Source organism: Durio zibethinus, chromosome 4 (genome assembly GCF_047325235.1).
Source record: "Durio zibethinus cultivar Kanyao isolate XHJ-2024 chromosome 4, ASM4732523v1, whole genome shotgun sequence".
NCBI lineage: Eukaryota > Viridiplantae > Streptophyta > Magnoliopsida > Malvales > Malvaceae > Durio > Durio zibethinus.
Window position 1 is genome coordinate 31275307 of NC_143165.1, and position 67991 is coordinate 31343297.

General features: G+C 30.2%; 3 protein-coding genes and 2 pseudogenes across 7 annotated transcripts; 2 read left to right on the forward strand and 3 right to left on the reverse strand.

The window, feature by feature from the left end:
• Nucleotides 1–20241: 20241 nt before the first annotated feature.
• Nucleotides 20242–21459, reverse strand: LOC149519329 (potassium transporter 23 pseudogene; annotated as a pseudogene).
• A 4507-nt stretch (nt 21460–25966) lies between these two features.
• Nucleotides 25967–32680, reverse strand: LOC111288984 (putative potassium transporter 12; annotated as a pseudogene). Its single transcript, XR_016341698.1, has 9 exons — nt 31392–32680; nt 30456–30684; nt 30111–30359; nt 28949–28994; nt 28213–28486; nt 27891–27943; nt 27673–27787; nt 27290–27543; nt 25967–26586 (listed from the first exon to the last, which is right to left on the reverse strand). The product of XR_016341698.1 is annotated as a putative potassium transporter 12 (transcript).
• A 654-nt stretch (nt 32681–33334) lies between these two features.
• Nucleotides 33335–35829, forward strand: LOC111287815 (serine/arginine-rich splicing factor RSZ21-like). 4 transcript variants are annotated; one of them, XM_022878484.2, is made up of 6 exons: nt 33335–33481; nt 33665–33774; nt 34027–34115; nt 34496–34721; nt 35339–35461; nt 35562–35829. In XM_022878484.2, the coding sequence occupies exons 2-6, from the start codon at nt 33686–33688 to the stop codon at nt 35566–35568; spliced, it is 534 nt and encodes a 177-aa protein (XP_022734219.2). In that variant the 5' UTR covers nt 33335–33481; nt 33665–33685; the 3' UTR covers nt 35569–35829. The 4 variants fall into 4 exon arrangements, with proteins under 4 accessions (XP_022734219.2, XP_089616003.1, XP_022734217.2 ...); XM_089759877.1 differs by having other exon boundaries at nt 34496–34709; XM_022878482.2 differs by having other exon boundaries at nt 33673–33774.
• Nucleotides 35830–41987: 6158 nt separating this feature from the next.
• Nucleotides 41988–43313, forward strand: LOC111288358 (uncharacterized). Its single transcript, XM_022879233.2, has one exon. It carries the CDS (start codon nt 42130–42132, stop codon nt 43168–43170), a length of 1041 nt encoding a protein of 346 aa, XP_022734968.2. The 5' UTR covers nt 41988–42129; the 3' UTR covers nt 43171–43313.
• A 2155-nt stretch (nt 43314–45468) lies between these two features.
• Nucleotides 45469–50182, reverse strand: LOC111288316 (spermidine synthase-like). The gene is made up of 9 exons (XM_022879154.2): nt 49843–50182; nt 48305–48381; nt 48067–48189; nt 47140–47244; nt 46805–46877; nt 46661–46732; nt 46375–46570; nt 45974–46103; nt 45469–45808 (listed from the first exon to the last, which is right to left on the reverse strand). Exons 1-9 carry the CDS (start codon nt 50048–50050, stop codon nt 45740–45742), a joined length of 1053 nt encoding a protein of 350 aa, XP_022734889.1. The 5' UTR covers nt 50051–50182; the 3' UTR covers nt 45469–45739.
• Between the last annotated feature and the right edge of the window lie 17809 nt (nt 50183–67991).

Sequence of the window (67991 nt, forward strand, 5' to 3'; positions counted from 1 at the left end):
TAATCTATATAGATACAGCACGCATCACAAAATTTTATTTCTTAAATGCATTATAAGTTTTAATCCCAACATCTCATAACACTTTTAACTCTTTTATCAAGGGCAATAAGCATACAACAATCTTATCCTTTAAAGCTTTAGGACTAAGAATAAGTAAAAACAACATAAAAATGGCTTTTTCATACATATCCACAATGATAAATTATAAGGAAAAATAATGACTGGTCAAGTGCTATGTGCAAGGTTCATGCTTCTAAAAAGATTAAATCCATCTATTGCCAACTTTAGTCTTACATTGCGAAGTTCTAATGCAAATGATTGAAGTAACTTATCAAATTTTCTCTAAGCAAGAGAATCAGTTGAATACCTTACTACCTCATTTTTCACATGTTTCTCTTTATGCCATCTCATATTAGTAGCAGTTTTAGACAACATAAATAATCTCTAAAATTTTGGTGCTAAAAGAAAATAACGATGAGTTTTTACAAATTTTTTTTAGAAAAAAAAGGGGTACATAATCCATTTTAGTTTTTTTATCTGACTTCAATCTAAATTCATCACATTTCAAACACATATCAAGTTTTGCCTATTTTTTTGAAATAATATGTAATTATTATGACACATATCACTTTTCTAATAGTCAAATCCCAAAACTTTCAAAAACTTTCTTGCCTCGTCATAAGACTCAAGGATATTTTCTCTGACACTAGAAAAAGCATCCCTTACAAATGCCAGTAAAATAGTTATGGAATTATTACTCCAACCACATAAGCACTTAATATACAATAACTTCATAAGAAATAAGAGTTTTGACTACTTAGTGCATCATGGATAAAGCATCTTTTCATAATCTTTTAAAAACCTAAAAAAATCTTTTTGCTTTGTCATTTCACTCCTCCAAAGTGTTTGATTGATCAAACATCTCACTATCTATGTGTGACATCCCTAACCTTCACTTAATAATCCAAACATATCATCATTTGCATCAGACTTTTTAAAAAAAAAGTCATCTGCATTTTAAATTAACAAATTAAGAAAAGAGCAAATGTAAAAATAAGAGATTATTCTACACCATTTAAGAACCTAGAACTCAAAGTTGACTTCTTCATCCAACTTTTATCCATTGCTAAGATGAAACTGCATTTTAAATTCAAACATTAAAAAGTACATAATTAGACTAATTAATTTAAGATCACTTCTCTATGCACTACTTTACAAGTTTTTAGGCAATAAAAGGTCTTTTTTTTTTTGTAATGGTGATTATTATGTTCTTATAACCCAACAAAGCTTAGTTCTAGCTAGAATAGGATTAATTGATGTCATGAGTATATATTTCAATATCTTATGTATTCTTTAAAGGTTTGATTTTGTATGCAAATAATATATATTCCCAACACCTTTGAAAAAGAAAACCAAAATAGCGTCATTCAAATTTGAAAAGTAAGTCTTATTTACATCTAATCACATAAAAAATGAACATAATAAAAGAAACCATGTGACATGATTTTAATATTCTATAGTTAAAATAATAAAAAATTTATAAATTATTTAAAATATCATGTATCATGGATATTACTTTTAATATAAACAATATTGTGAAAATGCTAAGTTGTAACCAAACATAATCTAAAAAAAGTGAACTTACAAGTTGAAGAAGGATCAAAGCATGTAGTTAAGTTTTTGTTACGACAACTTTTTAACAGAAGTCAACACCTATTCTTATTAGGTGTAGGCATTAGTAATGATGAAGGTGATAATGATGGAAAAAACCAAAAAATAGCAACAAATTATTATTTTTTATCTTGAAATAAAAATACAATTTTTTTATAAATAGCCACCCCCAATATAAATAAGTCATGCTTTCAATTTTTCTAATCGTCACAACCTCTTAATCTTTTACAATCTTTAAATAAAATAATATAGTTACATAAAAACTCTAAAACTATAAAAGATTTAATAATAAAATAGCTTTTAAAAAATACTTCATATAATAGTTAAAATAAATAATAATAATAATAAAAATATAAAACTTTGTTTAATTCCAACATATATGTTCTCCAAGCTTCTCCCACCGTAATGGTTGGTTGCCCTACCCCTATTCCAAATTGAAATGGGCTATAGACAATAAACTGTTACTTTTTAAGCCATAAGTGAAAAGTCAAAAATAAAATTAGTACCTAAATTATAGACAAATTATTCAAAGGAGAAAGTTACTATGGAAAAAGATAATACATATAACATATTACATATATAGTATATACTACATACTTTAGAAACTTCTTGAACTCTAGATCTTAGCTTTATCATTGGCAAAGAGAAGAATATCTAATTAAATAAAACTCTTATAAGTGTTCTAAAAACTTCTAAAACCCTAGATCTTAGCTTTGTCATCAATAAAACATAAAAATGCACAGATCGATGGATTTGAAGTAAAATAAAAGCAATGATAAAATATTTACCTAAACAAGAAAAGAAAAAAAAAAGAAATAATCAGACCAAAGAGAAGGAACGACAATGTGTATGGAATTTATTGGCTTTAATCTCGTTATAGTACCACTAATGAATTGTCAATTGGATACCTAAACAATGAAGAGAATAGAGAAAAGAGGGATAAAAATGAATGGTTCATGTTACTCCCAATTAGAATTATTGAATTGATGAAAATTATGAAGAGAGAATTTAATTGGAAAATCAAATAAACAAGCCATGATTAACTTGGAAAGTTGGCTTAGAGAAAATTCTTATAATATATAGAAAGAAAAAAGGCATTTCTTTGACATTTTCTTGAAAGAAGGAAAAAAGAAAGTTAAAAAGAAAAAGGCGATTTTGGTGTAGGTTAAAAAGGAAAAGCAGAGTAAAGAGAGAATTAGATTGATGAAATTGGTCTCAACCGGTATTGTAAATATCAAGACTGCCACTCCCTTAAATGTCGTCACTTGGTATTTTAAGTTACTTGGTAAACTTAAAATGTCAAGTGTAAATTTGGATGATAGTCTTACCTGCAATCATGTCATGTGTGTTGTTTAACTTTGAGTATTAAAATATATTAATATTTATTTTAAATATATATATTCATAAAATTCATAAAATTTTATTTAGTGATGGTCAAATGTTTCCTTACTAAATTTACTCATATTAATTTTCACACCTCTCTCTCATCATAACCAAGATGAAATTTTACATAGATGAAATATATTCATAAGGGTTAATTTTAGATCCTTATATAAAGCACTAAATTAGTGAATGTTATATTTGACTTACACAAAAAAATAGCATTTAGCAAAAGTCTCACTAAAAATTTATTCTAATAAGGATCACTGTTGGCCTTCACTACACAAGAGCTTTTAGCGAGAGTCCGTATGCAACTCTCACTAAAATCCTTGCTAAAACAAGCTTTTCTCATAGTGAAAAATCACCATATGTTCTCTAATAAATTCATTTTATTTATTTAAAATATTTTTTATTATTTTTTATAGTAGCATTTTCATTACTTAAAAGATAATTAGTTTTAAATTAATTACATCTATTACATTTTATATATATAGTATTTTTACCTTATGTGAATAAATTACAATTAATTTTGTCAATAATACAAATAAAAATAGAAACTAAATAAAAAGCTAATTACTTATGAATATATTTTCATATTTTCTAATTACTCATGAAAAATTAAAGGAAATTTAATGCAGTAAATAAGGAAATAGAAACTAGCCACTTAATAGTTTGATAATAATGATATCATTAAATTAGGCAAGATTTTTTTTTAAATACAGATTAGGTAATAATTCAAAATTTGTAATTTTGAAGAAAAAATCGCATTAATTTCATGTCTTTTATTACTTATTACATTATACAATTAATAATAGTTAATAATAGTAACTGTTTAATACATTTACGATAATGTCTCTTGATAGGAATATAAATACAAATGTTATTCCAAAAAGCATATTAAGTAAATTAAATTTGACTATTTTTCAACTTTGTTTTACTATAATTTTGTGTTTATTAACTTATAAGAAAATTATTTTGTAGCCTTGCTATTCTTTTGTAAGAGGTTTTGCTCATTTTTTATTTATGCAATTGTTAGGTTTTATTTTTAGAATAGCAATTTTATCAACTATATATTTTAGTATAATTTTTTCTTTTATAATGTATAATTTAAAGGTGAATTTTTAATATTTTCTATATATATGTTGAATATGATGTTGTTAGAGAATTTTTTTTCTTTTGCGAGGTATTGATTTCTAGATAGGCTTAGTGATTTTGTTTTATTTTTGGTGGTTGCTCGATAAAATTATATTGATTTGCAATGTTTTACTATCAGATGCTAAAGACGATTGATTAATTTGGATACTACCATACTTTGAGCTATACATTGGTTGGGAAAAAAATCGTAAGGATTTTCAAATATCATATTGTAAGCTGAGTCAACCTAAAATGATATAGTTAATTATGACTTGGTTAAATATGTTTTGGTTTCAATTGAAAATGAAAAAATTATTTTCTAAGTTTTTAGTGAATGAAGTTTTAGATGATGTAAGGGGTGTTAGTTTGTAATTTTTACTAGTCTTATAAAAATGGAACAAATCCCTCAATTTTGTGAAATTTACCAATTATTTCATTTAATAAGCCCTAAAATTTTAGAAATACTCAAATTATAATTAAAATTCTTATACCCAATTTTCTATATTCTTCTATATATATATATTTTAGATAAATATTCTTGATTCAATTCCTTTTTTAGATAGATAGATATTTCAAAATGCCATATTGATAGGTTACTAATTCATAACAAAAACACATACATACCATATTGAAATAAAAATATTGATGGTTTGGTTATAATGTAAGTTTAACTCTTTTAGAATATAAGATATATATATATATATATTAATACAACACCTCTATCCATTCAAAGAAAACATATGTACAATTAAGTTTTAAATTTAATATATTAATATTACAAAAATGTCCTTCAATTAATATCAAATTTTATTTCCATATTTATTTTTTTAAACATGTAACGTTATTTAATTAATTATTTTTATGTTCCTTTAGAATTAAATGAATATATATGTATTTGATTTAAAGTGGTAATTATGTTTAAGATATTTAATGTAGATTCATGACCTTGGAAAGAGTGGAGAGTTTTTAATTGTCATAAGCAAAAATAGAATTGCTGATTTTGCACATTCCTTTAGGGAAGCAAACTATATTGTTGATTCTTTAACAAAAATAGGAGTTGAAAAAACATAATTATTTTATGCTTATTGGTAATAGACTCTAAGGGGATTAGATTGTTTGTATTATTTTTTTCAGAAATTAGATTGTGTATATTATTATATGTTATTACAATTATTTTTCTATTTATGCATTGGAGCCTTCTCTGGTGAGATTCTTAAGTTCTTTAATCCTTTAGTTTTCTGAATGAAATTATCTTTTTGATTAAGAAAAAAAAATCTATATCACAATTTTTTGTTTTTACTTTTTTAGCTTTATTTTAAATAATTAAATAAAGGTTAGCTATTAAATTGTAAATAAAATGATGATAAGAAATTATTTAGACCAACTTATGTTTTTTTATTAACCAATATCAATATATTTGTAATCATGAAATTTAAATTTAAATTGTTATCTAAAATTGTAATTATATTAAATTTTGAAATAATATTATATTACAAAATTATTATAGATACACTCGCTCCATGCATAAAATAAATATAAAAAACTTTAAATTTTTAAATAGTAATATTTGACAATTAAATTTTTTAATTGAAAAAAAAAACGCAAATTGCTTTACTGTAATTTTTTTTTGAAATTTCATATTATTCTTAAATATGCAATAGAAATCAAAACTCAACTTTCCAACGTTGTAAAAGAAATAGTAAGTATGTTTAATACAGCCATATAGTTATTATACCAAAATATACTTTCCAATATTTTACTAACGTAGACACCCATTTTTGTTCAGGCTTAGACCAATTATGGCTTGGCTCCATAGGGTCAATTTGTCAAGCTCAATCATTTTTTTTCCTTTATTTATTTATTTATTTATTTTTATATCTGATTCTTTGTGGGTTTTTTTTTTCTTTTATATAAGTGATAAGATAATAAGAAAAAATAAAAAAAATGAAATTGATAAATATTCTACAGTTGGCAGAATCCTAGTTGGTCTTAGTTTCTATAGGATAAACTTGATGATTCTATGATTCTTGTTAACAATGGACTTAGAGTTAATTAGGAACTCTCTTAATTTATCTTATAAATAATCGTACTGATTAGAGGAAAAAAGACACAAAAAAATGACAAAAACACAGAGATAGAAAAGTAAAAAAGCACTTACAAGAGGTAGTTAAAAATTTGTTGGAAGGATTTTTGGGTAAAGAAAATGATTTTTTTTTTTGGAAATTTTTTTGGAAAATTTTCAATTTTTGGTGAATTTGTTAGCATCAATTGAATTTTTCGACAGGTTTTCTAGAATTCGGTTGAAGATTTTCGCAACGATTGAATTTTTCGATTAACTTTCGATCAACCAACCTAGATTTAAGTGAGATTTTCAAAATTCGATGAAAGATTCAATCAGAGTTCATTTGGGTTAGAGAGAAAATGAGAGAAAATAAAAGGGAAAAAAGAGAAGAGAAAGAGGAAATTTGGTGGAAAAAGACTGGATTTAGGCTTTTATATCAACCTTAAAACGATGACATTTTAGCGTTTAAAAGGCTCCAGGATCTGCGTGTTTTTATTTAGGCGACCCAACCCGATCGTAAACCAATCCATCGACCTGTGTCCCAACCAAACCCTATTGCTCAGCTGAGCCAAGCCAATTTCTCTCCAAGCCATGTTTCAAGCCGTTGTTTGTCCCTACAGTCGAGCCGATCTCTAGCCGCCCAGCCAAGTCGAGCCGAATTTTGGTATTTTATTCTTGTATTTTTATTTATTTATTTTTAGTATTTTTATATAATTAAATTAAAAAAAGAGAAAAAATAATAAAAAATAAAATATTTTTTGAGAATAAGTATTAATTATCCAATGATGAAATTTATAAAAATTTTAAATGGTAAATTTTTATAAAATTTCTAGGTGAGAAATTTTATCTAAAATTATCCAAAATGGTAGAATAATTTAGATGAAATTTCAATAAAAGTAATTGTATTCTTTTCCAAATTTGGTTGAAAATATTTGATAATTATCCAATGATTAGATTTTTAAAAATTTCAAATGGTAAAAATTTCAAATGATGAGATTCTTAAAAATTTCAAATTGTGAGAAATTTTTTTAAATTTGTCCCAAATGGTAGAAGAATTTAAATGAAATTTTAAGAAAAATAATTGTCATATTATTTTCTTTCCAAAAAAAGAAAAAATAAAAAGAATTTCTAAGTAGACCCAAATGGTGGAAAATCTATAGATTCTAAAAAAAAAAATATTTTTAAATTAACCCAAATGATGGAAAATTTAGAAATCCAACAAGAAATAAATAAATAAAGAGAATTTCTAGATAAGACCAAATGGTGAAAAATTTAAAAATTTAAAAATTTAAAAGAGAAAATATTTCTAATTTGTCCCAAATGATGGAATAATTAGATGTATTTTCAATAAAAAACAAAAACAAAAAAATAATATTAATTAAACCTTTTTTCGATGATAGAGCCTTTTTAAGAAAACAAATGAGAATCTTGAATACTTTCAAGGTGAGAAAATCTTTTTAGGAATTCTACTAGATTGATGAAGAAATCTTAAGCATTATTTTTAATATTTAAATATAAAATTTAAAGCCATTAGAATCAAGACCTTAGGATAAATTTAAAATAATATGGTACTATCCTTCGGATGAGCATATGAGGGTGCTATAACATTTCCTATATGTAATCGAACTTTCGAACACTGTTCTTATTTATAGACCAAATCTTATTCTTTTAGAGACCTTTAATCAAGCTTAGGAGCTCCTTAAAAGGATAAATTTTTTAAGTGGCCAGTCACACCTAGGTAAAAAAGATTGATGGTGACTCCATTTGTTAAGTCTAGCTATGAATTTTTGGATCTATATGTTATGACGTTTGACGACTCCACTAGGGATAGCTATAAAGAGTCAAGCCATAAACTTTTAAATTTATCTTATTCTTTGGTCTAATGGTTTTAAATTGTAATGATTTGTGTTATTTGTTTACTAATGTTTTTATCTTTTATTTTTGAGGCATGAAACCTATATGTTCCTTCACACACACTATCACATGCATTTGCATTACATCAACTTTATACCCAGGCTCTGTCTCTTTTAAGAATGAGTAAAGTACCTACACTTTTGTGAAATGATAATCTCTATAATGGCTAGCGAAATACTCTCACTCAAATTAAATCTTTTTTGTTGGTTGCTTATGATGGGTGAAGATTAGAATGCCTTACTAATTTGTGATTGACTATGATATAAGGAATAATTTGAGAATCTTTAGTGGTCAAAGTCACTTAACCTTACATATAATTAACACCTAAGAGGATCAATCTTAAGATAGAGCACTTCCTACTCATTGATAGATGTATCATAAAGTTAGGACACAAAAAGGAATAGTTTGTGATTTAATCATTTTGTTTGTTTGACTTTGTGCATTTGCATTATCATGTCATGCATCATTTTCATTCTCATTGTAACATTGTGCATTTACATCATTTTCATTCTCATTGTAACATTGTGCATTTACATCATTTTCATATTAGATTTCATCCACGATAATGTACATTTCATTCATACATCAACATATCATGCATAACGCATAGCATATCATTTCTGATCATAATTGTGATATTCAAAGTTCAAGGATAGCTCCACTAACCAAGAATCTTACACACTCGACTCACCAATATAATACAAGAGCTTCAGCTAGACAGATGGAACAAGAAAATTCTAATCATCTTGAGAGGATAGAAAAAGCTCAAGAAAAGCTTGAAGGGGAGTTGAGTAAGATCCTTGATGCTTTGAACAAATTAAATAAAGGGAAAGCTATAAAAGAAAGTACTACCCAATAGGACCATTCTTTACAAGAGGTAACTGATCCTCTATACCCTTTTAACTTTGGGCCTCATCAAGCCTAATCCACTCTTGATACACTACCTCAGTAGTTCATATATCTTGTAGGGTATACATACCCTAGAATACCATTAGCTTCAAATCCAAGGTAGTACCAAAGTTATGTCTTTATTGAGAAAGTAGTAGAACTAGTACTAATCCCCAACTTGAATGATCCAAAAGAGAAAAAAAAGTTGAGGCCTAAAGAGAAAGAGACTTTAGAAGCTTCAAAAGCTAAATAAAAGATAAACTTATTAGAAGAAAGGTAAGGGCCATAGGGGAAATCGATTTGTATGGTTCTATAGATGCTGCTGGGCTCTGTTTAGTCCCAGATGTCATTATTTCTTCAAAATTCAAGGTTCTAGAGTTTGAAAAATATGATGGTACAAAAATGTTCAAAGACCCACATTATTATGTATTATCAAAAAATGACTATCTATGCTCACAATGAAAAATTATTAATACATGTGTTCCAAGATAGCCTCACTAGTTCTGTAGCTAAATGGTATGTCTAGTTAAACAGGATCCATATTCATTATTAGAGTGATATGACCCATGACTTCATTAATCAGTACCAACATATCATAGATCTAGCTCATGATCATTTTTTTTTGTAAAATAAGAAAAAAAAGTGACTGAATCATTTAAGAAATATGCGCAAAGGTGGAGGGATGTAGCTTTTCAAGTGTAGCCTCCTTTGACTGAAAAAGAGATCATAATGTTGTTTATCAGCACTTTGAAATCTCTCTATTATGAAAAAATGATAGAGAATACAACAAAAAATTTCGTCGACATGGTGATCTCAGGCAAAATCATTGATAATGCCATTAAAAATGGCAAGTTGAAAGGAGAGAAAACCAAGAAAGTACCAAAGAAAAAAAAAGATTGAAGCTCAAGTTGTGAGCTTCGACAGACAATTCAGGAGTTATCAACCCTATCTACAAGGTTACTTTTCATACTATCCTACTGTAAATAATACCTTATCTTACCCATACTAGCTCACACCACAACCATCTTACTCATACATATACCAACCTATTTTCAGCCCCCAAGCTCTCACATACAGCCTTAATATTCAACCTCTCATAAGATCTCAGATTCATTTTACTAGCCTAGCAAGTGGTTCACAAAAGCAATGAACTACAAAAAAAAAATACGTATTTGACCAAATCCTCATGACTTATACGAAATTATATCGAGATCTTTATAATAACCACTTGATTGCCCCAACTATCTGAAATCGCTCAAGTCACCTTATCCCAAGTGGTATAATCCTACAACCCATTGTGATTACCACTATGAAATTGTTTGTCATTCTACAAAGAATTACACTACCCTAAAGTATAAGATGCAATGATAGATCAAAAATGGAATGATAAATTTTGATCAATGAGGGGTAACAACACCTAATGTTAGTGGCAATCTATTGTCGAATTACAATGTTAATGTTTTGAGTGAAAATCAAGAACGAATGTGATTTGAAAATACTTAGAGAGTTGTAACGAATCAAAGGGGCAGGATGTCAATGAAAATCTTCCACTTGATCACATGAGACATAAGTTTGGAAAAAAAATGATGTTAAAGCTGGTTAGATGTTACTTGTCACTCTAGGTTTTCTTTTAAATTACATTAGAAAATTTTTTTTTTTGCAATAAGATTTCATTTGTTACTATTTCAATAAAAGGCAATGATGATGCATTTCATTACATTTTCTCTTTCATCCAACCACTATTTCATGTTTTATTTTTTTTTTATGCCTTTTTGTTCCCATTCTTAAATTTCAAATGATGAATGTTTAGACAATGACAACAATAATTTTGGAATTTAATTTTGAGAACTCATTCACACTGATTTGAAAAAACTATTTGAATAAAAGAAACAAGCTATTGGTAGATGTGAAATAGATATGTCTTGAAGATTTGTAATTTTTTATAAAAATCCATAAGCTTGTTTTGTTCAATAGATGATTTTTAAGGAAAGTATTCACATTTGAGATGAAAAATGGCCATAATTCTTTTACCATTTGAAAAACCATTCATTGCTACCCTTTTGAGCCTATTATGATTTCTTTTTTTAAAGAACCCCGACCAAGGATCACCTTTCACATTGAGAGATAATTTTTGAAAAAAAGAAAAAGATAAAAGAGTACAAAAGGTCTCAAAGATAAAAAGCAAAATAAATAAATAAATAAATAAATAAATAAATAAATGAATGTCACATGATTTGGGATAAAGTAATGAGAGTCTTTTTGTGAGGAATAAGGTTAACGAAAAAGAAAAAAAATAGTGAAATGATATAGGGCAAAATACCAAGTTGCATCAATTAATGAGAAATGATTATTTGGTTTTGAACCCTTAAACACATGTTTTAAGCTTATTTTATCAATTTCTTTCATGACCCTTACCATAGCTTATATTATAACCTTTAAAAGTCCATTCAAATAAAAAATGATTACTCAAATTGAATGATCATATGTTGGGCTAAGCATGCTTGTTATAGAATAATGGAATCATACTACATTGCTATAGAGATTGATTTGTGAGAAATCTCACTAATGGATGGAAAAAAGAGAAAAAAAAGAAAAAAAGAGGAAAAAATAAAAGAATGAAAATGAGGGAAAAGAATGACTCAAATTGAAAACCTGAAAGGGCAGTTTAGGTAGAAAAATCTTTGAATTGAGAATTGGATAAATTATTCACACGGATGGAAGGTTAAAGTATGTGAAGATCTCTCAAAGCTAGGGCAAAGTTCAATAAGCTCAAAATTGTTCTCGAAAGATAATGGAATGAGTTTTTGAAAGAAAAATTCTGGATTAATGTTAAGAATTGTTTGGGTATTCAATGTTTGGACATTGTCACAATTCTATTTAATACCATCCCTATTGATATACTTTGAATTCATTCATGTGTCCCTTTGTTTTTGTACCAGACTCACTTCTCATTGATTACCTTTCCTCTAATTCACATTGTGCTATCTTATTTTTGCATTTCTAGAATAAATCGAGAACGTGTGATTGCATTATAGTTGACAAAATTTGAAATGATGATGAATGAATGACAATGTACATAAAAGATTCTTGCATTTCTTTGAAAAGAATGATAGGGAAAAAATGAAGAGATGTCTGAAACCTGAAAAGATGACACATGTATGGTGATGAATTGGTTGACATGACTTATGAATTATGATTGAATGATGAAAATAATATGGATAGAATTTATTCTGAAATGGCTAGTGCTGAGAAGCCTACAAATTATGATAAAAATTGTATGGATCAATGGATGAAATCTATAGTGAAATTGCTAAAGCTAAGAAGCCTATGAATTGTAATTAAACGATGAAGATCGGTGGATGAAATTCATTCTAGAATGGCTAGTGCTAAAAAGCTTAGAAACTTATGAATGGTAATCAAGTGATGAACATAATATAGATCAATTGACAGAATTTATTCTGAAATTGCTAGTGCTAAGAAGCCTATAAGCTGTGATTAAATGATATGAGGCGATGGGCAAAACTTGTTTTGGAATTATTAGTGTTAAGAAGTTTATTAATGGTGATCAAGTGATGAAAATAATGAGAATCAATTGACGAAACTTGTTCTAAAGTGCTGTAAAGCTATAAAAAAGAAAATGTGACATAGTGGGGTCTTGAGATCTATGTTACCACATTTAAGTAGGATTTCATTAATATCTGCATTACATGCATTATGTTTGCATTGTTGTTTGGAGAATATTTGAAACTTAACTTTAGCTATGCATTTGCATTATGCAACAAATATTTAAATTATGATTGAGAATATGACATTTGTAGTATGGTGAGGTCTAGATTGTTGCATTTGCATCATTAAGAAAGCATTTACATCATTGATCATAACATTCATTACATATAAAATTTTGATTTTGATAAAAGTTTGAAAGTCATCTAGAAATTTTTTTTGAATATTCTGATAAAGTCTTTTAAGATAAGATTGTGAGTCCTCAAATAAGAAGCTTTGAACTTTTGGATGTGAATCTCCAAAATTTGAATAAAAATCTTTAAATGTTGGATGTGAGCCCTGCAATTTGCATGTGAATTCCTAAATTAAAACTTTGGATGAGAATTTCACAAATGTGAATCTTGAAATCTTGTAAATCCGAATTCTTACATATCTAAAATTTTACAAATCAAATTCTTGTGAAATTGAAAATTTGAGAATCAAAATTTACTAAATTCTTGTGAAACTGAAAGGTTCTTATGAATCTGAACCTTTGAATTTCGAACTCAAATTGTGAATATTTGAGTTTCCATCATAAATTTCATCAGACTTGATTGATGAGTCCTCTGGACATGATTGTCGATGAGCTTTATTTTTCAAAATTATTGAGCCTCTGTTTAAAGAAGCCTTTATTTTTCAAAGTCGTTATGCCTTTGATTAAAGGAGCATTATTTACTTTTCAAAGTCATTGAGCTTTTACTTAGAGGAGCTTTTATTCTTTAAAGTTGTTGAGCCTTTACTTAGATAAGCCTTTATTTTCAAAATTGTTGAGCCTCTACTTAGAGGAGCATTATTTATTTTTCAAAGTTGTTGAACATCTGCTTAGAGGAGCATTAGTTATTTTTTAAAGTCATTGAGCCTTTATTGAGAGGAGCATTATTTATTTTTCAAAGTTGTTGGAACATTATTTTTTTTCAAAGTCGTTAAGCCTCTGCTTAGGAGCATTATTTATTTTTCAAAGTCGTTGAGCTTCTATTTAAAGGAACATTATTTATTTTTCAAAGTTATTGAGCCTTTACTTAGAGAAGCATTATTTATTTTTCAAAAAGTTAATAACCTCTATTTGAGTGTTTGACTTAGAAAAAAAGATAAAAAAAGGACAAAAAAATAAAAAAAGAGACAAAAAGGTGGATGTGTTGGGATGATCATCTGAATAAGAGAGGTATCTACGTCTTTGCATAATTTTTGTTTCATAAGAAATACGTAAAGAAAGGCAACTGTAGACACTTATTTTTGTCTAAGCCCAGACCAATTGGGGCCTGGCTCTATACGATCCAATTTGTCAAGCCTAATTATTTATTTATTTATTTATCTATTTATTTATTTATTTTTATATCTAATTCTTTGTGGGTTTTTTTTTCATTTCTATAAGTGATAAGATAATAAGAAAAAATAAAAAAATAAAATTGATAAATATTCTGCTGTTGGCAGAATCCTGATTGTTCTTATTTTCTATAGGATAAACTTGATGATTCTATGATTCTTGTCAATAGTGGACTTAGAGTTAATTAGGAACTCTTCTTATTCATCCTATAAATACTTGTACTGATTAAAGGAAAAAAGACAAAAAAAAATCACAAAAACATAGAGACAAAAAAGTCAAAAAACACATATAAGAGGCAGTTAGAAATTTGTTGGAAGGGTTTTGGGGTGAAAAAGAGGATTTTTTTTTAGAAATTTTTTTGAAAAATTTTTAATTTTTGATGAATTTTTCGGTGTCGATTGAATTTTTCAGTCGATTTTTCAAAATTCGATTGAAATTCTGGCATCGATTGAATTTTTTAATGAACTTTTGGCAAACTAACCTAGATTTCGATGAGATTTCTAGAATTCGATGAAGGATTCAATCGGAGTTCATCTAGGTTAGAAAGAAAAAGAGAGAAAAGAAAGGGGAAGAGAGAGAAGGGAAAGAAGAAATCTGGTAGAAAATGATTGGATTCAAGCTTTTATACCGACAATAAAATGACATCATTTTTGTGTTTAAAAGGCCTTAGGATCACGTGTTTTTATTCGGGCAACCTGACCTAATCGTAACCCGATCCATCGACCCGCGTCCTAGCCAAATTTTGCTACTAAGCTGAGTCGGGCCGATTTCCCCTCGAGCCACAATTTAAGTCATTATCTGTGCTTGCAGCCAAGCCGATCTCTAGTCGCCCAGCCAAGCCAAGCCAAAATTTTGGTATTTTATTATTGTATTTTTGTTTATAATTTTTAGTATTTTTATTGATTAAATTTTAAAAAAAAATATTAAAAAATAAAATAATTTTTTAGAATAAGTATTAATTATCCAAAGATAGAATTTATCGAAATTTCAAATGATAAATTTCTATAAAATTCTTAGGTGAGGAATTTTACCTAAATTTATCCCAAATTGTGGAATAATTTATATGAAATTTCAATAAAAGTAATTATATTATTTTCCAAATTTGGTTGAAAATATTTGATAATTATCTAATGATGAGATTTTTAAAAATTTCAAATGATAAATTTCTAAGAAGTCTCTAAATGAGAAATTTCTTTAAGTTTGTCCCAAATGGTAGAAGAATTTAAATGAAATTTCAAGAGAAATAATTATCATATTATTTTCTTTCAAAAAAAAATAAAAAGAATTTTAAATAGATCCAAATAGTGAAAAATTTAGAAATTCTGAAAAAAAAAAGAATTTCTAAATAGGCCCAAGTGATAAAAAATTTAGAGATTTCAAAAAAAAATATTTCTAAATTAACCCAACTGGTGTAAAATTTAGAAATCCAATAAAAAATAAATAAATAAAGAGAATTTCTAGATAAGCTCAAATGGTGAAAAATTTAAAAATTTAAAAATTCAAAAGAGAAAATATTTCTAATTTAGCCCAAATGATGGAACAATTAGATGTATTTTCAATAAAAAATAAAAATAAAAAAAAATTAATTAAACATTTTTTCAATGACGGAGCCTCTTCGAGAAAACAAATGAGATTCTTAAATACTTTCAAGGTAAGAAAATATTTTTAAAAATTATACCAAATTGATGGAGAAATCTTAAGAATTATTTTCAATATTTAAATATAAAATTTAAGACTATTAGAATGAAGACCTTAGAGTAAATTTAAAATAATATGGTAACATCCTTCAAATGGGAATGTGGTAGTGTTATAACCTTCCTCATATGTAATCAAACTCCTGAACTCTGTTCTAATTTGTAGACCCGAACCTATTCTTTTAGGGACCCTTAGTCAAGCTTAGGAGCTCCCTAAAAGGATATATTCCTTAGGTGACCAATCACACCTAGATAAAAAAGATTGACAGCGACTCCATTTGTTAAGTCTAGCTATGAATTTTCGGATCTATATGTTATGACAACTCATACAATTCATTTAACGCTAATAATTTTATATATAAAACGAAAATTATAATAATTTGTTATACCATGTATAGCATAAACTTAAAACTAGTTTTATTTAAATTGTGTATCTAAACATTGTATGCTATTTTAATTCATAATCAAAGTTAATCACCTAACATTATTGTTGACTAGTTTTATTAACAATTGGCTTACTACAATTGCAAATTTTTTTTTTTTTTTACATGGGAATGGGTGAGCCGATCTTATTGTAAAACGAAAATTAAAGAGCCCTTAACTTTTAAAAAATAAATAAAGGTTAAAGAGTTAAAAATACCTTTGAATTATAATTTAATAATCATTTAAGCTCTTAATATGTTATTACAATCAATCATGCCTTTAATATTCTATTTTGACTTAATCAAACTCTTAAATGGATGAAATCTAATCACGTGAAAAAATTTAACCAAGCAGGCTTTGAATTACAATCAATTGAATCTTTAAAGGGATTTTATAGAGAGGAACAAAAAAGACAAAGAAGAAAAAAAAAAGAAGAATATTTTATTTTATTTTATTTTATTTTCGCATATATTAATTGCATCATGTGACAAAATTTCATCTATTTTATTAATATCACATGAAATTTTATCTTAGTTCGTAAAAAAAAATTAACAATGTTAATTTATTCATCCAAATAAAGGCTTAATTAGATGCAAATAAATATTGGAGGGTTTGAATGATTACAATAAAAAAAAAAGGGCTTAAATGATTTGTTAATTATAATTCAAGGGCATTTTATGCCCTTTAGCCATAAATAAAGTGTCAAATTTAAAAATATTAAATGGAAATTTGTAAGTTGTTGCGAGTCAAAATTTTTTAATTTTGACATCTTTATTCATAATTTTTTTTTAGAAAATTTACATAAATTTGCTTTTGACTCGTCTCAACTTTTTATAAAAAAACAATCTAACTTGACTAAATACCAATTTTTTTACTAAAATACTCGTATTGAATTGAGAGTCAAGATGAATCAAAAGCTATCGGATACTAACTGTTTTGCTATCGATCGACTTATTTTATTGTAAAACTGATCTAATTAATAAAATAAAAAAAGAAAGGTAATAAACAAATGCAAGTACTGCTATATGGATATCTCCATTGATATTATTTTGTTATAACATTTATTTGAAACAATAAACAAAAAAAAAAAGAAAAAAACTGTCCACCATCAATCAAGTTGGTTGAAACTAATACGAATTGTTTTAACATCCCTATTCATCGACTTATTTTGTTACAAAATTTATGTAATTAAAAAACACAAAAAATAAAGGGAAAAAAAATCCAATTTTGGTTTCACATGGATATATCCATTAGATTTTTTTAACAAATTTACTTAAATTTAAAATAAAAAACAAAACAAAACTCAAAAGAAAAAAAGTACAAAAAGAAAAAAAAAGATATTAAGTCGATACCTTAAATAAAGGTTAAACAAAAGCCACGGTGAATAAAATTAATATAATGGAATGATGAATTACATTTTAATTATATATAAAAATAATATTTTTATCAAATTAAATATTAAATAAAAATTATATTAATATAATAATATATATAAATATAAAAATAGAATAAATAATTAAAAATATAATTATATTATATACTCGGGGTAAGATGGATGACTTTATATCCACCTTCAATTCAATCTTGATTTAAAAAAAAAAAATCTTGATTTGAACTCAAAATTTTTAAAAATTGACACATATTAGATCAAAATTGAATAGAAATCCATGAGATATGAATTGTTTTGGTCATCTTTACATTCTTTGTTTTTTTAACAAAATTTATCTAATTTTAAAAAGTCAAAAAAATTTAAAAAAAATAAGAAATTACAAGAAAAATTTAAAGGCAAATGATGATGCACGTGCATTTATTAAATTAAGATATCAACTAATAATTTTATTAATATAATACATATATAAATATAAATATAAAATTAAATGAATAATAAAACTTATATTTATATGTACCTAAGTAGGATGAGACATCCTACACTCATATACAACATTACCCTGATTTTTTGTAAAAAACTTAATTTGATCTCAAATTAAAAAATACATCTCTTAGATACTAACGAATTAAAACTCATCGAATGTGAATTGCTTTGTTATACATACCTTTATCGATATTTTTCTTCCATAATTTATTTATCAATTTTTTTATGCAAAAAATATAATTAAAAAAATAAAAGAAATGGTGGAAGGAAAAAAATGAAATAGGATGCTATATGTACATATTCATTTACCTTTTTTAAAAGAATCTAATTTAAAAAAAAAAGAAAAAAGTTGAAAAGCAAATTAAAAAAAAAAACTTTTGAATTATCATGTAACATTAGCAATGATAAGTTTTTCTTGAAAAGTTTATATCATGAATTTAAAAAAATAAAAATTAAAAAAGATCAAAAAAGAAAAAAAATCCAAATGTGACATCTACACCTTTACTAATATCTTATTTATTAAAAATTATCAAATTAAAAAAAAATAATAAAAAAATATATTCTAAATAATAATATCAAATAAATTCCATATTCAAGAAATGTTAAAAGGAAAAATAAAGAGTAAATAGAAAAAAATAAAAAAAAATCAAATGATTTGACATGTGGATACTTTTGATATAAGTAAGTCTTAAAAAAATTAAAATATATAAAAAAATAAAAGAAAGGTAAAAGTAATGTGATATACCCTTGATATCAACTTCTTTTCACACAAAAAATAAGATATAATAAATATTTATTAAATATTTTAAAAAAGAAAAAGAAAAAGGGTAAAAAGGTAAAGAAAGTAAAAAAAATAAAATTTAGTATAAATAGTCTCAAACACTTAAAATACAATTTTTAAAAACTATGTTTTTATAATTTTAAAAAAAATATTAAATATCTAAAAAAGCTTAAAAAATGAAAAATAAAAAAAAGAAAAAACAAACATTGAAAGCAACATGTGGCCACAATGTAGATCATACATATGCATCATTTATATTATAGATAGGTTAATGGATAAAATGGAACTCAAATGATATTTTTAAAAACAATGTCAAGACTCAAAATTCTTAAAAAATGTTATATGCCGAAAGGAATTTTTTTTTTCTACCATTCATCATATAGGATGTGATGCAACTTTAAAAGATACAATGCATGTTTCACAGGATTGCTATGCCATGAATCTCAGTTTCTTTGGTCGAATTGGCTATATGGTCTTTTGTTTAGACCATTTCAACTCTTTATCTTTATATAATTGGTTGAAGTTCAATTTATTCAAGCATAACATGTTGGTTGAGCATTCCATTCCTTGGTTTTGCTAGTTGGTACATGGGGAAGTTATGTAAAAGAGGTACATTTGGAGTTGGTTTTATTTGGCCATCTAATGTTTCCAATTTTATTATGTTTTTTTGCTAAAGATTATTTGAAATATAAGATTTTTAGCAGTAATTTACCTACTAAAACAATTTTATATTGCTTGGTAACATTGTCATGTGAATTTTGTCAAATTAAATGTGTATACAATTACTAAGTGTAATTCTGGTGATTTAGTTATTGATGGACTTTGTGGAGATAAAGAAAGCTATTAGATGTTTTAGTTTACAAGTAGATTTGTTTGTAGTTAAGTTATTATAGGTGAAATATATGCTATTTTTATAAAGCTAAAAATGGTAGGAAAGCATAAGTGTGGAAGAATTCTTATGAATGTGAAACTGATTCTTTGTTGGTGATAAAAAAAATTCACTACCTCTATTTAATATTGATCCTCTGTAGGATGTTTTACATGGTTGTAAACAACTTCAATTAGATTGAGATTGTTCTTTTGTTGATATTTACTGAGAGGTCAATTACCGTATGAATTTTTTAGCAAATTTAACTTATGAGGGTAGCCCAATGTAGTTAAATTGTTGTCTCTCCTACTTTTATATGTAAACTGATACAAGATGATATTTTAGGTGTTGTAAGGCCTTATATAGACTAATGTAAGATGACATTTTGAGTATTGGAATGTTTAGAACCTATTTAATGCAAGTGGATAACCAACCTATTTAAGATAGGTGATACCCGTTTTTTATAAAAAAAAAAACTTTTTTTGTTTGAAAAAAATCAAGTTTTTAAGGAAGTTAACAATTTATTTATGCTAGACCTTACATCTACAGACTAAGTAGAGCCGAAGGAGAATGGGGGACTAATTGCAATTCTTATTCTTGGACAACATGCGATGCCACGTTGTGTCAATGATAAAAGCAATAAGGAATAACTTGATAAAAGTTGAAAAGGCAAATAAAAATGGAAATACCACACATAAGAAAGGTTCAATATAAATTTGACATTGGCAGCCACTCATGATTTACAAATATTTATCATTTTGACTTAATTCTCAAACTTATTGAGAGGTGATGAACAATATTTAAATTGGCTATGAGAGTGTAGAATCAATAAAATGGTAACTATGATAGAGGGCAAACACATCAAACCATATATGTCATACCTATTGCAAGATATTCATGTGAAGTACACTCATATTTGTAGCCCCAGCTCGATAGTTTCTCCTTAGGAATGCATAAAAGTAGTTTATGACAAATTTTTTAAGACAAAACGAGTTTTTTTTTTTTTTGGTCCTCACATCTCCATGTGCTAGAAAATATGTAAATCCTGAATTTATTGCTTCTCTCAAAGTTGAGAGCTGGTATTCCAAACTTGGGTTTTCATCTAATGACATGACACTAAAAGGCAATGCCACTGAAGATTCTTCTGAGATAAAAGTTCATGCTTCTTCCAATCTTTTATCATGCATCAATGGGATTGTAAGCTCTTCATTACCATAAACACCCCTCGTTCTATATCCCTTACACTATCAAGGTTCATCTTGTGCAAACTACTCCCTAAGGTAAGATCTTGAGCTTCTTTTCGTAAGAAATTCTCGAGGCTTTGAACCAACAATTACTTAAATGCATGGTGATCCTCCTTTCGAATATCTTTGTAACCATATCTGTTGATAGATTATGTATCAAATCAAGATTAATTTCCTGATTTGTTGAGAATATATTATTGGTCTTTTATTTATTTCTATGTTTGGATGATTGTGTCTTGATTTTATGAGATTTTTTATACATATCAATTCCTTTATATATTTAAGGATTCTTTTTTAATAAAATAACAGTTAAAGAACACTATTTTTTATCTTTAATTGCATGGTATCAAAGCAAGGTTTGCCTAATAAAGTATATTAAAGGTAACCTCTGAACCGATTCAAAATTCTTCACCAATGGTACCTATTGCAAGTGACTTGCATTCCTTGCAAATAACACAACATAAACTCAATGCAACAAACTTTCTAGTGTGGTCTCAGTCTGTGATATTGATGATTCAAGGGAAAAGGAAAATTGGCTGTTTGACTGGTGCAACAAAAAAACTAAAAGAAGAAGAAGAACTAAGCCATTCAACATGGATTTTTGAAAACTTCATGGTAATGACATGGTTAGTTAATTCTATGAAGCCTAAGATTGGAAAAATCTATCTTTTCTACAAAATGTGTTAAAGAAATCTAGGATATGGTGAAAGAGATGTACTTAGATTTTAAAAACTCATCACAATTCTTTGAAATCATGTCAGCCTTAAAAGATATAAAATAAGGGGATAATTCTGAGACTGAGTCTATAATAACTTGACCAGCCTTTGGCAAGAAATGGATTTGTTTTTTGATATAGACTGGCATTATGCAAAAGACAACAAAAAAAATACAAGGTGATGTTTGAGAAGGAAAGGGTTTTTTATTTTTTTCATGGTCTAAGTAAGGAGCTTAATGAGGTGAAGGGCAGAATACTTAGCATCAAACTTGTTCCAAGCATTAGGGAGGTTTTTACTGAAGTAAAAAAAGAAGAAAGTCAAATGAGAGTTATGCTAGGAACCAAAAAACCCTTTGTAATAGACACCTCTCAAAACTCAACTCTTGTTTCTAAGAAAAATGATTATTCTAAACTTGGATATCAACATGGTAACCATAGGAATGATAGGGCTTGGTGTGATCATTGTCAATGCCTTTATCATACAAAAGAAACTTGTTGAAAAATTCATGAAAAACTAGCAAATTGGAAACCACGCAAGCAAGTAGAATAAGATAAAGGCTTTTAAATTGCTATGGAAGAAAACAAGACTAAAGGTTCAGGTTTTTGCAATGAGCAACTTCAGCAGCTCCAAATACTTTTCAACTATACCCAAATGACTACACCTACTCCAAAGTGCACAGTTGCATAAAAAGATAATTTTCTCTCTGCTTTGGGTGTAAAATCTTATTCTAAAAACTCTTAGATTATAGATTCTAGGTCATTCAACCATATGATTGGTTGCCATAAATTGTTTTCAACATATAATCCATGCCCAGAAAATCTTAAGATTTGTATTATTAATGGATCACTATCCTCTGTTGCTAGAAAGGGAAACATTAAGATTTCTAATATGACATTATTTTTAGTCTTGAATGTTCCTAATTTAGCATGTAACCTAGTGTCTATTAGTAAGTTGACAAGTGACTTGAACTATGTGGCTAAGTTTTATCTTTCATATTGTGAGTTTCAAGATTTACTCTCAGGGAGGATGATTGGCAATGCTAAGGGGCATAAAGGATTGTACTATCTTGAGGATATTCAATAAGTGAATAAACAAGCTTTGGCTCTAAGTGGTGAATTTATTTTCATTTCTAATGAAATTATGTTATGGCATAATAGGTTAGGACATCTTAATTTTTCATATCTAAAAACTTTGTTCTCTTCTTTTTTTAAGAATAAAGATATCAATTCCTTTGGTTGTAAAATTTATCAACTTACCAAACACACTCATGTTCCTTATCTAAATCATCTATATAGATTTTCTAAACCTTTTTTTTTAGTTCACAGTGATATTTTGAGACCTTTATGGGAAAATAATATAACCGGAATTAGGTAATTCATAACCTTTATAGATGATCATACATGAGCTTATTAGGTTTACTTGTTAAAAGACAAGTCTAATGTTAAAATAATTTTTCACCAATTCCACAAAATGGTCCAAACTCAATTTTAAGCTCAAATCCAAATTTTTTGCACATACAATGAGAGAGAATATTTTAATTCAATTCTTGGTGATTATCTAACAAAAAATGAGATTTTTCATCAAAGCTTTTATGTTAATACCTCTCAACAAAATGAGATTGCAAAACATAAAAATCATCATCTATTAGAAATAGCTCGTGCTATCATATTTACCAATAATATTTGTAAGTTTTTTTTGGGAAGATGTTATTTTAACAGCCTTATACTTGATAAATAGCCTTTCAACTAGAGTTTACAGTTTCAAAACACCATTGAACATGTTACTTAAGTCATATCCACAAACTAGGTTGTTTACTTCTTTACCCTTAAAAGTTTTTGGTTGCACATGTTTTGTTTACAACAAAAATCCATATCATGGGCAACTAGAAACTAGAGCTATAAAATGCGTATTTATTAGCTACTCTCTAACTCAAAAAGGATATAAGTGCTACTGTCCATCTACAAAATAGACATTTGTCTCATTAGATGTCACATTATTTGAAAATGAACCCTTTTACCCAAAACCAACTCTTTAGGGGAAGACAATAGGTGAAGCTTTGAGATTTTTTTTATTCCTCCTTTAGTAACATCAACTATTCTTATTGTGTCACCAACAGAAACTAAATTAGAAACAAGAAAAGATTCATCTATGCTTCGTCTTTAATAAAAAATAGAACTCTGTGTTTATTCATGATATAAACCATTACCTTGGGAAGTGCAAATTTCTATGCCTCCATCACATTTTCAAGAATCTAATCCATAAGTAAATCTTGAATTAGAAAATGTTAGGTTTACAGCACCATCACCAGTGAACACTCTACCTGATGATCTAGACATGCCTATGGTATTCAAGAAAAGTGTAAGATCATGTTGTCAACACCCGCTGTTCAATTATCTATCCTACAACCATTTGTCAATAGCATTTCAACATTGGTAGACAAGATTAAGAAAGATAAAATCCTAAAAAATATTAAAGAAGCCCTAAAATTTTCAAAATGGAAAATTACAGTACTTGAAGAGATGAAAGCACTAGAAATAAACAAGACTTGGGATGTTATGGAATTACCTAGAAGAAAAACACCGGTTGGATGTAAATGGGCATTTACTATTTAATATAATTCAGATGGTGAAATAGAGAGACGCAAGGCTTGCTTAATTACAAAGGGGTTTACTCAAACTTTGAAGTAGACTACACTAAAACCTTTGCTTTTGTTGCTAAATTGATTATTATACAGGTACTACTTTCACTAGCTACTAATCTTTACTAGCCATTACACCAAATGGATGTCAAGAATGCCTTTTCTTAATGGGGAGCTAGTTTAAGAAGTTTATATAGATTTACCTTCTAGGTTTGAAGGGGAAAACAATGATAAAAAGGTATGCAAATTAAAGAAATCTCTCTATGGTTTAAAACAGTCGCCAAAGGGTTAGTTTGATTGCTATGCAAAGTTAGTAAGGAAACATGAATTTAGTTAAAGACAAACTGGTCACAACTTTTTTTTTAAATACTCAAAACATGGCAACAGACTATTTTAATTTTTATATTAATGATATTATATTGACAGGTGATGATATTAAAGAAATAGAGAGGCTAAATAAGACTTTTGGAAAACAATTTGATGTTATACTGACAAATGATGACATTGAAAAAATAGAGAGGCTAAAAAAGACTTTTGGAAAAGAATTTATATTTAAGGATTTTGGACAACTAAAATACTTTTTAGGGATGAAAGTTGCAAAGAGTAAGAGTGTTATTATTGTTTCCCAAAAGAAGTATACGGTTGATCTCTTGAAGGAAACTGGTATGCTTAGCTGTAAACCAGTTGACATACCTTTAGATCTTAATGTGAAGCTTGGAAAGAAAAAGAAGAATTCCAGTAGATAGGGAGAGATATCAGTGATTGGTTTGAAAGCTAATCTACTTGTTTCATACAAAACCTGATATTGCCATTACAGTTAGTGTAGTAAGTTAGTACATGCACTCTCTACTTGAGAAGTATTTTGAAGCTGTGTATCGAATCTATAGGTATTTGAAGGCCACACATGGTAAATGTTTGTTGTTTGAAAAGAATGAACAAAAAAATGTGAAATCATTTACAAATGTAGACTGGGTAAGATCAATTGAAGAAGGAAAACCCACCTTTAGGTATTGTACAAAGGTTTGAGGTAATATTGTCACATGGATGAGCAAAAAACAATTTGTTGTTGCTCAAAGTAGTGTAGAAGCATAATTTAGTGCTCTTGTACAAGGAACTTGTGAACTTATTTGATTGAAGAAACTTTTAAAAGAATCGAAAATGACAGCTAAATATCCTATGAAACTATATTGTAATAATAAGGCTACTATAAGTATTGCTGATAATCTAGTGCATCATGATTAAACAAAGCATGTGAAAGATGATAACCATTTTATCAAAGAAAAGATTGATATTGTAATGATATATATGTCCTATGTCCCTACAAAGCAGTACGTATCAAATATCCTAACAAAGGGACTACATAAATTAAGATTTGAGCAGTACGTATCAAATATCCTAACAAAGGGACTACATAAATTAAGATTTGAGATTCTTGTTGGCAAACTAAAAATGATAAATATTTATTCTTTGGCTTGAAAAAAAATGTCAATAAATTATGTATCAAATCAAGATCAATTTCCTAATTTGTTAAGATTTATATTTTTGATCTTTTATTTGTTTTTATATTTAGATGATTGTGTCTGATTTCGTCAAATTCTTTAAAAATATCAAATTTTTTATATATTTGAAGATTCTTTTTTAATAAAATAACAGTTAGAGAATACTGTTTTTATCTTTGATTACAATATCGAGCAATACACCCAAGCATACATTGTAGTCTTTTGGGCAAACTCTCCAAAAAAGAAACCTCTCCTCCCAAGGGACCACAGGAACAGGGACATATTTGATGCAAACAAATACAATAGTAGAATGGATGGCAGGTAGGCTAAGTAGAAACTGCCCGAAAATTGAGGGAATGACATAGAAAAGCTCATTGTATAACAAACCGATCCCTGGAACTCTCACTGTCCCAGGTATGGAACCGAGTTTAAGAATGAAGTCCGTGGATATTTTCTTTCTAACCTCACTCTGGTACTTCAACACACTGGTATAATTCCAAATGTACATCACGGTGAGAAAGAAATTAGCAAAAACGAGTGGAAACCAACCTACCTCTAAGACTTTAGAAAGAACAGCAGAGAAATAGATAAGATCTATCGATCCAAATACAAAGGGAAACCACAAAGCCATAAACAAATTGGTCTGCCATATTAGAAGCATTACAAGAGTCACCAAGGAGGTTGTGACCATCATAACACCAACTTCAGTTATGCCTGCAAAAACAATTTAGACAGGCCTTAGAGAAGCTACCATCACAAGATTAGTGATAGAAGCTACTAGCTTAATCAGCTCTTTCCTTGTTCATAAATCATTATGATTTTTGGTGGAAATTCATGCATCAGTAATTCTTATTCAATAGCATGAAAATAAAACAAAGCGTTAGAACCAATTAAGCACAAGAATCAACAAAAAACTATGTAACACAAAGACAACAAATGTGCAAGAATAGACACCAATTAAATAAATAAAACCAAATAGAGTTCAAAACAAAGTGGGAAGTGTTGCTACAATGACATGCGGAAGTATCAAGGGAGGAAAATAGCAAGCATTTATCACTGACAGGCCATTATAAATCCGTAAGTTAAACATCATACAAACTATTGCAATGTTTAAGATAAAAATTCTGTAAATAAGCAAATATGCAAATATTTGTGAAATACAATCAGTCTAAAGTATTGGGTAAAATCTGAAAGCCTAGTACAACCCTAGTAAGAGTAATAATGTGTTCCTTACTTCACCAAAAAAGACAGAAGGATAAGGAAAAGCACCCAATAAAACACGTAAAAGCATGGGATCATTTTTTTATTGTAAAAAAAAAAATGCTCTAGAAAATTTTGAATAAACCAAAAAGACACATTTTCAGGAATGAGAGGAGTAAAAAGAGATAAATGGGGGTTGATGTAAGAAAAGTTGCTCCATATGCATTGGTGATATCTGTAGTGCTGCGAAAGATGGAAACAACAACTACACACTTGATCATTAAAAACCAATTTATCACAGGAATGTAAATTTGACGCATCAGTCTCCTTGAGGTGTGAATTATCTTCAGTCTAGGGAAGCATCCAAGAGCCATAGCCAGCTTGACACATGGAAATGTAGCAGAGATCATTGCTTGGCTGGCAATCATGGCAGCAATGGTGGCTATAACAAAAACCGGCCAGAAAAGGCTATCTGTTTGTTCATAAGAAGCAACATACAATGTGTCAAAATCATCACTTTAAAAAAACTAAAATTTTTATTATAATTTTGAAAATATTTAGAGAAATGTGTGAAGATAAGCAGTATGCTGGAAAGTGTAACCTGGCACAGAATCATAGAAAATTCTTCCTGAAGAATCAGGGTATTTCATTAGATACATGGCCTGGCCCATGAATGCCAAGAGAAGACAGGGAAACACTACAAAGGTGAAGGCAATCTGAGCAGGGAATACAAATTAATTATAAGTGGCATTTAGTAGATGAAAAATTGAAGGTTATTCTTCAAGGAAGTAATAAAGATGAATTAACGGAAGAGCCAACCTGTATGGCTCATACAGAGAAATGCCCTAGATCAGCAAACATCGCTTCAGCTCCTGTAATGACAAAGAAACATGTTACACCACTAAAAGGGGATTGTACATTACAACTTCACATGGAGAAGCTACTCATCTCAACATTCAAGAAAAGTACTAAGGCTACGTTTTTGCAGGTTCTAAATTTAATGATTTCAAGCAGAAACAGTTCCCTGCATTGTGATATTCTCTAGCACGTCCAGCTTCAGCATTCCACTAGGGCATATATAGGTCTTCAATAAACATTACTTCCATGCTGTCAAGGTCTGCTATTTAAAAGCATACTGCACCTGTACTGCTCAGAATGCAACCTCCAAGAGCAGACCAGGCATCTCTGCTGTTCTTCTTGAAGAAAAAATAGATGTAAGCTGGATTGAATGCCTTGACGACTGAAATATCATGATTCACTAGATTGTAAATTACTATTGAGCCCAGAGAGAACCACAAAGCAAGTGCAGGAGCAAACATGGAGCAAACATGAAACCAACTTTACTGCTTCCAAACCGCTGTATGCCAAAAAACGCGACTAAGATTACAATTGAAACAACAACCACCACAGTTGTAACAAATAGATAGATGAAGAAAAAAGATATCAGTTCATTGCTGAAACAACCAAATTAATTTATATGTTAAAGTTTGAACAATTATTTATTAGTTAAAAACTGCATCATATAATGTTGCATATTTAAGAAGAATCAATAGCTACTGGTCAATATAATATTCAGCCAGCCCAGTAGAATCGTGATTTTGGAACCAAACTCAAGGCTCCTCCATTTCCCCCAACCCACTCATCAAGAATTTTTTCCCTTGAGATGCTCCTTCAAATAAATATGAGAATAGACACAAGTTTCATATGGAAGAGAAGAAATGATGGAAACATATGATGGCTGTCTTACGAGGTATGCCCCTATTCTCCATCTACTATAAATACTTCATCTCTTCTGTTCTTTCATAGAAGATCTAGGCAGTTAATGAATCATAAATATTTTATATGAAACAAAAGAGAATGAAAAGTACCCACTTGTATCAAAGCCATTTATTTTACCCTGAAGACCACTTACAGCTGACATAACTGCAACAGAAAATCATCAAATCTTACATCAGTAGTAACCCAGGCAAGATAGTGCACATTGCTGCCATAGCAGCAGGTGAAATTAGGAGCACTCCAGTTTTTAAGAAATAGAAAAACTCACACAAAGCAATGGCTATCAATTCAATCAAGCAGAGAAGGAGAAAGCATTTTGCCAATTCAGCTATAAGCCAACCAATAAGAGAACAGAACAGTTGGAGTTCAGAGTCTTTGTTAGGCAAGGACACATGTACTCAAACATGCAACTTGAAGAGTTCAAGTTCCTTATCCATGCTTTCACTATTAAAAAATCAATGATAACAAGCAGTAGCTGCAAGACTGTGACGTTCTAACAGTATGCAAATTGCACAGTGAACGCCTAACATATATAATTTAACTTTGAGGTTCTATTTGATATCAAAGAAATGTAATTGGGACCTTTATAATTTGTTTCAACAAAGATTCATAAGTGGAGTAGAAGTGAAATACATGTAAACCTGGTACATTGAACCTTGCTTGAAGAGAAGATTGTGTAAGGTGTTTATCTTAAAATCAAATTCAAGTTTCAGTTTCAGCATATTAGGTTTGAGTATCCTCCAATAAAAATTATAAGTAATTCATCTTGTCTATTCAACTGTAGAGATTTGCAAACTAATTCTCCATAAGGAATCCATAATGCTACAATACTCATGCTACATGGATGACCCTTCGAGTTAGGTCTGTTAAATATTACAGAAGCTTGCTCTCTTAGTAGCAGCTTCAATTTTTTGAGGTCCAAAAACTGTCACATGGAACTAATGCACTGTATCAAATCTTTTTCTTTTTCTATGTTAGAATCTATCATATCATATCATATCTTGTCATTCAACCATGAGCTGTGAAGTATTTTCTTGAACCATATGAATCAGTAAAAGCCCGCATACTTGAGTTATCTTGAGTTCTTATTAGTCGTGAGACAAATTTTACTGCAAGTAAACAAAGACAACATCAAGCTCAAAGCATCTAATACCATTCAGCTATGCATAAAAATGGTAAAGAAAGAAAATTGAAATTCAATTTCTATTTGTTTAAAACCTGATTTTGTTAACTTCAACACAAGATATGAACACATCTATCTACCTGACATTTCTGGGGTCACAATACCATCTCCTATGACCATGGAAGTTCCCATCAAAACCAATAGCAATAGGAGGGTCTTCAAGGATAATCTCGTTTCCAAAGTCTCTTTTATGTTTAAAGCCCTTTCTAACTCTGGAGTGGGCAGTTTGAGCTTAAAACTTGATATCTGTTCATCCACTGGATGACGATTTGGCAGCATGTTGACCTTTGCATACCTGCAAATCGGTGAATACAGGGCAAATGTTCCCCTACAATTGCATTAATTTATGTGTTAACATGGAAATGATCTTCAAAATATCCAGTAAAAAGTAAGGAGAATAAGAATCCTACTATGAAAGCCCTTACCGTCCCCATTATCATTGGCTTTAAGCACTACAAATATGTATTTTGCCAAGGGGATTAGAGCTATTGTGTACATCACCAGTGATAAAGCCCCTAAGATATCCACATCTGATTCAATTTGTACTTTGCTGAAGACATCACTGAAAAAATATAAAGGGTTTGTGCCCATGTCACCATACACAACCCCAAGTGTTTGAAATGCCAACGCAAGAGTGCGCCAGGTTGAAAGGTCCTGATTAATTAAAGTATTACGATTTAGGAAGAGAATATAATGAAGCTTATTGGAAGTAAATTCCTAGGTAAATAGATCAAACAACTCTTTTGAGTTTTTGAAAACAAGATAAGGTCTTTAGTTCACTTTCAATGGTAAAAATTCATACAATCTCAGTACAGAATGCAAATCACTACGGAAAGAAAAGCAACTTGTATAATTTCCTAGCTATAATATATGAGACCCTAATGGTTTTCTCCTTCAATGAGTAAAGGTTTAGGTACCATTTACTCTCCACACATGATTGAAAGACACTATATACTCTATATACCGGTTATTAACAAATTGTTTCCTCACTTAAAAACAACAAAAAGTTGCCCAACTTTGTAGTCCATCATACAAAGTCATAAAAGAGACAACTTGTGCCAAACGAATATATGAGAAACTTGTGGGCGCTTCAATCACAGCACTTGCTCTCGAGTATGCAACCGCATTTGCCAAACTAATAAATTTTGATAGATGTTAAACTAAGGTCAATATAAGAAATTGAGAAATAGAGTCGTTCCAAGCATCAACTTTTGTAACAATTTCCCTAAAGGGTCGGTTAATGATAGTAATGAGACCTAAAGCGCGGAGACTTTGAAGAGACAAAGAAAAAAAAAACATATCATGCAAATATCTTACAAGTATAAAGTCCTCAACGAAATGAAGACAATTAAATTAATTACCTTGGGCCGGTGACCATAAGCACCAGCAATCTCCATGGCTTCAACATCAAAGGAATCAACTCTCTCGGGCTTCTTAACCAATCTCCTCCTCAAAGATCCATACCCTTCTTTGACCTCATTTTCATCAAGCAGCAATGACAAAAGAGGTGACTCTGAGTCCACTTCACTACGATCCACCCAACTTGACTCACCCCTCCACCACTGTAAGTTCTAGCAGTCAGTCTAACGCTGCTACTATCTTCAATCCGACCTTCTTCTCCTATCATATTCAGTCTCATGCTGCTACTATCTTCAATCCGATCTTCTTCTTTCATATTATCAAAAACCCTTCAATACCCACTTTCGAAGGGCCTCCGTCTTTGTTAAAAAGACTTCCTTTTTTCGAGGGTAAGAAAAGCCTCAGCCTCAGCCTCAGCCTCAGACTCAGTCCTTATACAGAAAAAATACTACCCCTTTTTTATGTCTAGTGTTTCTTCTTCTTCAGATTGTCAAAATTTAGTCTCCTGTTTTCTTATAAGGTTAATATGGGGGTGTTGCTCAATCTTCTTCAATGGTCTCTTTCTAAACTTAATGCAGCACCAGAGAATTGATTAATTATGATTGGAATGCAGACGGTCATAGTAACTAAAATAGTTTTAAGAAAAAAAATTACTACTATTATTTACTACTACTACATATTTTTGAGTAATGAAAAACGTTTTGTCTACGTTCGCTTTTGGCGACGATGAAGCCAATCAACGACCCTCTTTAATTAATTTTCGATGTTCTTAGTAGAACTAGAACTTGGGAGAGGAATGGTATTGCTGGATAATTGCAGAGATATTCGAACAAAGACAAATATTTGTTTCTTTCACGGAATGGGGAGTTGTCATACGACCTATGTCCAAGTTCAAAATGGCCCTTGCTCCACGTCATGTTGAGATCATAACCAAATTCAGTTCCGAGTTCATCTTTTGGAATTTTTTACGGTTTTTTTTTTTTTTTTTTAAGAATATGGTAACCAAACTCTTCTATTGCCTGTTTTGGCCAAAAAACAATCTCTTGTGTTGCCTTCTAAACTTAAGCGCATGAGGCATTCACGTTTCATCAGATTGAAACTTGGCTCATATTTTTCGCTTAAGCAGCATCATGGGTATCACTGGTACAAAGCATTGAGTACAAAACATGTTGCTTAGCTTAAGGAATTAAGAAGATTATACACAATTTCTTCACCAAAAATTAAAATTTGAATTACTTGATAATCACCTTTTAGACTCACTTTTTTATCAACTTTTTCTCCAATAAAATTCTTCTAATATTGAGTGAATGGGTAGAATTGTTGGTTTTGAAAGGAACCTAAGGGCCCAACAAAGATCAAAAGGCCGCTCCTAGGTTAGGAATTAGGGATTGGTCTGGACCTTCTGCAGATCGGTTAGTACTTAACAACCAACAACTGAGAGATCAGAGAGAAATGTGGATACTGTGGGAAAATAGCGAGACTTGGCGGTGGCCAGTGAAAGGCGGATAAGGAATTCGAAGCCCGTTCTTCTTGGGCTTCGCAACCTATGGGGGGTCGTTCTTGGTGTCATAGGCTACGGCATCGTAGAGGCCGCGAACTCCCGCAACCCTCAGTTGGAGGCCCAGCTGAGCCTAAACGCCCTTTAAAATTTTATTTATATTAGATAAAATTTAATATTATTAATAAATATAAATAAAAATATAAGTATTGATAAATTATATATATTGTAATGCATGCATGTATGTATCTATTATTTTTTATAACTTTTAGTTTTTTAAAAAACATATTTTTCCTTTGATTTATTTATTTATTTTTTATAAACTGGAGTAGGATGACAAGGCATGGACCTAAGGCCCAACGTAGAGAAAGGCCTTAAGGTTGTTGCTATGCCTGCCAGGGCCCTTATTGCATTATTTCTACAATATTACATCAGCAAAGCAAAACCGATTTACATTTAGAAACACGGTCGTTTATTGTTCTAGGGTTTTACAGCTTCGCGATTGGCTGCAGCAGAGCCAAATTGATTAATCTTTCTCGTCAAATATTCGATATCTGTTTCTTTTATCAACATAACCCTAGGCATTTCTTGAAGGTAACCCTAATTATATTCTCTCTTAATTACATCTATTCCTTCGACCATTTTCTGCAAAACCCTAAAATTTCTATGACCCTTCTATAACGAGCCTACTAACTGAGTATCTTTAATTTTTCTTCTTTTTTTTTTGTAATTTTGAGGATTATTGTTTGTCTTTGTATTATATTATTACGATTTAAGGTGTGCAGTGCTGTTAAGAGAATGTCTCGGGTTTATGTCGGGAATCTGGATCCTCGGGTCACTGAGAGGGATCTCGAAGACGAGTTTAGGATTTTCGGCGTTCTCCGCAGGTAATTTTATTTTATTTTTGTGAAAGAAGAAGAAAAAATGAATTTTGATAGACCCCTGGATAAGTATGGGTTAGATTTATATGGTAGCTGTGAAGATTTTCAGCTTTTTAACTAATTGATTATTTAGTTTTTTTGCCAATATCATAAAAGATAACGTCTTGCTTTGTGCCATTTGAAACAAGTTTTTTTTTTTTTTGTTAAATATTTGTTTATAGTATATTGATTGATTTGTTGCTGATGAAATAAATTCAGTGTATGGGTTGCTCGAAGGCCACCAGGATATGCATTTATTGAGTTTGACGACCGCAGGGATGCTCTCGATGCAATCCGTGAATTGGATGGTTAGTATATTTCTTTTCTTCTGATTTTTACTGTGAATATCGATCATCTCAGTGTTTATTTCATCCATTTGTTACATTTCTTTTTACCTGTTTGATATGTGGTGGTTTTCTACTTCAATGTCCTTATAAAAGTTCATCATTTTAATTAGTTTTTGTTTTATTGTTTCTGTTTTCCTCACTTTATGTGCTGCATATGCTTCAAATTCGTTGAGCTTTAATATGTATGTTGGAGATATGCCCTATCTGTTTAATTTAGTTACTGATTTTCTTTGATATTTGCACAAGTTGCTATTGTTTACTAATTATTGGCAGCTTATTGTTTTAGTTGTTCAGTTTATTGTGGTTTTATGGAACAACTATCTTTCTTTTTCTCCTTGAAGGCAAGAATGGTTGGCGTGTGGAACTTTCTCATAATTCGAAAGGTGGCGGAGGCCGTGGTGGGCGTCGCGGAGGGGGTGAGGATATGAATTGTTATGAGTGTGGCGAACCTGGTCACTTTGCTCGTGAATGCCGCTTGCGCATTGGCTCACGAGGCCTAGGAAGTGGGCGACGCCGAAGCCCTAGTCCTCGTCGCCGAAGGAGTCCAAGTTATGGGTATGGGCGCAGGTGTGTTTAAGGGTTCTTTTTATTTGTTATATTGGAGGTGGTAGAGCTATTGAGGAGGTAGTTTCTACTGAATCAGGTTTATAAAGGAGCATGTAATATGTAATGATACGTTAAAAATCATGCCTTTTCTTATGCTAAGCAAAAACTTTTTCTTTTTCTCCTGGCTTTTATTGTTATGAATAATCACTTAGTGAACTTAAGATATTAACACATTCACATGCAACATATATATTTATATATAATATATTCTCAGTTGACTGGGAGAAGGTGTATTGAGGTAGACTTGAGTCGCACATTCACCCCACTTACTAATTTAGGAATCAGTAATCTTTTGCATTTTTTGAATATATTTTCTGCAAGGATAATAAGTCTGTCTATTGAATACATGCATGGTACAACAATTTAGGGCTGCATGCATCTATGTATCCAAATAGGTTTTTTGTTATACTGAGAAGAAGTATTTATCAGTTTATTTGAATGGATTTGATGAAGTTTTATTATTTTAATTAAACTTTATTTGGCTTCTAATTCTTAGCATCTAAACAAGTATATGCAGACTACTGAAAAAATTTAATTGCTATTTCCCTTGCTCATAAAATTTTTGTATCTTGCGGCAGGAGCTATAGTCCTCGTGGGAGAAGATCTCCTCGGCGCCGCAGCATATCACCTTGCCGTGGTCGCAGCTACAGCAGGTCACCTCCATATCGTCATTCTCGTCGTGATTCACCTTATGCTAATGGGTAAGTCATGCACACTGAATTACTTGGATCGTCAGAGATTTTATTTTTTATGCTTGCAGCGTAGATCCAATCTAATAGGTTTGCTTACATTCCTTTGCAGAGATTAAAGTGGGACCTGAGCTGAAGCAAATCTGGAATGACATCTATGGCAAATGAATATGCAATTATGTAGATCTAATAGGTTCAGTGAGCTAAAGAGATTTATGTTGCTTATGTTCATTTCGTGACAATGAGGTTATTAGAACTTTTGGTTTTGCATGGCTTCCACTCTGCAGTGTTTCAGCCGCAAAAAGAGGTGCCTTGGACACCATTTTGCGGTGGGTTGCTGTCTTCAGCTTATGAAACTGAGAGGTCTCTTTCTTACTTCATATTGTTATCTTCTTATATTTATCTGGTATGTTTTATGTTAACTTAGTTACTATGGTAAGTTTATCTTTCTGAGATAGATGATTCTAAAGGATTTATATGTTTTGTTTTGAGGTGTGATTTTGAAGTAAGACAGCATCCTTTCGACACTTTACTGCATCTTAATGCACACGGTTTGCCCCACTCATTGCTTCTCTGCACCACTTCATCTACTCGTCGTTGCTCCTGCATATTGTAAAAGCTTGCGTTACATGTTGAATTCACTAGTAACAAACAAATTTTGGTTGCTACCTTCTTGTGGTGCATGCGTCTGCAACAAAGCTTCTAACCTTTTTAAGAAGATGAAGCCGTTAATTCATCTCCTGTCATTAGCGTTTCTGCACTTCGTCATCTACTTGTTTTATTGCTTCATATTCAGCCAGAAAATTGAGTTGAACAAGACCCCTTCTTAGCACATGCTTTTCTGCAACGAAGAGTTCTATCTAGCTTTGACCTTTGTTTCCGTGGTAGCTGATTTTGGAAGGGGTCAATACTACTTTATCTTGGTCTTTTCTAGTACTTTTGTTGATGATGGGTAAGATGTTCATACATCTGCTTGGAGCCATATTTAGAATTGATGGTATGGCACCTTTTCTGTCTGCATTGTGTCACCATGTTTCTGAAGGTTGCATTCAGCGTGGAAGCTGCTACAACCTGCACCAACTTAATTGATGATCATCTAAGTGATGATTATCTGCAAAGGTCTGAAGGTAAGTGGTTTGGAAGTAACTGTCCTGCCTTCTTCTGTGTCTTTCCTTGTTTTTCCTTCCTTTACATTTGTTGGGGGGGGAGGTGGTGGTGTTGTCGTGTGAAGGTTTCTTGTATATTTGCTTGTCTGTTTGGGCGCTGTATTCCACAGAAATTTTTATACGTTGGTATGGCTAATGCTAAATGGTTTCACATGCCAGTTTGGCCCATTCCAATCTTGTAATTTTGATTTTTCTGTGCCATACTAATCGAGATTGTAGATAAATATTACACTTGCAGTTGTAGTTCAGAATAGCTTTTAATGGTGGTTTCCTATCACCCGGTGAATGGAAGTTAATAACCAAGTATTTTATCATATATAATATTCAAGAATTTGGACGCGCAATTGTCCAAATTTGAGCAGAATGTTCTTTTTCATTGTGTTTTTGTTGGGCCAATGCATAATGTTCTTCTATTGTCAGTTACGATTCCACTCGGCTTGGTGGGATTTGTAATAAACTTGTTATGCTGGTAAAGAGCTTTGAAACGTATGAATATTTAGAATATTGGGGTAACCATATTTGGGGTGGAGCGCTGGATGGAACATGGCTCTAGACTAGTAATTTCAATGCTGGTGGAGAAATGTGGGAGAAGCAAGGACTCTTTTTAGTGCTTGTTTTCTTTGTGGGGGACTTATCGTCAGGTTGGCCTTCGTATTTTAGGGATGCAGAGTTGGATGCAGAGTTGGAGACGTTTTTTCGTTCACTTCCCTATGTACTTGCTTGATTTATATTGGAATTTGGAAATGGGATGACTAAATGGGTTTGTGCTGTATATTTCTTTGATTGGAAGACGCAGATGTTAGAAAAGGAGTTGTAACTGCTAAAAATAAACTGATTAAAAAAATCAGGGTCTGAAGTTGTGGGTTTTTACGTAATCTTGGGTGGGCTTAAAGTTTGTGGGTTAATCGCAGCGCTAGTGGCTATTTTGGAGTTAGGCCATTGCAGCTGAAAGATTGATAAATGGTTATTGTGATTAGCTATCATTTCAAGTTCGGAATGGAATGGAATGGAATCACTCGTCTTATCAAATTAGTAAATTCAAGTTTAACTAGCGTAACATTCGCATGATGCCGTCCGTAATTTTGTTTTGTTATTTTTATTTATTAATATTTTATTATAAACTTTATTTAATTAAAAAAATAAAAAGATGAAAGATCAAAAAAGTCAAATGGGATAACATGTGGATATTTTAATTGGATTTATTTTTTTATAAATTTTATTTAATTAAAAAATAAATAATAAATACAAACAAAAAATAAAAAAATAAATAAAAAACAAAAAACAAAAACAAAAACAAAAATAAAAATAAAAATAAAATAAAATAAGCTTATAAAGATTTTGCCATTGAATTTAAAATATTAATTTCTGAAAGCAAAATGTCAAATAATGAAACAATAACCTTATTAATATAATATAGATAATAAAATTAATAATAAAATACATATATACTTTTTATATATACTGAAAAATATATTGGGATAAAGAACGCTAAATATGCCTCTGTCTCAATTTCGTTTCTTCAAAAAAAAACGAATTTTCATTGAATATATAAAAATGAAAAATAATAGAACAAAATGAAAAAAGTTAAAAAAAAAAAGCAAAATACATAATATACCTTTACTATCAAATAAGTCTTATAAAAAGTAAAAGAAAAAAATTTGGCATAAAGTAGGTCCTATTTTTAAAAAAAAAATTAAATGAGAAAATATTATTAAATATAAAAAATTGGAAAAAGTAAAAAGTTTTTTAAATTTTAAAAAAAATTTAAAAGAATATTAAAAAAAATAGAAGTGCCAGGTAACACCCGAATTAAAACTCTATACAAAAAAAAAAAAAAAAAAAATTATCTAATGAATGGATTTTAAAAAAGAACAAAATTGTAAAAAAAAAAAAAAGAAAAAAAACTTGGTAAATTGAATCTTATCTAAAATTTATATTTATAAGTTTTTTAAAAATATTTAAAGAAAAGCTAAAAACAAAGAGAATTATGGTGCCCCACGTAGCACAGGAAAGAGAAGGGGAAGGGAATTCGGTACATTAGTAAAATTTATAACTTAGAATGTTTACTGAGAACTAAAAATGAAAGGAAGGAAACTTTTTTTTTTTTATAATTAGAAGGAAATTTGTTTTACGAATAAGGCAATGACTAACTTATTTTATTTGATAATTAATGAAATTTACAAAAAACTTTTTTTTTTTTGAGAATTTTAGGTTTATTTCCAATTTTTAGGCACCTAATAACTTTTGAATTTAAATATCCGTAATACTTTCTTCTATTTTTAATTTTCAATTTAAAAAGAAAATTTGAATTTACTTCCACATTTGAAAAGATGTAAATTGTGTAAATAAATACCGAAGCTCCTTCCAAGTGATTTGATGCAAGTCAAAAAGAATTGCGATGGAAACAGTTTTTCAAGAAGAAGAAAGTAGAGTAGAGAGAGAGAAAGAAGCTGTAACCGTAGAGAGAAGAAAAATTTGTTATGAAATTTCTCAATGTTGCTTGGCTGTCCTTACATTACAGATTAATTCTGTGACTTATCCCAACTGTTACATTACCTAATAATTTAACTAAGAATTCTGACGTCAACTAATTTTTAAAGACTTAATCCTATTATTAGTAAATTATTGTTTAAATAACAAAGCTGTAACATGATTCTTCCTTGAAATTTCCTCCAAGAATCATTAAAATATAGCAATATAGCTTGGTGAGTTTAGATGAGTCAATGTCAATATCCTTGACCAAATCAATTAACATTCAAATTTTTTTTTTTTTTGTTGCAAGTGTTGAGAACAATAATCTTGGTTGTTTTGTTTCTTTCTTTCGTTCGTTTTGGTAATTGTGATGATGACCTGATAAAACTATATTAACTATTAAATCATCAATACAACATTTACAATTCAGATCTTCCAAAATTTTGAATCCAAAACATTGCTTCATAGTGGGAATATTTTTCTTAGGGTGGTTGGTTCATTATGAGAACACCAAAGTCAACAACACTGGCCAACCACTTGCTTCAATGTCTGGGTCTGGATGTGTCGATAACTGTGTATAAGCGTGCTCTTGGGGTCTCCCAGAAAGGTCTTAGTCTTCTGCAGAAGACCAAAATAGAGAAGACTTTGATCCTGCTTAATAACGTATGGTTCAAGATAGGTTATGAATGTATAGAATTGAGAAACATGGATACAGATGACACTCAAATTATGTTGAAGGAGAAGCTTGAATTCCTCGACATACTCAAAGAAGCTCTTACAATTCCCCATCAACATTTCAACTTCGTCATCTTCAGCCTTTTCACCTCCCTTCCTTACTTCTTTCTTTCAGTTTTCTTTGAGATTGTCCTCCAGGAAACATTGCTTTATATCTTCAACTTCAATTTCTTTGCACCGACTTTAGATTACTTAGATTATGACTTGCGCTCATCAATTACCTTCCGTGTTGATTGGCATAGATGGATTAAACTCTGTCTTCTTTACCTGGTCCCTTGTCATCTTCTAGGGCTCCTCAACATAGTTATGACTGTTAATGCAGTATCCATCATATATGCAGGAGAGAAACCAATTAGCCTCAGAAACATGACAGTGAAAAAAACAAGGTTAAAAGGTCCCTTCATTACATCAATATATGTTCTTCTCTTGTCAACTTGTATTCTACTTGGATTAGTTGGGGTTGTAACCAACTGCTATATTCTGACAAAGGGCTCCGTACTAAACTACTATTACTACGGTCCGAATAACTACTTTGTCAATTCATCGATAACCATCTTCCATGTTGCTGTGTTTATAGCATTGTTAGTGAAGTACGCAGAGTGGAGTGCTGGGTGGAACATGGCTCTAGTGATCTCGGTATTGGAGGACACATATGGGATTGAAGCATTTGAACTCTCAGCTTATTTTAGTAGGGGTAGTACGCAGCGCGGACTTCTTTTGATGCTTGTTTTTGTTGTATGGGAAATTGTCTTCAGGCTGCCCTGCTTCTTTGGGAGGTGCAGTGAGAGACTTGGAGGCATTTTGTTCAGCTCTGTATGCACCGGCTTGATTTGTATTGGGAATTGGATGAAGTGGGTGGTTAGCGTGGTCTATTTCTTTGACTGCAAGAAGCGGATTTTAGAGAAGAAAGTTGATGAGGAAGTAGGAAGATATGTTAGAGTTGTCAATGTTTAAGCTCTTATTGCTTTATGTAAGCACTAGGAGTAAGATGAAGAAACCAAATGACAGCCATAAAGAGTAGCTAAAGTTTCAGTCAAATGTCTTAATTTCCCTCTTTCATTTAAGTATTATCTAAAACTGATGACATTTTCAAAATCATGGTGTATGTCTGGTTGCAGCATTCTATTTTTGGGAAATGCTTGCAGTGTTCCAGTGGCAAAGTGGCACTTGAACAATTAGCATCCAAAACCATGGGAAGCCAGATCTTTGGCCTGGTCTACCATATTACCATTCTAATTTCTGTTGTTATAGTCTTATAGCATTTCCCTTTGAATTTAGTGTTTTTCATCCTCCCACTCTCTGCTATGCTAGCTGGAGAATCCTAGTTGAAAATAGCTCTCAAGTAAAAAATTTATCCAACCAACTTTATAACAAGAGAAATAGCCAGGAATTTAATTGATATCCTGGTAAGAATGTTGTTAGAATTTGCCACTCACTTTACCCCTCCTCTTTCCCTTTAACTAGAGTATTGTAATTTTAATTAATAGATCAGAGCTAAAAGCCTAAAGCATTTGCAACCTTTACTTGTATCCCAGCTGAGGACATGAGCGACCTGGATGTACATTGATGCTTGTTTTTTCTTGTTGAAGTGCTTGGTTTAACGACTCCATCCATGACTGTGATGGATCTTATGAAAGATGGAGTGGTTGTGCGGGTTAGTTCACTTTTTATTGCAAATGTGATGAAGCAGGTATCAAGGATTTAAATAACGATTACGGTCATATTTTCGGTCATATCCGATCGTATCGCGTTTATTGTGTTTTCGGATATAACGGAGATTATTACGGTTATCGCGATTATCACAGTCGTGAATTTTTTTTAATTTTACACAATTTGTTATAAAATATAATAATTATAATTATAATTATAATTATAAAAATTTTTGTTTAATATCTTTTTTAAATCAATTTATGACATTTATGTTTTTTATTTTCTAAAAAAATTAATCATAATTTTATTTAAATTATAATAAAACATTTATATTTGATTTAGTAATAAAATTTTTACTTAAATCAAGTTCATATTCAAAATTAATTTTAGACAAATCAAAACATTAATTAAACATAATACGTTAAATACCAAACATCCATATTTATTTTTATATTTATATTTTAATAAAATTAATTATAAAATTAAATAAATAAAAACCCACATAATTAAAAAAAACTATTCAAAGTCAAGATCAACCAAATAATGGCACGAAGGATTACTGCATCAAAACGCAAGTTTAATTGTATGGCTCAAAAAACAAGAAATTAAACAAAACAAAATGGAAGTCTCAAGTCAAGTCCACGGTTCACCCCACCAATGTACAATATACCCAACAAAGAACCATTTGGTCATATGTTAGGATTGAATTTGGAGGTTGCAGCTATGGAGATAGAAAACCACCATATTATGCCAAAGAAGAAGCTGGAGATGTTTGAAATCCTTAAAGAAGCTATACTTATCCCCTGCAAGAACATCAACTTCATCTTCTTCGAGGTAATCACCTCTTTTCCTTTGTTTTGCTTCTTGGTATACTATGAAATTTTGCTCCAAACAACTCTTTTGGAAACCTCACAGATCCTCAGAACACCCCCGGGTTACATAAACTACTATTGGCCTATACCATTTCATGTCAAAAAACTGAATTGGGAATTTTCCCATAGGCTGATTCAGTTGACCCTTCTTTATTTGCTGCCTTTTCATGTCCTTGAGCTCTGCTCTGTACTTGTGACAGTTGACTTAGCATCTAAGATATATGCCAAAGAGAAATCATTGACTTTCAAAGAAATGATACGGAAACCAATTCAGAAAACAAGGTTGACAGGCACTTTTATCACATCACTCTATGTTCTTTTGTTGTCAACATGCACTCTGCTGGGGTTAATATGGTTAGTAACAAACTACTATGTGGATTTGGGGAACTTCGTTTTCGATGTATTCTTTGACATATTTTATGGAGCAGCTTTTATTGTGTTGCTGATAAAGTACTTGGAATGGACTGCTATGTGGAACATGAGTATTGTAATTTCAATCATGGAGGGTTTATATGGGCATGAAGCATTGGCATTCTCTGCATATTTTATAAGAGGCAGCGAACGCCGAGGACTTCTCTTGATGCTTGTTTTCTTTGTTTGGGGAAATGGTTTACGTTTGCCATGCCTCTATGCCATATGCTTTGAAGGAGGGAATGGAATTATAGCACAAGTTAGCTTGTTCTGTGTGTGTAATGTGATAAAGTGGATAGCTTGCATGGTATATTTCTATGACTGTAAGGTGCGAATTTTAGAAAAGAAAGTTGATGAGGAAAGAGGAGGAAAGGATGAGCAGTTGACAAACAAGCAATGTGTGAAGAAAACCTGACTGCTTTAATTTTAAAGCGATTATGAAAGCAAAACAATTGTACCCTGTCAAAAGACTCAAGAACAGTGCCACGTAATATGAAAATATGAATTTAAAGCATTATCATTAATAAATGATATGCTATATTTACTACTTATAAACTAGCATTGTAAATTCCAATTTCCACTAGAAAACATGCTTTATCGCTTCATAATAATTTAATGGGATAATGTCTTATATGGCCCCTAAATTATTGTAGTTTGTTAGATTTTGTACCTAAATTAAAAAAATTACTATATAGATACCTAAACTCTAAAATCATATATCAATTTGGTCCAAAATTTAACAACTAAGTTGTTGACTTAGTTGTTTTAGCCAATAAAAATCCGCCATTTAGACATAAAATGACATGTCATGCTTACATGTTATGCTTACGTGGTCATATATTCTAAAAAAAATTTGAATAAGTAAACAAAAATTAATTTCCCCTTAAATTATAAATTTCAAATTCAATGCCTAAACTCTAAATCCCAAACTGGATTTTTACATGAGGTAAATTTTTTTTATTTTTTTTTTAAGAATTTTTACTTGTAAATTACCTAAACCAAACATAGGGGTAATTTTTACAACAAAAAAAACTCTATTAAAACCTTAATTTGTCTACACCCAAACCACTGCGCCAAAAAATTACCATCATCAACCCCATCTTATCGTTGTTATCACTAACTCAACAACTCATCGAAATCACTACTTAATCAACATCATCATACCCTATCGCAACTCTTAAGCCACCATTCCCATCAATATCAGCTAGCCGACATCCTCGAGGTATCACATCAATCAAAAAAAAAAATTTACCTGAGCAAATGCACAAAAAGGAAAGAGTTTCAATTTGGAGAAATTTTGAGTGGGCTTTGGGTCTTATTTTTTGAAGGGAAGGAGGATCAAGGAAATACAAAAAAAAGAGATCCAATTGGTGACAACTTTAGATTTAGGAGCTTTGAAACATTTTGGGAGAAAACCAAGTTGAGAAATGGAAAGAAAAGGAGGAGAGCTTTGTTCGGGTGAAATCGAAGACCAAATCAACATCGACAAGCGGTGGTTGACAGTGGTGAGCGGCAATCTAATAGGTTGTTAGTTGTTGGAATCTAGGTTAATGGAGAGGTGATAGTCTACTTGTTTTTTTAAGGGAGGAAAGAAATGAATTGGAAAAAAAAAAAAAAAACCTTTATGTTTTATACTTGGCCACATAAGCATGATATATAAGCAACTACCTAAAATGAGATGTCATTTTGTGACCAGATGTCAAATTTTTATTGGCTAAAATGGCCAAATAAGCTAGTCTACTAATGGAGTTAAGTCCTAAATTATATTGATACACAAATCAAGAGTTTAGTTATCTAATTAGAAATTTTTTTAGTTTAGGTATCACATTAAAACAATTATAATAGTTGAAGGGCTATATAGGACATTATTCCTAATTTGATTGAAACTGAGTTTGAGGCTGCTTTGTGTTAGGCCAAAAAGCCCCAATCAATTTAATATTCATGTTAGCAGAAGCAAATCAAATCATCAATTAAACACCCGAGAAAGCAATTTAACGTAGTTTAATCCAATTGATATATGTCTATTTATGAGAAAAAATTCATTAATTGTAGAGAATTACAAACCTACATCAAATCAATCTCATTCATTATTAATATTTATAGATCATTTCATTCTCCTCTAGTTCTATGAAGTATTCTCAACCCAAACAAACATATATTCATGTGTATCCATGTAACATATTTATGTGCTTCTCTAATGTACTCAAACATATACACCCATAAAGACGTTAATCTCTTATAATTTTATGAGGCATCTATCTAATAAAACTTTATAATTTTTTTACATATTTTTTTTATATTTAATCTTATAAAGACTCTATCTATTTATAAGTGTACTAACTTGTCTATCAAAAATCATTTTCTTATTAGAATTTCTCTTCTGTAAGTTTTTCATCCATTAAATAATATATAACAAATCTTAAACAAATCTCTTATGAGATTTGAGTCACCATTTTCAATATTTTGTGTTTGGCAAAGGAGACTCATGAGTATGTTCATAGCTTGGAGACAAAGGAATGAATTGCAAGTTATTTGAATGTCAAACCTACTTAATGCTAAGATGATTGCATGAAAATAAATTGAATGAACCAACTAGAGTAAACCTCGAGTTCATGTTTGCTATTATTTTGCATAATCTGATCGGCATGGAGAATATGAAAGCGCTGATCATAGCCAGAGGTGAGAAGAGAAACTGAATAATCAATTATATAAGTTAAATGAAATAGAATCTATTATCTATCAATGCATAAACGGGAAGGAACTCTTTAAATTTTCAGCATAATGTTATGGTATGCCCTTTTGGCTTATCTACAAACAATGAAGTAAACCGTATAAATCAGAGAAAATTTCTCTTCCCAAGATACACAAAAAGAGCATTAATTAAACTTCCAAATCCCAGGTTCATCACCACACCAGATCATCTAGCAAGGATGAAAATTAATGTTCCAAAACAACAAGAACACTGCAAAAGATCTTCAAAATTTTCATACTTGAGGTTTTGAATCAATCACCTTCTTTGCAAAGGATGGTAAACAGAAAGCAGCTGAATGAATCTGAAATCAAGAACAATAAAAATGATAAGGGTTTCAAACAAGTGAATCATAAGTTACGAAGCCTTAACATAAGAGGGAAAAGGGGGTGGTTAAAATTTTAAAATGTGAATCACAAATTACTTTCTCACATAATAATAAAGAATTTAGAGTAGAGCAGAGTCACACCTCAGAGTTGTAAAACCTTAGGGGTCGTTTTGATTTGCAGCAGCCATCATCAGTGTCTATAGGATTCACAGGATGCTTGAAGTCAACAGGTGGTCCCTCAGTTGAGCAAAGCATGAAACCAATCATACCACTGTAAAAAATAAAATAAAATGCTCTATGATAAGAAGCTTGGGCAACATGTATAACACTAAACAAGTTATGCAAACACAATTCAATGCACCACATAATGATGCAGGTGCATAAGATATATCGCAATTCAAAGGAGGAAAGCCATCCATTGAATTTGAGGGCATTAACAGCATAAATCAACACATAGGGAGAACATATAGGGAGATGGTGGAACCATTAGAAAAGAAAGCAGTTGGTCATATGATGAAGGAAAGGTCATTAGTAGTATATGCCTTGGGTATGTAGGAACTGTAGTCCATGCATAGTTAACAGAGCCTTTGAAGATTTGGCGGCAGTTTGCTACAACATCCTCAATTATGTGCATATGTAGCCAGATACTTTCTGCCTGGGTACAGACCACTCCACCTGGACAAAGAGCCCTTGCCACTGACTCAAAAAAGGGCTTCTCAAAGAGCTCTTGTGCAGGACCTGAGATGGCAAACAATGACTCAAATGTTTAAAGATCCTAAACCATTCAGAACAAAGAAAATAATACAAAATTTCCAAAAATAGCATTACCTATTGGGTCAGAAGAATCCACTATAATTGCATCATAAGTACCTTCTGGAACAGCCTTCAAAAATGCAACTCCTGAAACACAAAAGGTCATTAATGATTGATATAAAATAGAATGTAAAAACACCAAAAAATAGTTTGCCTTACCATCTCCAATATGAAGGGTCACACGGGGATCCTCATAACCAACAGCAATGTCAGGGAAAAATTGTTTAGAAACCTAGCACATACAAAAATGCATATTGTTATAAGAAAAAAGCTCCCTCAAAGAATGGTTGCACATTCCTAGCCAATTGGTCTAAATTATAGAAGCCCAAGTAAAAATTGCTGAAATAGAAAACTTGCATTTTGCATAAAAATCCTGTGTTAAGGATGACATTGAATCTAAAAACAACTTTACCGTCTTCCTATCAATCAATTACAACTTAATACGAATGATATAAACTGTGTGAAAGGCAAGAAAGATTCATGTCATTACTCACATCAACTACCATCTTATCAATTTCACAGATGTCAATCTGCTCAATAGAAGAATGACGAGAAACTTCCCGGAGAACTCCACCATCTCCACCACCAATAACCAAAACCTGGTGGAAAAAAAAAATACCAGCAGGATTTGAAGAAGAAAACAGATATGATAAGAATGCCTGTCAAATAATTTGGTCTTAGGTAAAGTACTCTTAGAAGCAAGCCCCCAACAGAAGCCACACATTACAACAAAATAAATTAAAAAAAAAAAAGAGAATATGCAAAGAAGTAAAATATATCCAACTTCCACCAAAAAAGCTATAAAATAGAAATAATTCCCCTGCTGGTAAAATATTAGCACTTCATAATCATTAAATTTTATTGGTTTGCTTTTATTTAATAGGTTCTTCAGGTAGGGGAGACTCTCATTAACAGTCAGAGGAAAAGAAAACAATTTAAAACTTGATGGTTATTGTAGGCTTTGTAGCAAAGAGGAAAAGACAATTCTCCACAAAGTAATAAAATATACAATAGTCTGAAAATCAAGTCAAAACAACAAATGAAATCATTTTCAATGGATCTCAGTAATCACAATAGTCTGAAAATCAAGTCAAAACAACAAATGAAATCCTTTTCAATGGTTCTCAGTAATCATCATAAGGTCCCTTCACTACAATTATGAAAAATTTAACATTTTTTTCAACTATTCTCTGCACTATCCACATGCATCTGCTAACAGTTAAATATCACGAGTGAGGACTATAAAATTTCAAGCCTTAATGAATCTAAAATGTGGCAAGATATTTACTTCAAATATTTTATTACCACATACAAATGTGCTATAAAACTACTCATTGCATCCAAACCAGATAGATGACTGACTTTGATATCTACAGTTGTTAGTTGTACACAACATTGCAGTAACATGGTAGCTAAAATACCTTCTTTGGATTTGGAATAGAGCAAAGAGGAAGGTGAGTGATCATTTCTTGATATGCACATTCATCTCTCTCTGTGAGCTGAATCACGCCATCCAAAACAAGAACCTTCCCATATGTTGATGACTGCAAAAGGTACCATATTTAACAATTTCACTTCAAGACATGATAATTCTAAAAGAAACTAAACAAGGAAAAAAGAAGCTAGAAAAACTGATATTCTCCTTGGAGCACCAAATACCTGAAAGACCAAAACATTCTGGTAATCAGATTTCCCTTGAAATAAAATCTTTTCTACCTTTAACGAATGTGCCTCTCCTGCATATTTCAGTATAAAAGAGGTTCATGAAAGATGTTGATATGTCTTTTAAATTAATAAATAAAAAGGAAGTATCTTTTCAATAAAACATTATGCAATTTCCTCCCTTACATCTATCTTAATTTAAGGAAACTTACAAAGCCCAAGGTATGGAACAGGATCAAACTCTATGAACAAAAATTCATATAAATCTCACTAAAAAGTAAAAAAGACCCTGAAGTTGTAAACCTAAGACTGGGCTCATACTCTACCTCTTCCATAATAACTACTAGAGAAAGAATCCATAAACTCAGGAGAGATAGTAATGGATTCACATAAAGATTTATGAACGAATATAGATCCAACCTCATTATTAAACAAACAATACATTTGCGATTAAGAAAATATCCATAAGTGACTTTATGCAACCAGGACAGGGTTCAGAGAGACCAATAAATGGCGTTTTTGACTCTGTTAGACCTAATTATCCCACGATTCAGCAAATTTTCAAGCAGTATCAACCATGAGATCATCACGCATGACATAACCAAGCAAGTTTATGCAAAGAAGCATAAACTCCTAACATTCAACGAAGTTGTCAGCTAAATATGTACATAAGACACCGTATTAAGGGAATTGTAGAAAAAACAAGTTTCACAGAAGTAATTGAGCATAAGCAACTGCAGTTGGTCACTACTAGAAAAGGGTAAAGGTCTTTTAAAAAGAAATGAAATCCAAGTGAAGCTAGGACATTTTTCATTGGTAGTTAAGTAGTAATTAGTGTTATCATTAAAAAAATGAAGTTTTTATTTATTTATTTGTTTATTTATTTTTATGGAGTTGTTTTCGTAGCATAGAATTCATCATAGACCCACTATACAAGCAGAAATGACATGTTATATGAGATGTGCAAACGAGTGGCACATGTTTAACATTGATAAACAAATCCCGTCCTCCATATGGAACCATTTGAGAACTCTTTTAAAAGGAACAAAATTTTTTAAAAAAATCAGCTAAGAAACAACTGAAAGGGGAAAACCAATTTGAGAATAAGATCATAAACGAAGAAGAACCTGATGATATTCAAACGGCTTTTAACAAATGAATTCAAAATCAGTATTATCCTTAGAGGGAACGAATATGTTATATAAATAAATAAACAAAACAAAAGAAATCCTCCATTGAAAACAGTCGAAGCCAAATAAAAGCACAGAAATTGACTCACCCATCATCTAAAATAGATCACTAACCATAAATAAATAAATAAATATATGCAATTGCTTACATAAAAACATACCCCAAAATCAGTGAGGGAAAAAGCAAAGAAAAAGAAATAACACAGAGTCAAGAAAAAAGCCCCTTTAGTTACAGAGGAATGAAAAGAAGCAAAAGGAGTGAAACCTTTTTACATTCGTTTCTCAAAACAATGTAAAGAAAAGAAAGGGGGGAAAAATGGGAATTTAGAGAGTTAAGAAACGCACCAGGCCACATTGGGCTAATCTCAGAGAACCATCCAGGAATAACAGAGGATATTCCATCATCTTTCTTAACGTTATTGGAAGTGTTATTGTTATCACCTTCCGTTTCCATGGCAGCAGCAGCAGCAGAAACCCCGTTTTCTTCATCTTCTCTCAGCCTCTTAACGGGCAAATCCGTACAACTCACAGGGGCACCACTCTCTTCTGCCATAGAGACACTGAAAATAACCAGAAAGCAAAAAGACCTAAAAAGAGAGATAGAAACTGAAAAAACAGTTGCAAAACCTTGGGTTTGCTACTGAAAGAGAGAGGCCGCACGCTATGTCTTGCTTTTGTAGTAGGGATGATAAAGCAAAACAGGGTAATCATTGGCACCCAAAAATCTCTCCATTCATTCTAAAAAATTAATTTTTAAAAAAATTATTTAAATATTTATTAATTATTTATTCTTTTGTGTTTTTATTCCCTTTCTCAATAAGTTATTGGAAATAAATCTTCGAAAATTTTTTTAATACATAAAAATTTATTTTTAAAAAATTTTAATTTTATCAAAAATTTATTTTCAAAAAGTATTACAATTATTTGAAAGTACAATTTTGAAAAGCATTGTAATTATTAAGATATGTATTTTTGGAATTAATTTTTTACTTTAGTTTTTTTTGTTACAATCATTTTATCAATGTCTCGCTCAAGAATATTGGATGTCTCTTGCTACAACTTCCAAATGGATTTATAATGATTTCTTTGACATTTAGGATGCTTAAATCTCACAGGAGAAACCTTAATCTTTCAGCTAAACACTATTCATTCAATAATGTTCACAACTTTTATTCATTCTAACAAACGTGCATTTAAAAGACATCACTAATTGTAAAAAGCACTTGTGCAAATGGCTACTACACCATATGCAATGAGGCAGTTACACTCCATCACACATGGTGTAACTGCTAATTTGCACAAGTGCCTTTTCATACTTAGTAGTTCCTCTCATATACATATATGTCAAAATTGTAAAAAAATTACAAACATTATTGAACGGACAGTGCCTAGTGGCCAAAAGATTTGATGTCCCTATTGGTGGATTTGTTAGTCTGTTGATGATATAATGAGGTAAATTCTTATGTACCGAAAAGTTATTTGATCGTTATTGGTGGCCAACGGTTATTGTGTACTGAAAATTCATTTTTAAAAGTTTTTGAACGATTCCAAAAATGAATGTTTGGGAAACCATTAAAAAATTCTGAAAATACACTTCTAAAAATTCTTAAAGGTTTTCAAAAGTAGATATCTAAAAGCTTTTTAGGGATTTTGAAAATGAATTTTTGATACATTAAAGAAGTTTTTGGACACCCATTATGAAAACCTTCAACAAAGTTTGAAAATTCATTTCTAAAATGTTCGAATCGCCACCTCTAATCGTAGTCTTAAACTTAAAATCCTAAGTATGTGTATGGTTTATATAAATAAAGCTGTTTTTTATTTTTATTTTCATAGAAAATAGAAAATGAATTAGAAAACTTGTTTGGTTGAAAAAATAAAAAATATTTTTTAGAAAATGAAAATGATCAAAATTTGAAAACAAAAAAAAGTTGTTTTGATCATTTTTTATGAAAACAATTTGGAGGAAATGGAGAATTTGTAAAATTAAAGGTTTAAAATTTTTTTTTATTTTAAGACAAATACCTAAGGAACTCAGGTTCAAATAATTAGGTTTACAAAATAATACCTTTACAAGTGTAACTTGCTTGCAAGACTTTATTTCTCTTTCTAAAGGGATTTTCACTATTCTTTCTCTCTCAAATAGACCTAAAAGTTCCAACTTCATTTTCAAGTACTTTTCTTCCCATAAACTATGATTTTTTTTTTTTTGCATTATGTTTATTGAATGATTCAATCGTATGAACCCATGCATGTTCATTGAACACCCGATCTATCTTATTACCTTCACAAACCTATTCTAACATAAGGTCAATAAAAAATTGGTCCATTTTCACAATAATGCAATAAAATTTTGCAATTGTTAATGATTTACTTGTATTATAAATAGTATCTAGATATTTGTTACAATATATTTCTTTTAGTTTTATTAATTTCATTAAGTTTGGAGTTGCTTATGTTTTACAAAATTTCATTGGTTTCTTGATGATTAACTTGTATTTTAAATAGTATTTAGATGGGAGAGAAGGGTAAAGATGTTGATGCAAAAGATTGGCCAAAAGCAAATGAGGAAGCATATATTCATCTTTTAATTGAAAAAGAGAAGGAAAGTTACAATCATCTACATTTAAGAATGAAGTATAGTTAGAGATAAATAATGAGTTGTATGATACAACTAGAGTATATTATGGTATTGAAAGATTGAAAGGTGAGTTCAATCAATTACACACAAAGTATCATCATTTTTCTGAATTAATTGAACATATTAAAGTTAAATGGGATGTGATATCCAACACTGTTAATGCAACACAACAAGTTTGAAAATTTTTTTAAGGTAAAATTAATTTACATTTTCCTTTTATTTTATAGATTATAATATATATTTATTTATCTCATGCTTTTTTTTATAGTATAGAAAAATAAAGATTTCAAAAAGTTCAAAAAGTAAGCTTGTGCAGATTATGAATTGCTTGGTGAAATATTCAACATAATGACTACAACCAAAAAACTTCAACAATATCCACTGAAAATCCATTATCTCCCATTAAAGAAAGGTGCTTGAAAGAAGAATTTGTATTTGGTACTATGTAAGTTGATTTAGGTGACAACAATTTAGAATGTAAGGTAAAAAACCGTAATGTTCATTCAGTTTTGGATGAGCATCAATCTAGCAAAGTGAATAAAATAGATAAGAGAGATTTATTTTTGAAAAAGTGGGCTGCTACATTAAGTGAAAAAGAAGAAGTTGTTAAAGTAAAAGTTGAGATACACAAATCATCTACTAATAGTGGAAGTATCACTTTTGATTTTAGATCTGATCTTTATTCTATAAGTATATGCATGGGCCTTTTGAAAAAAATGGAAAGTGTTTCTTCTTGTTCTTATAATAAAGTAATAAAAAATTTCACATCAACAAAATAAAGACAAATTTTTGTTGAAATATTCAATGTGAAACGAAAAGATTAGATGGATAGCTTGCTTAAATTCTATATTTTTTTTAACATATCAATAGTTAACTTCTATTTTTGTGTTATGTAATAATATTCTAACATTCAAATATGGAATGTACAGAATATGTGATGATATTTTATCATTATATTATGGAATATATGGTTGTTGAATGACTAATACATATTTTTTCTACTTTGTTATAGTAACTGAAATTGTTATAGCAAATATAATGCACTAACAAAACATTGATATTTGTTATTTTGCAAGTAATTACAATGAGTATTAGCTCTAGTTTAAAAAGTTTGTATGATTTAGATTATGAAATGGGATAATTTATACTTATAAATTCTGTCTACGAGCACTATAAGGCCAACTTGTTTAAGATGTTATTTAGGACTTCTATATTAAGTGAAAAAGCATATGTTATGGAGATTTTAGATGAAACCCTACGGCAGGTTATGGAATGTTTCATATGAGAAAATATGTTTTTTTTTTAATTTTTGTGATAGGTTAGAAACGGAACATCTTTTACAAGATGAAATTTTGGTTTCTATGGAAGAAGCAGTTGTAATATTTTTATATATAATTGGCTAAAATGAACACAACAAGTTACGGTTGATCATTTTTTATATTCAGCCAAGATTTTTTCTACATGGTTTGAAAAAGCTTTGGTTGCTATTTGTAAATTAGGAACTAAAATCATTTGTCTTAGAACTTAAAGTGAGGTTTAACCAGAAATTGTTAGAAATCGTAATTGGTTCATATATTTCAAGGTATGTTATATATAATACTATTTTTTTATTTTTTTGAAATTTTTTATGTAGAATAACATAATTTATATATTTATTTATTTTTATTAATTAAATATTGTATTAGAGCTATTGATAACACTGAAATATTTACTCAAGCTCTCATATCAAAGTAAGTACTATTTCGAAATAAAAAGCAAAATATGTCACAGAATGTAATGGTAGCTTACTCTCATGATATGCTTTTTACATTTGTGTGTGCTGGATGGAAAGACACAGCTCATGACACAAGAGTTTTTGTTAATGCAATACTAAGTAATTTTACTACACAAATTTTATTTGATGCAAAATGCTGGTGCTTTTTAATTTATATAATTATTTTTTAGAACTATTTAATTGGTTAATGTTGTTTATGTAATTTTCATATTTCTTATGATATTGTAGGTAAATATTACGTAATGGATGCTAGATACCCAAACATACTTAGATTTTTAGAGTCATTTTGTAAATAAAGATATCATGCACGAAACTTTATAAGCTGCACCAACCAAGATGGAAGGAAGAATTATTTAATATGAGGTATTTTTTTGTTCATAATGTGATTGAACGAAATATTAGAGTGCTAAAAAATGTTGCCACATTGAAGGATATGCCTAATTATCCTCTTAGAAAACAATGTCATATACCAAAAACATGTTTTACTATGCATAATTTCATTAGGTTGGAAGTAAAAAAAGATGAATTGTTTGAAAAAGGTGAAAGGGAAAACATACAGACATTTGATAACATAGAAGCAACTTTTACTAATTCAAACAATAAGCAAATTGCATTTGATATATTACAAACAGCTGAAATGACTCAAATTAGAGAAAAGATTGCTACATTTTTTTGGAATAGTTATAGGCAAAATTGAGATTTCAAAAACTATGACAATTAAGAAGTGATGTTAGTTGTCCAATATTAAAGTATATTTTTTTTATTAACATTATGAATTGATTTTAATTTGAATTTTTTATTTATTTTAATTGCAATTAGCTTTTATTATTTAATTATATTTTTTAAAAAGATGGAATTTACTTAATTATTTAATTATTATTTTAATATTTTTTATTTTAAAAATGAACATACCAAACACATTTTCACAAATTTCATTTTTGAAAACAAATTTTCATTTTGTGCATCGAACATGTTTTTTAAAATTTAGAAAATAAAAGATAAAAACTATTTTCAAAAAATAAAAATAGAAAATGAAAACAAAAAATATTTTCATTAACCAATCATAGCCTACATTTTTTGAAATTAAACACAAAATCAAATAAAAAATAGAAAAAATGATTTTCTTATTATTCTAATCTATCTAACATCAAATGGGTGATTGGGGCCTAATCCCTAAAGCGTTTAGGTTTTTTAGTGAAGAAAAAAATGGGTGTAAGAAGATAGGTGTTTGGGTTTTTAGGAAATTAGTGTTTTGGTTTAGGGTGTGAAGAAAAGAAGAAATGGGTGTTAATAGTAATGGAGTGTAAAGAGAAAAAGAGGGGTGCAAATAGCACCACTTAAAGCAAAATTCTACTTCAAGCAAAGAATGATTAAAGAAAAAAATCAAATAGAATAATAATATTATGAGTTTATATTTGATACATTATTAATGTATAAATTTTATACGCTATCACTTTATTAATGAGCAAAATATCAATCCTACACAAATTAAAATTTTTTAAAAAATTTACTTATTAATTAGTTGTCATCATCTAATTAACTGATAGTGTATAAAATCTATACACTATCAGTTAATTAGATGATAATACTTCATTAATGAATAAATATTAACTCTTAAAATAAATATATATAAATTAAATTTTTTTAAAAAATTTACTCATAAATGAGGTGTTATCATCTAATTCACCTTATTAAAGAGTTGTAATCATCTAATTCACTAATAGTATATAGATACTAATATTGTATCAAATATAAACTTGAATTTATATTTGATATACTGTTAGTATATAGATTTTATACATTATTAGTTAATCAGATGATGACATTTAATTAATGAGTAAATATCAAACCTTACAATAAATGTACATAAATTAAAATTTTTTAAAAAATTTACTCATTAATAAAATGTTATTATCCAATTCAACTAATTAATGAGTTGTTATCATTTAATTCACTAATAAAATATAAAATCTATACACTAACAATATATCAAATATAAACTCTAATAAATTTAATTTATATCATCGATCAATTAGGAAGAATATGCTTGTAAATAACATGTCTTTTATGTAAGTAGTGCCTGCTGGCCTTTTCCTTCCTTTTTGTTTTTACTTTTTTTTCATAATTAATCTTACTTAATATTAATGATCTCTTGTGTGAAAGCACAAATAAGATAGCTCTTTTTATGCAAAATAAAATATTACTTAGAAAAAGAAAAAAAAGTAGTATTTAATTATCTTTTAATTATATAATTAGAATGAATAAATATTATTATTTTTGAGAAAAAAATTAATTACATTTGTGTAAATTCTATATTTTTATTTTTAAATAAAAAATTAAAAATATTAATTTTATATAAAATTAATCATGAATTTATTTTTATTCAAAAATAAAAAAAAGTAAGACTTACTAAGTGGATCTCTACCTTTTTTTATAAAAAAAAAAATACAACAAAACAAAAGAATATTTATATATTATTTTTTTACCAAACTAAGTGGTTAGTTTAGTCAAAGATTGCAAATTAACTTTAAGAAACAAAACAAAAGCTAAATGCCATACATGTAGAACCCGTTTTTTTTTCTAACATAAAAGCAACAACATTTTCTTTAAATATATAAATAATAAAGCAACATCTTAAGAATTGAAGCTCAACAAGAGTCATGCACAACCAAAATCAACAACATAGAACATAGGTGGCCTCAAAATGCTTAAGCCTTTAAATGGCTTTAACTATTTTTTTGTTTGAAAATAATTATTAACTTAAAAAAAAGGTTAGATGAAGGAATTTTCAAGATTAATTAAGGTTATGGAGTAGCAAAGAAATGGTTTTTTTTTTACAATGCAAGTTTTGGTATAAGGTGTAAATTTTCAAGCTATGGATGATTTTTGAGAAAAACTAATTATTTAAGTGGAAAGTGTTAGGAACGTGCGGTCCAACCCTATCATTTTTGGTCAATTAAAGGTCATAGGCCTTAGTCTTTTATCTGAGCTCTAGATAATAAATAAAAATGGGGCCTGTTTAAGCATAAATGGTAATGGCGTTGGAAAGAAAAGAAAAAGAAACTAGAAAAGATAGAAAGAAAGGAGAAAAAGAAAAGTTGCCAGTTGAATGAAAGTCGACCTGTAGTCGATCAAACTAAAATTTTGTCAGCAGATTCACAATTCAATGTTTTACATTTTGAATGATAGAAATCCGGTTTGAAGCTCTTTAGAAATAAATCTCAGGTGTATTTGTTAAGTCACTTATTTGGTGAGATTTCTCTAATTGTCTATTTAGTTGTTGGTTAACTCTAATTTTAGCTAGAAGAGAATTTTATATATTTATTATTTGATAGTGGAGATTTTTCTGATGGTTGTCATAACGTCTAGACCCGAAAATCCATCGTTAGACATTGACTTAAAGGAGTCGCCATCAATCTTTTTTATCTAGGTGCGATTGGCCACCTAAGGAATCTATCCTTTTAAGGAACGCCTAAGCCTAAGGGTCCCTAAAAGAATAGGTTCAGGTCTACTAATTAGAACAAGATTTGAGAGTACAGTTATGTGTGAAGAAGGTTGTAGCACCTTCACAACGCCCATCGAAAGATGGTACCAGCTTAATTTTGTGTTATCCAATAAGCCTAAAAAATTTATCAAGTAATTAATTATTGAAAATTATTTTCATTTGACTTTAATACTTTTTGCAGAAAATTGAAAAAATTCCCTCACCTCAAGAATATGCAAAGAAACTACTATTTCACTTATAGAGACTCCATCGTCGAATTATTTAAATTAAATAAAATTCAAGAAACAAAAAGGAAAAGAAATAAAATAAAAAAATGGTTCAGCTTTAGATATAAATTCTTTTCTCTTCAAAACTTATTGCTTTTGTATAAGAAAAATTGATACTTTCAACTTTTTCTCAAAATATTTTTCTGAAACTTTAATTTTGAGAAAATTTGATACTTTCAACTTTTCCTAAAAAAACACCTTTTTTTAGAAAATTATTTTCAAAAAAAATTGATACTTTCAACTTTTACTCGAAAATATTTTTTAGAAAACTTATTTTCAAGAAAAATTAATACTTTAGATATAATCATTTTCTTTTCAAAACTCATTGCTTTTGTATAAGGAAAATTGATACTTTTAACTTTTCCCAAAAATATTTTTCTGAAACTTTAATTTCAAAAAAAATTGATACTTTTAAATTTTCCTCAAAAAAACTTTTTTTTTAAAAAATTATTTTCAAAGAAAATTGATACTTTTAACTTCTCATTGAAAATATTTTTTAGAAAACTTATTTTCAAGAAAAATTGATACTTTCAACTTTTCCTCAAAAATATTTTCTAGAAAACTTATTTTCAAGAAAAATTGATACTTTCAAATTTTCCTTTAAAATATTTTTTTTTTTGGAATTTTATTTAAAGAAAATAAAATAAAAATAAAAATAAAGGTAAAAATAGAATGAAATAAAATAAAATAAAATAAGAAATATTAAATAATTCTAATCTAATCAACAAATAATAATAATAAATAAATAAAAAAAATGAAAAAAAAAACTTAGAACGCTCGGCTCAGCTCGACTTGAGGAAGAAAATGGCTCGGAGACATAGCTCGACTCAGCTTCGAAAATGACTCGTACTCGGGTCATATGCGGGTCAAACGCGACTTAGCGCTCGGGTCGGGTCGCCTGATTTCAAAACGCATGGATCTTCTGGAATAGTAACACCAAAACGACGTCATTTTCAATAGGTATAAAAGGTTATAACCTCTGTTTTTCAGTAGATCTCCCATTCTCTCTCTCTTTCCTTCTTTTCCTCCTCTTTCTCTCTACTCGATCGAAGAACTTTGGTTGAATCTCGTCAGATTCTGGAAAATATCATCGAAATTTGAGTTTTTCATCGAAAGTTTACTAGAAAGTTGGTCGATTTCTGAAAATAGTTGCCAGAAACTGGGTAGTTAGCCGAAAAATTCAATCGGTGCTAGAAAATTCACCAAAAAACTCAAACTTCGCTGACAAATTCAACCAAAATCTAAAAATTTTTCAAAAATTTCCAGAAAAAAAATCACTTAAAATTCAAAAAAACTTTCCACCAATTTTTAGAGCTGTTCTAACGCATCAAAACTCCTATTTTAGCTTCTATTTTTTCTCTATGTGTCCCATTTTCTGTTCTATTCTAGCACCTATTTATAAGGATTGATCAGAAGAGTTTTTGATCAATCACAATTCCCTCTTATATTGGGATTCAATTCTTGAATCCAATCTGACTCTAATTGAATCTCAAATTCACAGTAGAACTCTAAATTTTCATCCTAATCCCAGTCGAATAAGAAGAAAAAAAATAAAAATAAAAATAATATAATAGATAAATAATAATAATAATAGATAAATAGTAATAAAAATAAATAAGAAAAAAATATAATATATGTTAATAAATAAATAAATATATATGTATATTAATAAATAATATAGTAATAATAAATAATAAAAATTTAGAGAAAAAAAGAAAAAAATAAAAATGGGCCTATCAATTTGGACCAGGCCCAATTGATCCGGGCCTAGACCAAATTGGATGTCTATAGCTACCTCTCTTTGCATATTTTTTGTGAAAAAAAATTACGCAAAGACTTAGACACCCATTCAAGACTCCATTCGTCTTTTTTTTTTTTTTTGCTTTGTTGTGTTAAAATTTGATCAAAGCTCCTCTAAGCAGAATCTCAACGACTTTGAAAAACATAAACAAAGCTCCTCTAATCAGAGGCTCAACAACTTTGGAAGAATAAATGGAGGCTTCTCTAAGCAGAGGCTCAATGACTTTGAAAAAATAAATAACTCCTCTAAATAGAGGCTCAACAATTTCAGAAAAATAAACAAAGCTCCTCTAAACAGAGGCTCAACGACTTTGGAAAAATAAATAAAGCTCCTCTAAGCAGAGGCTCAATGACTTTTAAAAAGATAAACAAAGCTCCTCTAAACAAAGGCTTAACGACTTTTAAAAAATAAAAGGCTTTTCTAATTAGAGGCTCAACAACTTTAGAAAAGTAACTTGCTCCTCTAAACAGAAGCATCACGACTTTAAAAAAAAATAAATAAAGCCCCTTGACGATTAAGTCCAAAAAGGTTAAAAATTATGTTTGAAAGAATTTCAGGAGATTATGCCGAAAGGTCTTACAAATCAACCCTGATACCGAGAACTATCCTATTTCAAGGATTAGAAACTTACCTGACAAGCTTTTTCTCAAATTTAAAAATGTCTTCATATCTGTCTTCTCTATGTGAGATGTTAGAATACCCCTACTTCTCAAATTTATGCACTATATTTTCTTGGATGTAGTAGATGCTATGCAAGGTATGTGAAATTCAATGTATGCTATGCAAATATTGGCTAATTAATTCCTATTCAATTGTGATACTCAAGTTTCTCAAGCTCTTTTCTTGGGCCCCAAACCCTTGATTCTTCAAAGACTAAATTATGCTGCTCTTCTAAGATCGAGCCAGTGTAACTCTCAATCATCTCTTCCACTCAATTCTCACATTCTTCCTATAAGAAAATCTCTTTCCAAATTCAATGTCCTTATCAGGAACTGAACATCTCGATTCTGCCTTTATCACTCTTGACTTCTTCAATGTAATGTAAAAATTTTTCATGCCATTATTCATTTATCAATTATTATTTTAAACTCAAAAAGTAAGAATGCATTTGCACATTTCTTCCATTATAGAGTATTAAGAAGAAAAAATAAGAATGGTTGAGAAATAATCACCAGAAGAGGCACACAAAGAGTGAAATAGAATATCTTTTATTAGCAAAATGTTGGCAAACTTTGGCCAAGAAAGAATTACAAGGATAAGTATGGGGAGATAATGCCCAAAAATGAACAATTGGACAATCATGATAACACATCTTAAGGTTTTTTCTGAAAACCCAACTATCTTATGCATTCAACAACTTAGAGCTCCTTCAAATTTGCTAATCTCTATGCCAACGAATTTTTAAATTTAATGTTGTATTCTCCTTATCTAAACTGTCTTTTCAAGTTTTTAGCTTAGATAAATCCCTTATAACTCAAACCGCCCTTTTAGGGTTTTCGCCTTGAGCTTCCTTTTTCATTCACTTTTTTTTGTTTATTTTTTTTTATTTTTTTTATTTAAGCATAGTATTTTTTTACAGCATCAGAATTGATAGGATGGGGTAAATCATTTCCATCCATCTCAGTCGGTATCAGTGCTTCACCCGAGAAAGCTCGTTTCACCACATACGACCCTTTCCAATTCAAAATTTATTTTTTTTATTATCGTACTTGATTGGAAGGATTCTCTTCAAGATCAACTCTCCTTCTAGAAAGTAATAGGATCGAATCTTTTTATCATGAGCCCTTATCATTTTTCTTTGATATAACTGATCATGGCACAGTGCAGTCAATCTTTTTTCTTTTATGAAATTTAATTGTTCATAACGTTCTTAAATCCATTCAGCTTCTTTCAATCCAACTTCTTTTAGAACCCTCAAGGATAGGATCTCCACTTTCACTGGTAGTACAGCTTCCATCTCATAAACTAAAAAAAATGGGGTTGCCCTAGTGAGGTACGCACTGACGTTCGATATGCATGCAGTGCAAATGGTAACTTCTCATGCCAATATTTATAAGTTTCGATCATCTTTTCAAGATTTTTTTTATGTTCTTATTGGCTGCCTCAACTGCCCTATTTATTTTCAAACGGTATGGTACCGAGTTATGATGCTTGATCTTGTATTGAGCACATACTTCTTACATCATCTTACTATTTAGATTCTTGGTATTATCTAAAATAATTTTTTTCCAAAAGTTCATATCTACAGATAATCTCTCACTTTATGAACTTGCAAACCATATATTGTGTTATATTTACATATGATGCTGCCTCCACCCATTTTGTGAAGTAATTTATCATTACAAAAATAAATCTATGCCCGTTAGAAGCCTTTGGGGTGATAAGACCAATGACATCCATGTCCCACATTGAGAATGGCCAAGGTAGTGCCATAACATGTAAAGCAGATGACAGAGCATGAATCTTATCAGCATATATATGGTATTTATGGCATTTACGAGCATAGTCAATGCAATCACTCTCAATTATCAATCAGTAGTATCTTACTCTCATGGTCTGTCTCACCATTATATGTCCACTGATATGTGCCCCACATATTCCATCATGTACTTCTTCAATGATTTTCCTTGCTTCAACCTTACTTATGCATCTTAGTAATACTTGATCACGACTTCTTTTGTACAGAACATCTCCATCCAGGAAAAAATTTATAGCTAATCTTCGGATAATCTTTTTATTTTTTTTTGTTGCTTGAACTGGGTATTGGTGATCTTTAATATATTGTGAGATATCATAATATCAGGGCTTCCCATCATTCTCTTTTTCTATATTGGAGCAATGAGCTGACATATCCTTAACATCTAGCCTGATGGGTTGAATGTCAGTATTGTCATTAATTCAAATCATTACAGTTAGAGTAGCCAAGACATCGACAATCAGATTCTCTTTTCAAGGTAAATAATCAAATTAGATATCTTCAAATTGCTTTATCAGCTCTAAAATATACTTATAATATGGAACGAGTTTTGAATCTCCTATCTCTCATTCCCCTTTCAACCGATATATAACTAGAGTTGAGTCTCCAAACATTTTTAATGCTTTCACTCTTCTATTTAGAGCAGCTTGTAAACTCATGACACATGTCTCATATTCAGCAATATTATTTGTGTAATTAAAATTCAATCTTGCTGTTACAGGATAGTATTATTCTTCTGAAGAGATCAGAATTACCCCAATTCTATGTCTCAAGGCATTGGCAGCTCTATCCAAATACATTCTCTAACACTTTTCTCCATGCTTCCTTTTCTCCAGTTGGGAAATGGTCATTAAATCTTCATAAAAAAATTTCAACCTCATTGGTTCATATTCTTCAGTAGCACGATCTACAAGGAACTCCGCTATAGCACCATTTTGTTATTACCTTTTGGCTTACATATAATATATCATATTTTGAGAGCATTACTTGTCATATAGTAATTCTTTCAGATAAAGAAAACTTCTCGAAGATGTATTTAATTGGATCCAATTTTACTATGAGCCATGTGGTATGATAAAGCATTTACTATTTGAGTCTTTTGGCAGTCCATGCTAATGCACAACATATTTTCTCTAATGAGAAATACTTGGATTCATATTTTGTGAGCTTTTTACTCATATAGTAAATAACTCTCTTCTTTTAGCTAAACTCATTTTGTTGTCTTAGCACACATCCCATTGAATTTTCACACACTGTCAAGTATAGAATTAAAGGTTTCCCTGGAACAGGTGGCACTAACACTGAAAGATTTGATAAGTATTGCTTAATTTTATCAAAAGCTACTTGACATTCCTTATCCCATTTTCCAAGATTATTCTTGTGAAAAAGCTTAAATATGGGATCACATTTGTAGGTAAGCTAAGAGATAAACCGAGAAATGTAATTCAATCTTCCTAAAAAACCTTAAACTTTTTTTTATGTACTCGGAGGTGACAAATTTTGAATGACCCATATCTTGTCTAGATCGACTTCAATTCTTTTTTCACTGATCACAAAGCCTAGTAACTTTCTTAACTTTACCCCAAAGGTGCACTTAGCTGGGTTTAACTTGAACTGAAACCTTTTCAATCTCTCAAATAACTTTTTAAGGCTGATGACATGATCTTCATTCTCACAAGATTTTGTAATCATATCGTCTATATACACCTCAATCTCTTTATACATCATGTCATGAAAGAGTGTTACCATGGCTCTTTGATATGTTACCCCAGCATTCTTTAACCCAAAAAGTATGACTTTGTAATAAAATATCTCACATGGTCACGAAAATGGTCTTTTCCATATCATCTACACTCATTTTTATCTGATTATACCCTGAAAACCCATCCATAAATGAGAAAATTGAATGCCTAGTCGTGTTATCTACCAGTGTGTCAATATAAGGTAAAAGGAAGTTATCCTTTGAACTAGCCTTATTCAAATCATGATAGTATACACACATTCATACCTTTTCATCTTTCTTAGAAACTGATACTATATTGGCTACCCACTTTGGATACTTAGCCACTTGTAAAAAACCTACATCAAATTATTTTTTCACCTCTTCTTTGATATTTAGTAGCATTTTAGACTTCATTCGCCTCAATTTTTACTGAACCGACTTTCATTCTGGCTTTAGGGGCAATCTGTGCTTTACTATCTTCGTGCTCAATCCTGATATATTCTGATAAGACCAAGTAAATACATCTATGAATTCTCAAAGTAGATATACCAAACATTATCTATCTCCTGATAAAGTGAAGTGCCAATTCTAAAATCTTTCTTATTCTCTTTATCTTTCAGATTCACTAAGTCAGTTATCTCTTTATGAGGCTCAATTGGTTTATTTTCTTGTTCAATCAATCTCATTAGGTCCGGAGGCATAACATATTCCTCAAAATTCTCTTTATTGTTAAGTTCATCAGTGTTAATTGAATTCTCAAAACTAACCTCTTGATTGTTATCATAATTATCTTCATGTTCATTTAAAGACCTGAAATTGAATAAAATGGGATATGTTGGCAAGATGTGTTTGAAAAAATAGTAATAATGAAGACACAAAAAGAAATGAATGAAAATGCATCCTTCCTAATCTTTATTAAAATAATAAAAGATAAATGACCTAAACAAGAAAGATCACCCCAATACCTTGGATAATAATTATTGGGATGTACAATTATATTAAATTAGTTTCAAAAGTCAAAGGCACTTCAATGGCACTCCAATTATTCAGCTCATAATCTGACGGACAAAGACGGACCCACCATTCTTGATTAAGCCCCACTTCATCTTCGATAGCATGAATGGTTAACTGGACAAAAGCTCTTTTCATATTTTTTCTTGTATCTTGGTACATGAATCCTTCAAGTTTGAAAGTCTCGTACAGGTGTGGAATAACATTAGTCTTGCTATTTTACCTACTGGCCTTCTCTTGATCTCTCATTCTGTTACTTCATAGCCTAGGCCTAACCTTTCACTATTGTCTACCACTGTCGAGGGTTCCTTTATTCCTTGCAAATTCTTGCCCAACCCTAATCCTAAATACCAGCCCTTATTGATGACTTGGCTTATCACTTTTTTTAAAAAATGTTGATTTTTAAGTCCTTTACTTACAGAATTAACTAATTCAAAAGATCGATATGAGTATTTTACTACTTTTTTGACAGCCTCTACATACAGAGCATTCAACGATTGGGTCACTAGTATGTCTTTCTTTCTAACTACCACTACCAATTGACCTTTTACATTAAACTTGATTTTTTTGGTGCAAAGTGGAAGGCACAGCACCTGTCATGTGAATCCATTGCATTCTCAGTAGACAGTTATATGATGAAGAAATATCCATCACTTGAAACTTCACATTAAAAGTGCACGGCCCAATTTACAAAGGCATCTCGATATCTCTCAAGACTTCTCTTTTGGTCCCATCAAAAGCTCTTACGATCATTTGACTGTCTTTCATATGAGAGTAGTCAATGGGTAACCTTGCCAAAGTTGGCATAGGTATGACGTTGATAGCGGAGCCATTATCAATAAGAACCTTGGCTATGATATGGCTCTTGCACTTAACTGTGATATGTAAAGCCTTGGCATTTCCTTTTTCGTTTAAGGGAATCTCATCATCGTTGAATGAAATGTAATTCAGCATGATTAGATTTCTAGCCAGGTGGTTCACATATTCAACAGATACATTATGTGCCACATATGCTTGGTTCAATACTTTCAGTAGAGTATTTTGGTGTGACTTTGAATTTAATAGCAGTGATAGTAATGAGATTCGTGCTGGCAATTTGTTCAACTATTCAACAACTGAATACTTATTATGTTTTATCAATTTCAAGAATTCACAAGCTTTTTTTTCTGACATTGACTTCAGGCGATATTCTTCAGGTTCTACTTTAGGGTTATTTCATCATTCTTTTTTCTTGGCTTTCTCTCTTCTAGCCTTCTCTAATATTTTTAGAGTGCAGCACCTTTCACTTCGGGTATTGCCTCCTACACCAGTTATATTGGAGGTGTCAGCTTTAGAAACATCCTCTTTTTATCCTTGAATTACTGTATCGCAGTCATATTTTTAGGGTACAGCTTTATCATCCTTATATGGGAAATGAGTCAAAACTTTAAAAGTTATCGACCTGAGAATGAGTTTGTCTATGATTAAATTTAGCTTATTCCTACAATGAATTGTTACCGGCTTTGAAAACAGCTTTGCAAGCTTATTAGTCATGGACACTTCAACACTTTCTAATCCTTCTCTTTTTTCGTAGACCTCTATCTAGTATGAATCCAAGAGCTTTTGCACCTCTTGGTGAAACTGCTCACAAGTTTTGATAGAGTGACCCATTGTCCCACTATGATATTTACAACTAGTGTCGATTATATATACTCCATGATAGATGTATGGACTCACTGGTTGTATCATGTTAGCTTTTCAAAAAACATCAAATAATTGACTGAGAGGTGTCTTAATGTCTACCACTTCTTTCTTCAAATGGCACTCCTGTTCTTCACTCAAAGCATTCACATTATGATTAGACACAGGATTACCACTAACATTTGGTGTAGTCACCTTTCCTGTATTAAAGCTAATCATTTTGTCCTTGATCAACCATTGCACTTTGTGTTTCAAGACGATGCAATTTTTAGTGGAGTGACCAGCAATCCCATAGTGATAGTCACAATGAACTATAGGATCATACCACTTAGGGTAAGGTGACTTGAGGGGCTCTAATTTACTAAAAGCAATTAGATAACTATTATAAAGCTCACGATATAATTCTATATAGGTAATTGAGATTGGGTCAAATACAACTTTTTCACGAGTAGTTCGTTGCTCTTGTGAATCACCCATTGGGCTAGCTGGACGAGTTTGGGGTCTTGAGGTAGGTGAGTGCTAAGATTATATGTAGTATTCTGAGGCCTAAGAGGAGGTTGATATGTTTGGGGATAAGATAACTGTACAAATGGTTGGTATGGGTAAGAAGAAGTGTTGTTTACAACAGGGTAATATGAAAGGTATCCTTGTGGTGAGTAAGGTTAATACCCTCAAAATTACTGTCTATCAAAGCTCACAGCCTGAGCTTCAGCTTCTTTCTTTTTGGGAACTCTTTTGTTAGATGCTTCACTTTCTTTCAACTTACCATTCTTGATGGCACTCTTGATAATTTCTTCCAAAATTATCATATCAACAAAATTTTTGGTTACGTTCCCTATCATATTTTTATAATAAGAAGGTTTCAAAGTGCTAACAAACAGCACTGTAGTCTTTTTCTCAGTCAAATGAGGTTGTACCTGAAAAGCTACGTCTCTCTATCTCTGGGTATATTCTTTAAAAGACTCATTTACTTTTTTTTTTCAAGTTTTATAAAGACAAATGATCAGGAGCCAAATCGATAATATGTCGATATTGACTGATGAAGTTATAAGCCATATCGCTCTAAGAACAAATGCGGATTCTGTCCAACTAGACATATCACCTGGTAGCAAAACTTGTAAGGCTATCTTGAAAAACATGCATTAGTAGTTTTTCATTATGGGCATGGGCTACCATCTTCCGACAATATATGGTGATATGAGTTTTTGGGCACTTCGTACCATCATATTTCTCAAATTCCATTACTTTAAACTTTGTTGGAATGACTACATCCGAGACTAAGCACAGCCCAGCAACATCAACAGAACCATAAAATCCAATCTTTTTTATGGCCCGTAATCTTTGTTCAAGCATATTAATCTTTGGATCTTCCTGAAACTCCACCACTTTTACTTTTTCTTTCTTTTTATTTTTTAAGTCATCTAGATTAGGAACCGATTTTACTAACTTTTCAATAAAGACAAAATTTACAAAGCTATGGTAATGCCCTAGATTGGAGGCTGACGGCATTCCAGGATATGTAGGATATGCAAAGTGTTATGGTGGAACCTCTTGTGTAGACTGGGCTTGAGGTGGACCAAAACCTGAAGGATACAAAGAGTCGACCATTTCTTGTGA

What these genes read in the sequence shown, in the direction of transcription:
- LOC111288358 (XM_022879233.2), top strand. Translation starts at nt 42,130, where the DNA reads ATGTACAATATACCCAACAAAGAACCATTTGGTCATATGTTAGGATTG.
- LOC111288316 (XM_022879154.2), bottom strand. Translation starts at nt 50,050, where the DNA reads ATGGCAGAAGAGAGTGGTGCCCCTGTGAGTTGTACGGATTTGCCCGTT. An exon ending in GGATTCTTCTGACCCAATAG is followed by an intron (nt 46,571 to 46,660) that starts GTAATGCTATTT and finishes TTGCCATCTCAG; the next exon opens with GTCCTGCACAAGAGCTCTTT. An exon ending in TAAGGTTTTACAACTCTGAG is followed by an intron (nt 45,809 to 45,973) that starts GTGTGACTCTGC and finishes TCTTGATTTCAG; the next exon opens with ATTCATTCAGCTGCTTTCTG.
- LOC111287815 (XM_022878484.2), top strand. Translation starts at nt 33,686, where the DNA reads ATGTCTCGGGTTTATGTCGGGAATCTGGATCCTCGGGTCACTGAGAGG. An exon ending in ATTTTCGGCGTTCTCCGCAG is followed by an intron (nt 33,775 to 34,026) that starts GTAATTTTATTT and finishes AAATAAATTCAG; the next exon opens with TGTATGGGTTGCTCGAAGGC. An exon ending in AGTTATGGGTATGGGCGCAG is followed by an intron (nt 34,722 to 35,338) that starts GTGTGTTTAAGG and finishes ATCTTGCGGCAG; the next exon opens with GAGCTATAGTCCTCGTGGGA.